Below are 64,417 nucleotides of genomic sequence, written 5' to 3'. Positions count from 1 at the left end.
CTATCTGGTGTAGGCTTCATGGTCAAGAGCTTCATTGCCTCCAAACTCGAAAACCTTCCGACAGGCCTCTCGGACCGAATCATGTCCATGCGACTCCCACTTCAAAACAAGCGTCACATCACCCTCATCAGTGTCTATGCTCCAACCCTCCAGGCGGAACCAGCAGAAAAGAACAAGTTCTACACCGACCTGCGCAACCTCATCCAACGTACCCCTATAGCCGACAAGTTTGTCATCCTGGGCGACTTCAACGCTCGTGTCGGCAAAGACTCAGAAACCTGGCCAGGAATCCTGGGCAAGCATGGCGTCGGCAAGTGCAACGACAATGGGCGCCTCCTGTTGGAGCTCTGCGCAGAACAGCGGCTTGTCATTACAAACACCCTTTTTCAGCAGAGGGACAGCCTTAAGACCACCTGGATGCATCCCCGATCCAAACACTGGCACCTCCTGGACTACATCCTGGTGCGAGAAAGTGACAAACAAGATGTGCTCCACACCAGGGTCATGCCTAGCGCGGAATGCCACACTGACCACCGGCTGGTTCGCTGCAAGCTCAACCTTCACTTCAAGCCAAAGCCCAGGAACAATAAAGCCCCCAGAAAGAGGTTCAATGTTGGAAAACTGCAGTCAGACGAAGCGAGAGGAAACTTCCAGGCAAACCTCAAAGCAAAGCTCGACGTTGCAACCCGCCTCCCGGACCCGTCCCCTGAAACCCTCTGGGATCAGTTGAAGACTACCATACTGCAATCCACTGAAGAGGTACTGGGCTTCTCCTCCAGGAAAAACAAGGACTGGTTTGACGAAAACAGCCAGGAAATCCAGGAGCTGCTGGCAAAGAAGCGAGCTGCCCACCAGGCTCACCTTACAAAGCCGTCCTGTCCAGAGAAAAAACAAGCCTTCCGTCGCGCATGCAGCCATCTTCAGCGCAAACTCCGGGAGATCCAAAATGAGTGGTGGACGAGCCTCGCCAAACGAACACAGCTCAGCACGGACATTGGCGACTTCAGGGGTTTCTACGAGGCTCTAAAGGCTGTGTACGGCCCCTCACCCCAAGTCCAAAGCCCGCTGCGCAGCTCAGACGGCAAAGTCCTCCTCAGCGACAAGATCTCCATCCTCAACCGATGGTCAGAACACTTCCAATCTCTTTTCAGTACCAACCGCTCAGTCCAAGATTCCGCCCTGCTCCAGCTCCCTCAACAGCCCCTAAGGCTAGAGCTGGATGAGGTTCCCACCCTGGATGAGACATATAAGGCAATCGATCAACTGAAAAGTGGCAAAGCAGCAGGTATGGATGGAATCCCCCCAGAAGTCTGGAAGGCTGGCGGCAAAACTCTGCATGCCAAACTGCATGAGTTTTTCAAGCTTTGTTGGGACCAAGGTAAACTGCCTCAGGATCTTCGTGATGCCACCATCATCACCCTGTACAAAAACAAAGGCGAGAAATCAGACTGCTCAAACTACAGGGGAATCACGTTGCTCTCCATTGCAGGCAAAATCTTCGCTAGGATTCTACTAAATAGAATAATACCTAGTGTCGCCGAGAATACTCTCCCAGAATCACAGTGCGGCTTTCGCGCAAACAGAGGAACCACTGACATGGTCTTTGCCCTCAGACAGCTCCAAGAAAAGTGCAGAGAACAAAACAAAGGACTCTACATCACCTTTGTTGACCTCACCAAAGCCTTCGACACCGTGAGCAGGAAAGGGCTTTGGCAAATACTAGAGCGCATCGGATGTCCCCCAAAGTTCCTCAACATGATTATCCAACTGCACGAAAACCAACAAGGTCGGGTCAGATACAGCAATGAGCTCTCTGAACCCTTCTCCATTAACAATGGCGTGAAGCAAGGCTGTGTTCTCGCACCAACCCTCTTTTCAATCTTCTTCAGCATGATGCTGAACCAAGCCATGAAAGACCCCAACAATGAAGACGCTGTTTACATCCGGTACCGCACGGATGGCAGTCTCTTCAATCTGAGGCGCCTGCAAGCTCACACCAAGACACAAGAGAAACTTGTCCGTGAACTACTCTTTGCAGATGATGCCGCTTTAGTTGCCCATTCAGAGCCAGCTCTTCAGCGCTTGACGTCCTGCTTTGCGGAAACTGCCAAAATGTTTGGCCTGGAAGTCAGCCTGAAGAAAACTGAGGTCCTCCATCAGCCAGCTCCCCACCATGACTACCAGCCCCCCCACATCTCCATCGGGCACACAAAACTCAAAACGGTCAACCAGTTTACCTATCTCGGCTGCACCATTTCATCAGATGCAAGGATCGACAATGAGATAGACAACAGACTCGCCAAGGCAAATAGCGCCTTTGGAAGACTACACAAAAGAGTCTGGAAAAACATCCAACTGAAAAACCTCACAAAGATAAGCGTATACAGAGCCGTTGTCATACCCACACTCCTGTTCGGCTCCGAATCATGGGTCCTCTACCGGCACCACCTACGGCTCCTAGAACGCTTCCACCAGCGTTGTCTCCGCTCCATCCTCAACATCCATTGGAGCGCTCACACCCCTAACGTCGATGTACTCGAGATGGCAGAGGTCGACAGCATCGAGTCCACGCTGCTGAAGATCCAGCTGCGCTGGATGGGTCACGTCTCCAGAATGGAGGACCATCGCCTTCCCAAGATCGTGTTATATGGCGAGCTCTCCACTGGCCACCGTGACAGAGGTGCACCAAAGAAAAGGTACAAGGACTGCCTAAAGAAATCTCTTGGTGCCTGCCACATTGACCACCGCCAGTGGGCTGATAACGCCTCAAACCGTGCATCTTGGCGCCTCACAGTTTGGCGGGCAGCAGCCTCCTTTGAAGAAGACCGCAGAGCCCACCTCACTGACAAAAGGCAAAGGAGGAAAAACCCAACACCCAACCCCAACCAACCAATTTTCCCTTGCAACCGCTGCAATCGTGTCTGCCTGTCCCGCATCGGACTGGTCAGCCACAAACGAGCCTGCAGCTGACGTGGACTTTTTACCCCCTCCATAAATCTTCGTCCGCGAAGCCAAGCCAAAGAAGATAATAGAAGAAATAATATAAAGATAGTGGGCCTGAAGGTAGATGAAGAAGGCATGAATGTGAGAGAATTTATAAAAGATTGGATCCCCAGGGTCCTAGGAAGACCAGAATTACAGGAAGAAATGGAAATAGAAAGGGCACATAGAACGTTAGCCCCTAAACCACAGCCACAACAAAAACCAAGATCCATTTTAGTAAAATTCTTAAGATATACAACAAGAGAAAATATATTGGAGAAAGCAATGAAGAAAATAAGAGAAGACAAAAAGCCACTGGAATACAAAAGTCAAAAAATTTTTTTCTATCCAGACATAAGTTTTGAACTCCTGAAGAAGAGAAAGGAGTTTAATACAGCAAAAGCGATCCTATGGAAAAAAGGATATAAATTTATGCTAAACTACCCAGCGGTACTTAAAATAGTTATTCCAGGGCAGCAAAACAGACTATTCTCGGATCCGGAGGAAGCACGAAAATTTGCAGAACAACTACAAAACAGACAGAGAGATGAAGACATGTAACGAGAGCAAAAATGACCACGAACTATATGTATGTGTGTATATGGGTATATATATATATATATATATATGTGTGTGTGTGTGTGTGTGTATATATGTGTGTACATGAGTGTATCTGTATTTAAAAGAAAATATATAGAGTATAGATAAGAATTAATAAGGGAAAGAAAGGGAAGAGAGGAAGTAAGGAGGGAATTAAGAGAGTGACCTTTGTTGTATATGAAAATTAAAATCTTTTCTGGGGGAGGCTGGGTGGGGAGGAGTTATGGTCACTGCGAAATCAGTTGACGCTTGCGAGTGAATTTGCAAATCCAAATGGAGAGGAGAGATGTGGTTGCCCGACAAGGGATAAAGGGCAACTCAGGAAGGGAAGGGGATAGTGGGGTTAAAGAAATTTTAGATAGGAGAATAAGGGAAATGTTTGATGTTTTAGAAATGTTGTCTTATAAAGTGTTCAAAACTAGAAAGCTGAAATGGATAAGAAGGAAAGGTGATGATGAGGAAACGGAAAGAAAAGGTAAACAAAGTATGAAATGGTTATGTTGAACTATATGACTTTAAATATTAACGGAATACATAACCAAATCAAAAGGAAGAAACTGCTAAATTTACCGAAAAATGAAAAAATTGATATAGCATTCGTGCAAGAAACACATTTAACTGAAATGGAGCACAAGAAATTAAAGAGAGATTGAATAGGACATGTAACAGCAGCGTCATATAATTCAAAAGCTAGAAGAGTAGCTATATTAATCAGTAAAAATGTACCAATTAAAATAGAAGAGGAAATAATAGATCCAGCAGGGACATATGTAATGATAAAATGTCAGATATATTCGGAGTTTTGGAATTTACTCAATGTATATTCACCTAACGAAGAAGATCAAAATTTATGCAAGATCTTTTTTTGAAGATAGCAGACACGCAAGGGAACATACTAATAGGAGGGGATTTCAACCTTAATTTGGATTCAAACATGGATAAAACTGGGGAAAAAATTAACAGAAAGAACAAAGTAACCAAATTTATAATTAAATCGATGCAAGAAATGCAACTTTTGGAGATATGGAGGAAACAACACCCAAAGGAAAAGGAATATTCTTATTATTCGGGTAGACATAAAACATACTCAAGAATAGACCTATTCCTGTTATCAGCTCGTATGCAAGACAGAGTAAGAAAAACAGAATATAAAGCTAGAATATTATTGGACCATTCACCCCTGATATTGACAATAGAGTTAGAGGACATCCCTCCAAGAATGTATAGATGGAGATTAAACTCCATGCTACTTAAAAGGCAGGATTTTAGAGAATTCATTGAAAGACAAATTAAAATGTACTTTGAAATGAATACGGAATCAGTGAAAGATAAGTTTATACTATGGGACGCAATGAAAGCATTCATCAGAGGGCAAATAATAAGTTATGTAACCAAGATGAAGAAGGACTACAATCAGGAAACAGAGCAGTTGGAAAGGGAAAAAGCAAATATAGAAAAAGAATTAGCAATGAAGGAAGACACAACTAAAAGAAGAGAATTGGCAGATAAAAAAATAAAATATGAAACACTACAAACATATAAGGTGGAGAAGAACATAATGAAGACAAAACAGAAATATTATGAACTAGGAGAAAAAACGCACAAAATTCTAGCATGGCAGCTTAAGACAGAACAAACTAAGAGAATGGTATTGGCATCAAGGAAAAAAGACAAACAAATCACATATAATCCAACGGAGATTAATGAAAACTTCAGAGAATTCTATGAACAATTATACCAAACTGAAAACGAAGGGAAAGAAGACAAAATAGATGAATTTTTAACTAAAGTTGAACTACCGAAATTACAAATAGAGGAACAAAATAAATTAACAGAACCATTTGAAATAGTAGAAATACAAGAGATAATAAAAAAAACTACCGAATAATAAAACACCAGGAGAGGATAGATTCCCAATAGAATTCTATAAAACATTTAAAGATTTATTAATTCCTGCCCTCCTGGAAGTCATCAACCAGATTGATAAAACACAAAGCTTACCAGATTCATGTAAAACAGCAATAATTACAGTAATACCAAAGACAGGGAAAGATCTACTCGCACCAGCGTCATATAGACCAATAACTTTACTTAACACAGATTATAAGATAATAGCTAAACTATTAGCAAACAGATTAGCCGACTATGTACCAAAAATAGTAAATCTAGACCAAACTGGATTTATTAAAAAAAGACGAACAACAGACAATATTTGTAAATTTATTAACTTAATTCATGCAGTAGAAGGAAATAAAGCTCGAACAGTAACGGTTGCTTTAGACGCAAAGAAGGCCTTTGACAGAGTAGAGTGGAATTATTTATTCAAAGTACTACAAAAATTCAGTTTACCAGAGAAGTATATTAATTGGATTAAAGCATTATATAAGGGGCCATTGGCGAAAGTGACAGTAAATGGATATATATCAAAACAATTTAACTTTAGCAGATCAACAAGGCAGGGATGCCCACTATCACCCTTATTGTTCGCGTTAGCCATAGAACCACTAGCAGAATTGATAACAACAGAAAATAAAATAAAAGGGATAAAAATAAAAGACAAAGAATATAAAATCAGTTTATTTGCAGATGACGTTATAGTATACTTAATAGAACCAGAATTATCAATAAATATCATAAGAAATTGACGGAATATGGAGAAGTGTCGGGATACAAGATTAATGCAAATAAAAGTGAAGCAATGCCAATGAATAATGCGGATTTCTCAAAATTTAAGAAAGAATCACCATTCAGATGGCAAATGCAAGCAATACGATACCTAGGTATACAAATAAATAAAAACCTTGGCCATCTATATAAACTCAATTGTTATCCACTAATGAAAAAATTACAGGACGACTTAGAGCATTGGAAAGACTTACCACTAACACTAATAGGAAGGATAAACTGTAATAAAATGAACATTTTCCCAAGGATACAATACCTATTTCAGGCATTGCCAATACACTTGACGGAGAAATTCTTCAAAGAGTTAAAGAAAATAATAAGGAATTTTTTATGGAAAGGGGGGAAACCGAGGATAGCACTAGATAAATTAACAGAGTGGTATAAACATGGAGGCTTACAACTGCCAAACTTTAAAAATTATTATAGAGCCGCACAATTATGATACTTATCAGATTTTTACCAAACAAGGGAAAAACCAGATTGGACCAGATTAGAACTAGATAAAATAGGGGAGAAGATACCTGAACATATATTATATAAATGGGATGAAAAATTGGTACAACGTAGGAATTCTCCAGTATTACATCATCTGCTCAATATTTGGAAGAAGATTCATGTAGAAAGGAATAAAGCAAATTACCAACTACCAAAACTAATACTAACTCAAAATCAGCTAATCCCTTTTACAATAGATAACCTTTCCTTTAGAGAATGGGAGGAAAAAAGGGATCAAAAGAATAGAAAATTGCTTTTCGGGAAATAAATTATTATCCTTTGTACAAATGAAGGATAAATATAATATAACTCACGATACAGTGTTGGCATACTACCAACTGAAATCCTACTTGAAGGACAAATTGGGAAGCAGTCTGAGGTTACCGGAGGGAAGTAATTTTATATATGTGATTACAGACACAATGATGATCAAAAAATTTATAACAAACATTTATATTAAACGACAAGAAAAGGAGAATGAGGAAACAAATGATAAAACTAAACAAAAATGGGAACAAGATCTAAACATAAAGATAAAGAAGGAAACCTGGGAGAAGTTATGTTCAGGAACTATGAGAAATACAATAAATACGAGGTTACGTATGATACAATATAGCTGGATACACAGGCTATATATTACACCTCACCCTGTCCAGGCACAGGTTGAGCTGCGGCGGCCTCGGCCCCGGTCCGGGCAGTATGGACCGACCTAGGAGGGGAGGCAGGCCCCTCCAGCCCGGGTAAGAAACCTGCATAGGAGAAGGCCACTCCGATATAAAACCTACGACCCAAGGACCTCGCTGCCACGTCCCAGCTTGCTTGGCCACGGCACACGAACCATGGGTGTAAAGGGTGGGGCCAGTACTGCACGCACTGCACTCCACCTAAAAGCTCCTTTGCGCAGGCCCGAGGACAGGTCCACGTCCTCCCCCTCCACGTCCTCCCCCTCCACGTCCTCCCCCTCCACGTCCTCCCCTCCACGTCCTCCCCTCCACGTCCTCCCCCTCCACGTCCTCCCCCTCCACATCCTTCCCCTCCACGTCCTCTCCCTCCACGCCTTCCCCCTCAAAAGATGCTCACAAACTCAAGCTCGCATGCTGGAACATCAGAACCATGCTAGACAAGGCTGACAGCCACCAACCTGAATGTCGGTCTGCCCTCATTGCACATGAACTCCTCAGACTTGACATCGACATAGCCGCTCTCAGTGAAGTCCGCCTGGCAGATGTAGGCAGCCTCCAAGAACGCGGCGCGGGCTACACACTCTACTGGTCTGGCAAGCCTTCGGATGAACGACGCCTATCTGGTGTAGGCTTCATGGTCAAGAGCTTCATTGCCTCCAAACTCGAAAACCTTCCGACAGGCCTCTCGGACCAAATCATGTCCATGCGACTCCCCCTTCAGAACAAGCGTCACATCACCCTCATCAGTGTCTATGCTCCAACCCTCCAGGCGGAACCAGCAGAAAAGGACAAGTTCTACACTGACCTGCGCAACCTCATCCAACGCACCCCTACAGCCGACAAGGTTGTCATCCTGGGCGACTTCAACGCTCGTGTCGGCAAAGACTCAGAAACCAGGCCAGGAATCCTGGGCAAGCATGGCGTCGGCAAGTGCAACGACAATGGGCGCCTCCTGTTGGAGCTCTGCGCAGAACAGCGGCTTGTCATTACAAACACCCTTTTTCAGCAGAGGGACAGCCTTAAGACCACCTGGATGCATCCCCGATCCAAACACTGGCACCTCCTGGACTACATCCTGGTGCGAGAAAGTGACAAACGAGATGTGCTGAACACCAGGGTCATGCCTAGCGCGGAATGCCACACTGACCACCGGCTGGTTCGCTGCAAGCTCAACCTTCACTTCAAACCAAAGCCCAGGAACAATAAAGCCCCCAGAAAGAGGTTCAATGTTGGAAACCTGCAGTCAGACGAAGCGAGAGGAAACTTCCAGGCAAACCTCAAAGCAAAGCTCGACGATGCAACCCACCTCACGGACCCGTCCCCTGAAACCCTCTGGGATCAGTTGAAGACTACCATACTGCAATCCACTGAAGAGGTACTGGGCTTCTCCTCCAGGAAAAACAAGGACTGGTTTGACGAAAACAGCCAGGAAATCCAGGAGCTGCTGGCAAAGAAGCGAGCTGCCCACCAGGCTCACCTTACAAAGCCGTCCTGTCCAGAGAAGAAACAAGCCTTCCGTCGCGCATGCAGCCATCTTCAGCGCAAACTCCGGGAGATCCAAAATGAGTGGTGGACTAGCCTCGCCAAACGAACCCAGCTCAGCGCGGACATTGGCGACTTCAGGGGTTTCTACGAGGCTCTAAAGGCTGTGTACGGCCCCTCACCCCAAGTCCAAAGCCCGCTGCGCAGCTCAGACGGCAAAGTCCTCCTCAGCGACAAGATCTCCATCCTCAACCGATGGTCAGAACACTTCCAATCTCTTTTCAGTGCCAACCGCTCAGTCCAAGATTCCGCCCTGCTCCAGCTCCCTCAACAGCCCCTAAGGCTAGAGCTGGATGAGGTTCCCACCCTGGATGAGACATATAAGGCAATCGAACAACTGAAAAGTGGCAAAGCAGCAGGTATGGATGGAATCCCCCCAGAAGTCTGGAAGGCTGGCGGCAAAACTCTGCATGCCAAACTGCATGAGTTTTTCAAGCTTTGTTGGGACCAAGGTAAACTGCCTCAGGATCTTCGTGATGCCACCATCATCACCCTGTACAAAAACAAAGGCGAGAAATCAGACTGCTCAAACTACAGGGGAATCACGTTGCTCTCCATTGCAGGCAAAATCTTCGCTAGGATTCTACTAAATAGAATAATACCTAGTGTCGCCGAGAATATTCTCCCAGAATCACAGTGCGGCTTTCGCGCAAACAGAGGAACTACTGACATGGTCTTTGCCCTCAGACAGCTCCAAGAAAAATGCAGAGAACAAAACAAAGGACTCTACATCACCTTTGTTGACCTCACCAAAGCCTTCGACACCGTGAGCAGGAAAGGGCTTTGGCAAATACTAGAGCGCATCGGATGTCCCCCAAAGTTCCTCAACATGATTATCCAACTGCACGAAAACCAACAAGGTCAGGTCAGATACAGCAATGAGCTCTCTGAACCCTTCTCCATTAACAATGGCGTGAAGCAAGGCTGTGTTCTGGCACCAACCCTCTTTTCAATCTTCTTCAGCATGATGCTGAACCAAGCCATGAAAGACCCCAACAATGAAGACGCTGTTTACATCCGGTACCGCACGGATGGCAGTCTCTTCAATCTGAGGCGCCTGCAAGCTCACACCAAGACACAAGAGAAACTTGTCCGTGAACTACTCTTTGCAGACGATGCCGCTTTAGTTGCCCATTCAGAGCCAGCTCTTCAGCGCTTGACGTCCTGCTTTGCGGAAACTGCCAAAATGTTTGGCCTGGAAGTCAGCCTGAAGAAAACTGAGGTCCTCCATCAGCCAGCTCCCCACCATGACTACCAGCCCCCCCACATCTCCATCGGGCACACAAAACTCAAAACGGTCAACCAGTTTACCTATCTCGGCTGCACCATTTCATCAGATGCAAGGATCGACAATGAGATAGACAACAGACTCGCCAAGGCAAATAGCGCCTTTGGAAGACTACACAAAAGAGTCTGGAAAAACAACCAACTGAAAAACCTCACAAAGATAAGCGTATACAGAGCCGTTGTCATACCCACACTCCTGTTCGGCTCCGAATCATTCGTCCTCTACCGGCACCACCTACGGCTCCTAGAACGCTTCCACCAGCGTTGTCTCCGCTCCATCCTCAACATCCATTGGAGCGCTTACATCCCTAACGTCGAAGTACTCGAGATGGCAGAGGTCGACAGCATCGAGTCCACGCTGCTGAAGATCCAGCTGCGCTGGATGGGTCACGTCTCCAGAATGGAGGACCATCGCCTTCCCAAGATCGTGTTATATGGCGAGCTCTCCACTGGCCACCGTGACAGAGGTGCACCAAAGAAAAGGTACAAGGACTGCCTAAAGAAATCTCTTGGTGCCTGCCACATTGACCACCGCCAGTGGGCTGATATCGCCTCAAACCGTGCATCTTGGCGCCTCACAGTTTGGCGGGCAGCAACCTCCTTTGAAGAAGACCGCAGAGCCTACCTCACTGACAAAAGGCAAAGGAGGAAAAACCCAACACCCAACCCCAACCAACCAATTTTCCCCTGCAACCGCTGCAATCGTGTCTGCCTGTCCCGCATCGGACTTGTCAGCCACAAACGAGCCTGCAGCTGACGTGGACTTTTTACCCCCTCCATAAATCTTCGTCCGCGAAGCCAAGCCAAAGAAGAAAAGAAGATATTACACCTCAAAAGTTAAATAAATGGGACCCAACAGTATCTGACAGATGTTTTCGCTGTAAAAAGGAAATGGGAACAACAATTCATGCAATATGGACATGTGAGAAAGTGAAAAAATTTTGGGAAGATCTAAACCAGATATTAAATAAAATCACAAAAAGCAATATACCAAAAAACCCAGAGATCTTCCTCCTAAGTAACATAAAAAACAAAGAATTTGGACTTGATTTGGATGGTGGACAAAAAAAGATTTGTTAGGATAGCCCTAGCTGTAGCAAAAAAATGTATTATGTCAGCCTGGAAATTAGAAGATAACTTGAGAATAGAACAATGGTATATAGAAATGAATAAATGTATTCCATTAGAAAAAATAACATATAATTTAAGAAATAATATTACAATATTTGAACAAATATGGGAGCCATACATGAAACACAATAGAGAAAACCTACCGGGGACATCTACCACCTAAAATGACAGAAGGAGAAGGGAATGAAAAGAATTGACTCAGTGGAATTTCTTGTTTATTTTTATTGAGTGACAACATTGTTTGACGGGTTTAATGTATCTTAGATTCTGAACTTTAAATGAATGGGAGGGTAGGTAGGGAGGGTGGGATGAGAATGGGGGGAGAAAACGACACTGTATATATTTGAAAAGGAAAATGTATGTATCTTGATCAATGTGGTTTATAGTGTAAAAAGTAAAAAATTTTTAAAAATTTAAAAAAAAGAATCTGAGATACATAGATGAAATGGACAACCTGCGGTTTTTTTCCCAGGGCAGGAATAGGGGACAACTCCACAAAATGAAAGGAGAAAAGTTTAGGGACGGCATCATGGGTGCATTTATTTTTAATTTTTACACCATGTTGTGGGTGCCCGGAAATCCTTGCTAGACAGGGGTGGTGGTGGAGGCTGAAACGTTAGGGGCATTTAAGAGACTCTTAGACAGAAATATAAATGAAAGAAAAATAGTGAGTTACAAGGTATGAAAGCTTTAGTTTGTAGGAATATATAGGTGAGGAACTTGTTGTAGACTTCCACAGTGCTGATCAACACCGCAATGATCAGGATTGTCTTCCGTGACGGCATTCTCCTGTTAGGGGTGGGATGGTGGGGAAAATGCAAGACTCGCTCACATTCGATTAGTTGACTTGTATGAACACATGAGATGGTACATTCATTCAGTATCGCGACCCTTCGCATGTCCCCAGGCCCATGCGGTATCATCTCCCCTATTTTAGGTGGACATTGTGGCTACTGCACCTACACATTTTCTCATTTCTTGGAGTGCTGAACCTCAACCTCTGACTTCCCAAAGTCAGAGGGCGCCAGTTGTCATGAGAGTGGGAAACCCCCCCCCCCCCCAACTTCCCCGGCCAATTGCAATCAAATTCATATGGTCAACTGCTTTCTGCAACACACTGAGCCACCCCTATAGTGCATTGGTGAGGGCTGTGTGCATATTTCCCTTTTAGCAGGCCATTAATTGTCTCATTCAGACTGGATGCCTGTGGGTGATAGGGAATATGCAGTAGCCACAAGATGCCAGTCTCTGCCACCCAGTTCTGTATTTTGGCCCGAGTGAAGTTTGAGTCCTGGTCAGATTGTACCTTCCACAGTACTGATGCTGTAATCCTTTAATGGTGCTATCCTGGTTGGCCCACTGATGTGGCAGCACCACCAGGACACACGAATAGGTATAGACCATTGTGAGGGGAGGAGCAGCCGCAGTGTGATGGTCTCTGCAGCTAAGTAGCACGCAAGCAACTGCCGCTCAAACAGGGCATAGTGAGAGGAAGCTTCAGGGAGGAACTTTGTCCAGAATCTGTGTGGGACTCTGTGATCTTGCATCATCTGCCAGAGGTTCCACTCGGCAATTGCTTTCGTGGTAGAGACCTGCAATTCAAAGGACACCCCAGTCTGGCATGGGGCCAGCGGCAGTGCTTGTTTACCAGCTTGTTTTACCATTTCAAAGGCTGTTTTCTGCTTGGGTCCCCATTGGAATGTTGTTTTCTCTCTCGAAACACCGTAGGGTGGAAAAGCAGCATAGTTAGATGGGGAATGTGCTGGAGTCAGAAACAAAAAAAAGCCCACATACTGCTGGGTTTCGACCTTATTTGTGGCCACTGAAGCATTGACGATCTTATTTTTTGCAGCCGCAGGAATTTCTCTCTGGTTGGAATCTCACTAGATGCCTCGGAAGAGGATTATTTAACTGGGGCGCTGCATTTTTTCAATGTTAACGGCCTTTGCTCGTGCATACAAGGAAGAAATTAGTATGTCAAGGGCATTCTAAGGTAAACACAAATTGACCCTAGGAATTGGAAATGAAGGAAGTTGGAAAAAAAGCACTGGTCAAATTGATAAAGGCATAGCAATGCTTGATCTCCCGTCTCCCATTGTCCTCCACCAGGATGACCACATCAGCGACTGACAGTGAGGGGAGTGGCAACCTTGTTTACCTGCCTGTAATCAATGGTCATGTGCCACGTGCAATTCTTCTTGCGTACGGGCCAGATCGGGCTGTTGAATAGGGAGGCAGCAAGTCGGATGACTCTCTCCTGCAATAATCCATCAATTGTTTGTGATTTTTTGGTGCCCCCAGACACCCAGTATTGTCTGGTGCTGACTACCTTGGAGAGGGGGTGGGAGATGATTATGCACTCCCATTTGGCTGCTCCAACTACTATGGTCATGCAGGCAACCCCAAAAGTGAATCTCCTCCTGTTGGTACACAAGGACTGCCCCTTGAGCACATTCATTCCAAGATACACTCAACGGCCTGACAGGTCGGTGTGGTTCAATGCCTATGGATAGGCAGAGGGTGAGGTCTTTGGTGGGAACAGTGGACCCTCCTACCCTCTACAGAGACCTACTGTCCTCTCCAAACTGCAGGATTATTGGGGATAATACTGTGTTCAGCCCCAACATCTACTCAGGCCATCCAACAATAGTGTGTTCCTGTTGGCCCAATGTACGGCCGGGAAACATGGCCTTGGGTTGCCTGGACAGGACAGAATCGCTGAGTAAATCTTCAGGGCCTCTATTCTGTGGGGGGGGTGGGGGTGGAGGTTGGCCACCCTGCAGGCGATGTTTCCTCTTGCTAGATATGGGCAATTTCCTTGCACAGCAGGGTTGTTAGCTTTCCCCGAAGGGAGTCGGGGCCACTGTGGGTGGAGTAGGAGCTAAGGGGGGATTGCGCTGAGCCATGGGTGGGGACTTCTAAACTCCTCCCTTCAATGCTCCTTCCAGAGAGCATACATAGCAGAGATGTGAATCCCATTAATGCGAGCGCGTTCCACACTGGCACACACCAATACCTTGTAAAATTCTTTGCGAGTAAACTGGGGGTGTCACTTTACCAACCCTTGCCTCGGTCTTGCGGAATTTACCGGGTGCCTCCCACTCCATGTATTCAAGCCTTTCTAGAAGTCTGATGACTTTCCAGACAGTCTTTCCAGTTGCCGGTCCCATGAGGGCCAGGACCACTGCTTTTAGATCAGGGTATGCTGTGGTAACTGTGGTAAGAGTACTCTGCTGAGGCATCATGTCACCCTTGTGTTCTCGGGGAAATGGCGATCACGGACTCCCCCAATGATCCCGGTAATTAATGTCCATTCTTTGATGACCATTATCCCTTCACTAATAGTGTTCTACTGTGGCCATTGTTTAGATTCCATTCTAGGAGAGTGGCGTATTGGGCTCGCCATATGGCCCACCCTATCCCATATGGAGGTGCCACCACTGACCCCTTCAGACAGTGCCTGCAGGTTATTATTGGTGATTGGATAGGCCAGTGGATCTCAACCTTTTTCTTTCCACTCACGTACCACTTAAAGTATTTCCTATGTCATAGGTGATATGTGAATAGGAAGGGATTGCTTATGGTGGTACATGAGTGGAAAGACAAGGATTGAGAACCACTGAGATAAGCTATCCAGGGTGCTCGCTTCCTGGTAAGAGAGACCACATTGGGAGCATCCTCATCCCAGAGTCAGAGCAGCCACACAGCCAGGTGTTTGCCCGGCCACTAGTGATATTAATCCTCTAGCCCAGTTATCTCTTTAGCTGAATTGTCATGTCTCCTTGGTCTCACAGCAGCCACAGATATGTCCCCATGAGGTCCCCGGAATCTCTGATGCTTCCCCATTCTGTAGCATTGGCGGAGTGCCATTGTGGTAGGTTTGGGACTGTGTGGTCACCAGCTTTGCCTGCAGGTGTATATGTGCCAGTCTCCTCTCTCTCACCACAGTCCATCTATATGTCCCCATCCCTGACCACGTGTCAAACCCGTCCCCTCACTGGCCCAGATCTTAACTGGATCAAGCTGTCAGTTGGACTGGCAAACTGTGTGCATCTGTTGCATTTTAATCACTTTCATCTCAAGATCTGTGGCTCAGGCTTGGGAAGCCCACGTTGACTCCTGCAGTGCAGAACAGCATTACTAGAGTGTCTCTGTCTCTTTTTTGGGGGGGCGCTCTCTTGATCTTTCTATGGTCTCACATTGGTGTCTCAGGAGAGAAGCTAGCCAAAGGTCACCCATCTGTCTCCCCGTAGTCTTTGGGAACCCTGACTTCTTGAGGAGGGATACTACATGGTGTCCCATTTTCTCACCATATGGCTCCAGGTGTTTGGATCGGTCTACTGATTTGCCATGATCCACCAGCATGTTAGCCAAGCTCCCAAGCCCTGCACCATAGTTGGTCCACCTGGGGATCCTCTCACTGCCTTCACTGGCTTTCCTTCCCCAATTCCAAAATATCTCCTCTGTATCCGTGTTCAGTCATGACTCCAAGAACCCTGCTTAAGGCATCAAATATTATGAGAAAAACAACTTTGACAAGTCCCTTTATTGATCTTTATTGAGACACATAGGTAAATTGCAACATGGATAAAACACACACGCCCACTCAAATACAATCGCAGTGGATAGAACAACTATCTGATACTTGCAACCACTCATGGAGAAATAGATTTGCAATCAAGGAATAAAATACAATACCCGTCATCCTTTGACATAGTCCAGGCATGGCTCTGAACTAAACTAGTCTAGGATCAGTAATTTCTATGTATCCAATATAACAGATCCCAAACCTTTGCCCGCACACACCTTACCAATGACTCTCCAGCATCCCCCATGGTTCGCAACATGGAGTAGAACTGGGGTTCGTCCCGAGGCAGATGGACCACATGTGTTGGGCATTATAGTGCAATCAACTGGAGAGTCTGGTCCAGGTGTGGGTTAGGTGATTGCAGGGGCCATTGGACAGGAGTGTACTAATCTGTGGGCAGGCCCTGACCTTGATTGGCAGGTGGGATGACTTCTGACTAGATACCCACCATTAGTCTCACATAGCATGCATGATCCTCCATATTACACAACCCTCTTGAATCCATGCTACATCTGCCTGATGAAAACATTTCTATTCAGGTGATGTGCTATTTCTTCTTTAATGACAACTTCAAGCATTTTCCTGAACACCGACATTAAGCAAACGGAACTATAGTTGCCTTTCTTGTACATTTTTGTAATATTAGAATAACATTTGGTGCTTTCCCATCTGCCATGTCCTGTCCAGAGAATTTTTGTAAATTAGCACTATTATTTCTGCTATAACTTCTGTCATTTCTTTTATTACCCTTGGATGCATTCCATCAGCACCAAGGGACTTATCTACCATCAGGCCTTAGTTTGTTCGGCAATAAAGTCTTTAGTGATATCAACTGCATTGAAGTCCTCATCTCCCATGACATTCATAACATCACTCTTTGACAAATTAGACGTGTCCTCCACTTTAAGACTGTCCTGAAGTAACCATTTTGGCATTTCCCATTATTTATTGCCCCTTCTTGTCTTCCAAGGGACTTACATTCATTTTAGCCACATTTTTTCCACTTTATATAATTATAAAAACTTTTAGCATCTGGTTGTCTATTTTGGCTAGTTTATTTTCATAATATATCGTCCTCCTCTTTATTGCTTTCTCCTTGTGACTGCATGGGTTTTCTCTAGGTGCTGCTGTTTCTTCCCATATCCCAAATTGTCTGGGTTAGCGGATGAGAGGAGCAAATGTGTCAGGAAATCTCAGCCAGCTGTAGGATAACAGGGACAGAACAGTTGCTGATTTCAACTTCCCTCATTGATTGTGATTCTCATAGTCTAAAGGATTTTTTTTTTCAAACAATATGTCAATAGAGACAAAATGGCATTGGACCTCCTCTTGAGAAACATGGCAGGACAAGTTACTGAGGTGTCTGTAGAGGAGTACTCTCGGTCCAGTGATCATCACTCTTAGTTTTAAAATATTCATGGGAAAAGACAGAACTGTTCCACATGTGAAAGTTCTCACTTTTATTAAGGCTAATTTTGATGTCCTGAGGAGACAGGAGCTTGCAAAGATTGATTGGGATAGGCTACTTTCAACCAAAAGGGGAACTTTGCACATGGTGGGAGATTTAAGAGACTGGGAAAGTTCAGAGAAAGCATATTCCTATGAGAATGGAGAGTAAGAATGAGGTACGCTGGATGACCAGAAATATTTAGGCTCTGTTAAAGTAAAAGGAGATGCGTATCTGTTAGGGAAGGTTGAAATCAAACAAGTCTATTTTGCAGAAGAAGATAGCGGAACTCACAAGAGGGAAATATGGAGGGGGTATAATGTGCCTTTGGCATTAAGGGTCATGGAGAATCCCAACTTTAAGAGAGCAAGCATGTCTTTTTCATCTTAACATCTATCTAATTCTCATTTGATTATTGCATTTACGATAGGTAATCATCATCTGCTAATAGGAGCATCATGGCCCAAGATCCAAGAACTGCAGTGAATGCAGGCAAGTTCACATTTTAATTAAATTATTTATTATCTCATGGACAGGGTTATAGTGAAACCTTAGCTTTGCATGCCGTACAGCGGCTCACAGAAAAGTACCATGCTGTGATGCCATTTCCGATGAACAAAAAATGTTCAGAGAACACGACAATAAAATTAATCATGTCAATGGTACAAAATAACTTAAATGTTTCAGTTAAGTCAAATTTGAAATTTAAATGAAAAATAACAGCAGCTTCCTGATGTAAATGTGGCATGGCCATCAGTCCAGTCATGGTCCAGTACTGTCCTGACTCCCTCTCTCCTTGTCTTTTGGCCTTTTTCTCAGCCGCCTATACCACCATACTCACTTCTCTCCTTGTCAGCAACTAATGCTGCTTACCCCTCAGTACAATCAGAGTGTTCCAATGGATGGTTGAGGATGAGTATCTGGATATGGATTTTGGTGAGCACTGTAGAGTCATGGAGAGAATCCAAGGAAAGCATCTGGTCTGGATGGAGTACTCAGCCAAGTATTAAAAATCTGTGCTGACCAACTTGCCAATGTATTCACAGATATCTTCAACATCTCACTCTGGCAAGGCATGATACTCGCCTGTTTCAATGTGCAAAAGGAGAGTGTGATAACCTGCCTAAATGACTATCGACCAATGGGTCTCACATCAACAGTGATAAAGTGTTTTGAAAACCTGGTGTTGAAGCATATCAGCTCTTGTCTGAGTGACAACATGGATCCGATCCAATTCACCTATCGTAGCAACAGGTCTATGATGGATGCCATTTCATTGGCTTTATATAAAGACCTGGAACACCTGGACAGCAAAGGAGCATACATCAGGATTCTCTTTATCGACTAATTTGAATTTAACACCATCATCCCCTCAAAAGTGATCAGCAAAATGCAATACTGGGACTTAACACCCCCTGTGCAATTGGATCCTGGATTTCTTCACTTCCAGGCTACAATCAGTGAGAATTGGTAAGAACTTCTCCTCTACAATCTCTATCAGTGCCGGAGCACCTCAGGGTTGTGTTCTTAACCCCCTACTCAATTCACTCTATACCTCCAACTGTGTGGCTCAGTACAACAGCAACACCATCTGCAAGTTTGCTGACAACACAACGGTAGTGCGTTGTATAAAAGGGGTGATGAGTCACCATATAGAAGAGAGATTGAAAATTTGGTTGAATGGTGCACCAACGACAAGTTACCAAAACCAAGGAGCTGATTGTTGACTTCAGGAAGGGAAACCCAGAGGTATTCAATCCAGTGATTGGGTAATCAGAGAAGGAGAGCAAATTGAAGTTCATGAGAGTCACTTATTTCAGACGATCTTTCCTGGACCTGACACACAAATGGCTTTGTTAAGAACGCACATTAGCCCCTCTACTTCCTTAGAAGTTTGCAGAGGTTTGGTATGATATTGAAAAACCTAGCAAATTTCAACAGATATATAGTGGAAAGTGTGCTGACCAGCTGGCTGCATCATGGTCTGGTATGGCGACACCAAATACCCCCGAGAGAAAAGCCCTCCAAAAGGTAGTGGACACAGCCAGTACATCACAGGCAAAACCCTCCTCATCTTCAGGGAATGCTGCCGTTTGAGAATGGCCGCGATCTTCAAGGATCTACACCACCCAGTTCATGCTCTATTCTGGCTGCTGCCATCAGGTAAGAAGTATAGGTGACACAAGGCTCGCACCACCAAGTTCAGGTACAGCTGTTACCCCTCCACCATCAAACTCCTCAACAACAAACTCAACCAGGAACTCGTTTAAGGATTCTGACATTAGCACTTTGTTGTTATTTTTCTCTCTGTATTGCTGTTGGTTCACATTTCTTTGTTTGTTCACTGAGTACATTGAGTTAGTTCTTTTTTGCATTGCCAACAAATGGTTACTCTGCCTCACCCACAGGAAAAAGAATCTCAGGATTAAATGTGATGTCATGAATGTACTCTGACAGTAAATCTGAATCCGTATTCATGAAGTTGTACTCATAACGTCATACTCACAGAATGTGAACCCAGGGAGTTCATGCCCTTGTAATTGTAGCCAGTGGAGAGCAAGCCCAAAGAATGCGAGCTATTGAAGTCGTAGCCGAGGGAGTGTGATTAAATGCATCCAGAGCCCCTGGAGTGCGTCCCTCCCCACCCCTGGAGTGCGTCCCTCCCCACCCCTAGAGTGCGTCCCTCCCCACCCCTAGAGTGCGTCCCTCCCCACCCCTAGAGTGCGTCCCTCCCCACCCCTAGAGTGCGTCCCTCCCCACCCCTAGAGTGTAACCCTTCCCACCCTTGGAGTACGAGCTAATGCAGTCATAGCCCAGGGAATGTGAGTCCAGTGTGTGTGAGCCTCTCCGGTCATAGCCCGTGGAGCGAGAGCCCTTGGAGTGTGAGCTAATGCTGTTGTATCCCGTCGAGTTCGAGCCTACGGAGTTTGAGCCCGCGGAGTACGAGCTAATGCAATTATAACACGGAGTATGGGCCCACGGAGTGTGAGCCCATGGGGTCTTTGCCAATGCAGTTGTACCCCATGGAGAGCGAACCCTTGGAGTCGCAACCCTTGGAGTGTGAGTCCAGAGAGTACAAGCCGAGGGAGAGCAAGTTACATAGCCAATGAGATGAAACATCGGCACCTGGACAAAAGTTCCCCCTTTTGGTGCCTTTTCAATTTTTCTCCTACCCTTAAAACAGTCCTCTCTAGTTTTAGACTCTCTACCAAGAGAAAAATATTCTTCCTCATCCCACTGACCCATACCATGACCATTCCCCTTCAATCCATGCATCTGTCTAAATTCTTCTAAATTGAGCCTGCATTCACTACTTCAGCTGGCAGCTCATTCGACACTCCCACCACACTGTGTGAAGAATTTCCCCTTAATGTTCCCTCTAAAACAGTGCTTTTCAAACTCTCCCCCTAAACTCACATTCCACCTTAAGTAATCCCTATGCCATAAGTGCTCTGTGATTAGTAAGGAATTGCTTAAAGTGGTATGTGAGAGGGGGAATAAAGGTTGAGAATCACCGCTTGAGAAAAATTGTCATGGGCCCATTTCCTTTGGAGTTATGAAACCATGCACATAACTGGTCAATTAAGTATGATTAAAATAGTGGGTTTTGAAACTTTCCACTCGCATACCACCTTAAGTAATCCCTTACTGATCACAGGAATTTCTGAAGATGGAATGTGATCTTAGGGGGAAGTTTGAAAACCACTGCTCCTAACCATTTCCTTTTCACCCTTAACCCATGTCCTCTGGGTTGTACCCTCAGTGGAAAAAGCCGACCTATATTTACTACGTCTGGAACCCTGATCATTTTAAATACCTCTGTAAAATCTCTCTTCATTCTTCTATGCTCCAGGGAATAAAGTCCTAACCTGTTTACCTTTCCCTGTACCTCAGTTCCTGATCCATGCCCTCTTTCAATCTTATTGATATATTTCCTGTAGTTCGGTGACCAAAACTGCACACAATACTCCAAATTTGGCCTCATCAATGTCTTGTACAATTTTATCATAAGATCCCAACTCATATGCTCAAGACTTTGATTTATGAAGGCCAATATGCCAAAAGATCTCTTTACCACCCTATCTACTTGTGATGCTACTTTCAGGGAATTATGATCTGTATTCCAGGATCCCTTTGTTCCACTGTACACCTCAGTACACTACCATTCACTGTGTATGTCCTTTCTTGCTTTGTCCTTCCAAACACGTCATATCTGTCTGCATTAAATTCCATCTGTCATTTTTCACCCCATTCTTCCAGCTGGTCCAGAGCCCTCTGCAAGTTTTGAAAGCCTTTGCATCATCTGCAAACTTACCACATTGTCAACTATATCAATGATCTGGATGATAAACAACAATGGTCCCAGCACCAATCCCTGAGGCACTCCACTTGTCATAGCCTTCAGTGTGAGAAGCAATCATCCATTATTCTCCTGTGTAGCCAATGTCAAATCCAATTCACTACCATCCCATGAATACCAGCATCTGAACCTTTCTGACTAATCTCCCATGTGGGACCTTGTTAAAGGCCTAACTAAAGTCAACATCCACAACCTTTCTTTCATCAACTTTCCCGTAAACCTCAACACTCCATCAGATTGGATAAACACTACCTACCACACACGAAGCCATGATGACTATCCTTAAACAGTCCTTGGCTGTCCAAATACTTGTCTACACAATCCCTAAGAACATCTTCCAATAACTTGCATACTACAGGTGCTTAATCTTTTATCCAAAATTCTTGGGACCAGACACTTTTTGGAATTTGGAGTTTTTCAGATAATAGAATAATCTGAATAATCAGTGGTACTTTTAAGTATTTGCACTGCTGGACGTCAGGGGCGGTTGTGGCGGCGCTGGGCATTGGGGGCACTGGACGTTGGCAGTGGTTGCGACGGAGCTGGACGTTGGAGGCAGTTGTGAAAATGTTCGGTTTTCAGAGGTTTTCGGTTTACAGAATTTCAGATGAGAGAATTCGTACCTGTTCTGACATCAGGCTCACAGGTCTTTAGTTTCCAGGGTTACTTCTGGAGCCTTTTTTTTAAACAATGGAACATGAGCTACCCTTCAATCCTCCAGCACCTCATCCATGGCTAAGGACACTAACTTTTTCTGCCAGATCCGCAATTTCTACACTAGCCTCCCTCAAGGTCCAAGGAAATATATTGTCAGGCCCTGGGAATTTATTTACCCTTAATAGCTTTAAGACTACAAGCACCTCTTCCTCTCTAATCTCTATTGGTTTCATGGCCTCACTGCTTGATTTCCTTATTTCCCACAACTCCGTACCACAGTAAATACCTCTTCCATCTCTTCTGTTTCCATACTTAGCCGACCACTCTGATTTTCGAGGGGATTAATTTTGTCCCTTACTATCCTTTTGCTCTTAATACCTGTAGAAATCCTTAGGCTTTTCTTTACATTATCTGACAAAGGAACTTCGTGTTTTCTTTTGGCCTTCCAGATTTCTTTCTTTAGTTTTTTTTTCTTGTATTTTTTATACTCCTCGAGTACCTCATTTGCTCTGTGTTGCCTATACCTGCTATACACCTCTTTCTTCTTCCGAACTATATCCCCAATATCCCTCGAAAACCAAGTTTACTGTGCCTTTAATCTTAACAGGAACATGCAAACTCTGCTCTCAAAATGTCATCTTTGAAGGTCTTCCTCCAACCAAGCACATCCTTTCTCGAAAACAACTCATCCCAATCTGCACATTATGGATCCTATCTCATTTCAAAAAAGCTTCCCTTTCTCTAATTTAGAATCTCAACCTGAGGCCTAGACCTAACCTTCTCCAAAATGATCACTGGACCCAAAATATTTCCCTACACATACTTCTGTCACCTGTCTCATTCCCTAATGGGAGATCTAGTATTGCACTCAATGATTCATAGTGTACTATGATTGTATATATCTTTGGAGATAAAGAAAGATCGAGATCAAGGCATGTATATTGACTATGATGTTGAACAAGAAAGTTTACATAGCATGGGATCAGGTGCAGTTTACAGACATTCTAGAGAAACCCAACAGTTATGCAGCACCATAGAAATTAAAGGGTATACAATGTTTTGGGCCTAGATTATTCATCAGGTATGAGCAAAAGCAGCCAGCTGCCTGAATAAATAGGTGCAGGAGAAGAGGCAGGGGGAATAACAGAGCAGGAGCAGAGGGGTAATCATTTTGTTCAAGAGTGTGTGAAAGGATCTAACATATCTGGAATAGAAAGGGTAGGAGCATTTTGCAGGCTCGGATCTATGTAGGAGACAGGATGAAAGACAGCGCAAGCCCATTATGAGGTGATGAACAGTTTTTTTTTCTGCTTCTAAATCAAAACATTAAATTGGTGGTGAAGGGAGACAGAAAAGCATCTGGCCATATTACTTGGCTTCATTAATGAACTCAAGAACCTTGAGGGATGTCATAGGAAATTAGCGCTGTCTGTTTCTATTTTCAAATCTGGTTTTAATACAGGTACACAATCCTTTATCCAGGTTTCTAAAATCCGGAAAGCTCCAAAATCCGGCAAGTGGGGAGAGAGACGGCAGCGTAAGTTGGGCAGGAGGTGTGGGGGGGGGGGGGGACTGGCAGCGTGAGTCGTGGGGGGGGAAACGGCAGTGCGACTAGAAGGGGTGGGGGTGGATACGGCAGTACAATTTGGTGGGCTAAAATCTGGCTTTCCGAAATCCGGAAAAATCCGAAATTCGGAACACACTGTTCCCCCAAGGGTTCCGGAGAAAGGATTGCGTACCTGTATTTGCAATATCTATATGGGTCAAATAAAACCTGTGTACCGAAGGAGGATCAACTCGTGTCATTTTTTAATGTTAAACGTGCTATTCATCTAATTGAATCCATGCTGCCTCATTCGTTTCCCCTGCAATTTTTTCTCCTATCCACATCAAATCTCCTTTTGAAATAATTGAACATTTCTTCTTCATTCACCTTCATAACCACAGTTCCACCTCAATTCCACTTCTCCAACTGCATTTTGCATACTATTGTATGTCTGTCTGCCTATTATTTCACCCCAATCAAAACTCCACTCAATCTCTTTTCCTTCAAGGCGCATTTTCCAATTTTCTTCCAATCTAAACCTGTAACCAAACTTCCTCTCACTGGACCCACAGCATCAATGAAAATTAGTTTTTGGTTTGTTGTGGCATGGTTTGTGAACTGTAATTTCAAGTCAAATAAATAAACATAAGGGATGGCATGAAAAGCTAAACAAGAAAGGATTAGTTGCAGAAGGCATGAATTTGACATGCAATTTAATTTGTTGAGACATGCAATGATGAAATGCCAAATGATTTTTCAGAAGACATTTGATGTAATTTATAAGAGGCTTCAGCAGTTTGGTAAATGCAAACCCTGGAATAATGATTGTTAATGTTTCACTTTTTTCCCTTAGATCTGACCTTTAAGTTCACTAAACTTTTGGAAAATTGCAAAGAACATCATCTGTTCAAATTAACGCAATTCTACCGGGACCGATTAGAAAAGGCAATTGAGGAAGAGGTGAAATCAATCAGCTCTGTGTTGAAAGAGAAGCAGCATTTCAGTGAAAAAGACCACTTGGTGAGTGGCACAAAAATCTAATGAATTTCATTTCTCCCATATTCACAAAACTGAAAGTGCATTAACTATGAGAACACAAAGGTTTGTTGAAGGGAAACAGAGCAAAGATAAAGTGATAAATTTGAAAACTATTCTCAGATGTTTCTGTACAGCAAATAGGTATGATTTGACTTCCTGCAACGACAAAATTGCACCTCCTTTCTTGGCTAAATTTAAGGAATTTGGAGGTGACAATGATCTGCAAAGAAAATGAGAAGCATTTTGAGCAAAAATATAAGACTCCTTCCTATTCATTCAAGATTCCTTTATTGTTATGTAATTGACTTTAGTGTGCTGTCAGGTAGACTGATTCACGACCAGCCAAAATTGGCGGGCACCTCTTCGTCAGAGAAAGAGAAGCAAAAGAGGCTTTTCCCACCCCCCCGAAACTGAGTGTCTGTGAATTGTCCCCATGCATCCTCCATAGCCCCATAAACTTCAGTCTGAACCACCAGCAACCCGAGCTCCAGATCCAAACCTCCAACATGACTAGGAAATTTTCAGCGCTCTCAGCACCCTCTCACATCCCAGTTCCAATACCTGGTACCCCTTCAACCAGCCATGAGCAATTCGCAGCCTTCTGTGAATCCTTTGACCACAGCTTCCACCAGTCCGCAGCCTCCATGGGTTCCTCACCTTGAGTCAGCAACAGCCCCGCCACCTGTGTGTCCTCAGCTGCAGAGAGAGCCCCCTCACTGGTCCGGCGCCATGGTCACCGTGCCATGGGTCATCTCCTCTGCTTCTCAAGTGGGGTGTTCTTCCACTTTCTGGTGCCCTATGCAGTCCTCTGCTTACCTGGAGTATGGAACCTGTCGTGACAGCTGCCGATCATAGGTGTGCGCCATCTTGCGTCTAGACCCCGCGATGGCAGGATTTTAAATAATATCACCATTGGTTCCTTTAACAGGCTGTTTAAAACCTGTATAGAGTTGACGGCAGTCAGACTGGGCAGTTCAACCCTGCGGCGATTCTCTGCAGAGCCGCACCAGCAGCAATGCTGCCGTTACATCATTGCCTTTATAGTACCTCCGCCAGCAAAGACATTTCAAATGGCGTTTCATAGAGATATAGCACAGAAAAGTCATCCATCGACCAACTAGTTACATTAATCTGACATAAATCCCATATTTTCCTCCCATGCTCAGCAATATTCTTTTCTCGCCCTCCCAAAGTCTACTGCTCACCTTTGTGAGGGGCAATTTAGAGCAGCAAATCAGTCATCCAATCTGCATATTCTCGGGATACCCAGACAAACCACATACAGACTCATGGAGAACCTGCAAATGTCAGACAGCTGGTCCCTGGCTCTATGAGGCAGCTCTACTTACTGAGCCACTGCAGGTGGCCTAAAGAGGGACATTTATCCAAAAGCCACACAGAATTAAAAAGCTTCATCACATGGGAGCTTCTTGAGATAGAAGCAACTGCCTATCTTGGCACTTTTATTTGGAAAAATGGATTACAACTTCAATTACGCATGTGCAGTTAAATCAATGCATCACCAAACTTTTACAAGCTGCTTCTCTGCAACTAATATGACACCACAATGGTGTTTGTTTGAAATTTGTCATTAAATCCTAACTGCATTTATTTTAATTTTTATACTGAAGAAGGATGAAAAAAAATCATTGATTAGTTTAAAAGTGATTAAATAAAGCAGTTAATGTCACTTTTTAACGTCTGAGGAGTCTCATTCCCTCACCCCACAACTACTTCTCCCAAGCTACATGCACTATTTCTGAATTGCTCTAAGTTTAAGTTTATTGTCCCTTTATACCAAGGGAAGTGCAGTGTGAGCAGAGTAATTACACATCCCAGACTAGTACAGCAAGAAATCACAATGTGGGGCAGTAGAGTGACAGGTATCAGTTGTTACAGAGCAAAGGTTAATTAATTTCATTGTTTTGGAGGTCGTTCAAGAGTCTAATAACAGCAGGAAAGAAACTCTCCTTCAACTTTTTGGTGTGTGATATCACACTTGTGAATCTCCCTTCCAATAGAAGGTGGAGAGTATATGATGGATGCAATGAGACTTGGTATGTTCATTGCTTCTCTGAAGCAGCAGAAAGAATAGATGAAGTCATTGAAGGGGCAGGAGTTGTATGTTGGACTGAATTGAGTTCACAACCTTCTACGGATTCCTGTGATCTTTGGCAAAGCATTTCTTGTTCAATGTGGTGATGCACCCTGATAGAATAAATTCAATGGTGCAAATGTAGAAATTTGAGGAAGGCAGGTGACTTGCCAAATTTTCTCAGGCTTTTCAAGAATTAGAGGTGCTGGTGCATCAATATTTGTGGACCAGCATAGTTCACTGGAGATATTTACTCCTGGGTGCTCAGTGTCTTTCAATGCAGACTGGAGAGTGATCTGCACCATCTTCTGGAAGTTTTTTACTTCCTAGCTCCAAGTCACTAGTCTCTCTATCACCCTTATATATTCCAACTTATTATTGTTAGAGATCTCCAATTAGCTGTTCATAAATTTATCAGACTAGCATTTTGGCACTGCATCACAAATACAGCTTATGTCTGATCCTAATCAGACCACCTGCGGTTGAAGCACTTGTATATGCCCTCCTTTAATACTTTGTTTATGCCCATCATAAACTTATAATTGATGTCATGCTATCCAAACATCAATCAAATCACCATCTTTCCATTATTGCAACACCTAGATCCAACTCCCATCTCTCTCGATCTCTGTAAACCTAGTTTCCCACTTTCATTTTGGAGAGTGTAGTACATCTTGGTTATACATTTAAGTGTATTCCCCTGCCAAATCATTCATTCAACTGCACTAATTTCAATTCATTCCACTTCACTAATTACAATTCATTCCACTTCACTAATTTCAAGTGGGGCCTTTCTCTTAGGAACGACCTTAGCTGGAGAAAACAAAAGAAAGTCCCATTAGCTGCTCCATATTTATTTCGTAATTGTTCAAAAGACATGAGAGATCCCACCACATAACAATCATCAATATATCTTAATCCTTTTATCATACAATGAATTCAATATTTTGTTACCCAGATTCATAGGTAGTAATAGTTTTACTCAAGGGTGTTCTTAATGAGACACCTGCTTTTTTTTCCCCAGTATACTCATTTATTTTGTGCCATATTCTAATCCTATGTATTATTTTAGGGTTATCTGTCTTTTATGTTAATAAATAAAATCCTTCGCTGTTTCTTATTGAATTCAATCCCATTTGGATCCAAGAAAGGGGACTGTCTTTTGTAAAAAGGAATGAAAGAAAATCTTTCTTGTGCTGATAAATAGTATTTCTTAAAGTCCAGATGTCCTTCCACATTGTTAACTTTTCCAATGAAATTCTCGGCACTTTGTTATTCCATAGGAATTGTCTTATGTAATTATTCAATAATTTAACTAATTTTTTTGGTCGGGCACTAGGCAACAATTGAAAAGATGCTGTAATCTTGGCAGAATACCATTTATTCTTCCCACTAATCAACAGGTCTTTTCATTTCTGTAAATTTTTCTCTTTTTCTAAGAGTATAATTAAATTTATATAAGTTCCATAAATTATTATCTGTCATTATTCCTAAATATTTGATTCCATCTATCTTCAATGTAATCCTATTTATTTCTTTTTGATTATATATTTTAGATAACTCCTCTTTAACTGCCAAGATAAAACTTTTGCACCCATTCTCCTAATTCATAATATTTTTGGTTTTTAAATATAGTTTTTTTCCATTCTATGTTTTATAATGTGTCATATTTCAATTTTTATTCTCTAATAATCTATATTTTTCTTGTAACCCTGTTCTCTGAGAATCTTTTTCCAATTTTGTATGTCTTTCTCTAGACCATCCAGCTTCTTTCTTAAGATTTTTTTTGTATAACAAATAATTTGTCCTCTTAGGCTTTAAGCCTATCCAATATTAAAAAGCAATTATCAGTAGAAAGGAGATTAGAGTTACAAAATGGTTCTATCTGTCTCTTAATAAACTTACAAAAGTCCTTACTCTTCAACAGTGTGGTATTGAGACGCCATCTAAACACACTCTACTTTTTAACTGCGCAGACATTAAAAACAAATCAATCCTTGTATGTGAATCATGTATCCTTGAGTAGAACAAATAGTCTCTTTCTAAGGGATTAAGCTGCCTCTATATATGAATCAAATTTAAATCCTTCATAAACGATCGTGTCATTTTTGCATCTTTTGCCCTTGTCACTGTTCTGGCCGATTTATCCAATATTGGATCTAGACAGAAATTGAAGTCTCCTCCAACCAGTATATTTTGTCTTCCATCTGCTGTTTTTAAAAAGATATTCTTCATAAAGGCTTCATCATCATAATTTGGTGCATTAGATGTCCGTAAATGTCCATGATTCTGCATAAATTTTACAATATGTCATACAAATCTTCTGGCTTGGTCAGTCAGTGTATCTTCTATTATTATTGGTATTTATTTTTAATTAGGAATGCTACTTTTTTTGCTTTTGAGCCAAATGTAGACGATGTTACTTGTCCCACCCATCCTTTTTTTAATTTAGCATGTTCCAATTTAATAAGAGGTGTTTCTTATAGAAAGACTATATCTGTCTTTAATTTTATATGTATGCCGAAATCCACCTCCTTTTCACTATTCCATTTATCCTATTAACATTAAGACTAATACATTTTAACATTCTATCCATATTGATTTTTTAAACAAATATTGTTGAACAATAAAAGTCTTTTTGATTGTTTAAATAATAGTGATCTTTCCCCTTTAAAAAAAACATAGTGTCCCTGCCCTGACTGTGACGTAAACAGGAAACCCCGAAAGCCATGAAAAAAGCCCAAGGAATCTCTCAAGGATGAAGAACTCCATCTTTTATATATACTCCTCTCTGGGCACCATTCTCCCCCTTGGACCAAGTCTTCACTTTGCTACTACTTTTCCCAATTTTCTGAACTCTCTGTAAACATTTCAATAAAATTTTCTTTTCAACAATAAATACAAAATGTTTTTTTTTAATATAACTTTTACTTAGTCCCATTGTAAACATTCTTCACGGTCTTCTTTGGCAACCGTAGTCTTTTCATAAACCTCGCAGGAAGTCTTCCACCTCTTTCTTAGTCTTGAAAAATTATAGATTACCTTCTGCTGCTTTGCCCCTCAGAGTCACAGTGTATATCATCGAATATTTCTAGTTTTTGAAATGCAATTGCCTTTTTACATCATCAAATTACTTCTTTTGCTTAATCAAACTAGGACTAAAATCTTGGAAGAATAGCACTTTTTCATGGTCAATCTCCAGCATGCCATTATTTTACTTAGAGTATTCATATGCTGCTCCCAGAATTGTTTCCCATTCCCAGTAAATCAAAAGTCTTACCAGGACCGGTTGTGGTCACTGATCACCAGCTCTTCTGGGACCGAAGGTCGGGTGAGCCCTTTCAATATGCAATTTTTCTCTGAATTTGTCTTCTCTCAGCACTTGTGGGATCCATGTTTTGAAGAAGTTCACCAGATCTCTTCCCTTGATTCCTTCTTTCAGTCCAATAATTTAAACATTATTTTGTCTGCTAAAATTCTCCATATGGTCAATCTTGTCCAGCAGACCTTGTCTGTCCAACACCCATTGCTTTGCATCTTTCTCCAAAGCTTTTAGTTTATCCTGTGTTTTTACCAAGTCTTCTTTTGCTTGGTTCATTCTTTCCATTAAGTCTTCATCGATTTCTTTAATTTCAGTCATCCTTTCAGTCGTGTCTCTCATTACATTTTCGACGCCAGCAAATCGATTGCTCAAGTTTTCCATTTTCTCCAGGATAATATTTGATTATTGTCTTGACTCCCCAGCTCTACCAGGGTCCGTCGGGCCCAAGGTCGCTCTTGCGCCACTCCTTTTTTGGCTTTTGCTCCATGTTCCTGGCTGAGTAGAAGCTTCTTCCATTTTTGTTCTTGGCTGCCTTGGTTTCTTAATACTTATTTTGTCCATTTTTTTTAGAGAAAAAAATCTTAATTTTAAGATGTTGTCTTTTTGATATTCTTCACTGAGAGGTCGATCAAATGGCCACAGACCCACTACTGTCATTATTAAACATGGAGTAAAACATGAAAACCTACAGACGCTGTGATTGTAGTAAAAATAAAGAAATGCTATAGGATCTCAGTGGTTTTCGCAGCACCCACAGGAGGTAAAGATATATAACTGACATTTCGGGCCTGTGCCCTTTTTATCTTGATGAAGGGCTGAAGTGCAAAATGTTATATATCTTTACCTCCTCTGGACATTGCATGACCAGCTGAGTTCCTCCAGCATTTCTGTATTTTTTTTCTACTTCTACAGGTTTACTATGGTTCATTTTCCCTTCAGTAACCTGCCACCAAAATTACTTTGCCTGGAGTCATGCTGTGTTTTTTTAAAATTTAAACACAACAAATTAACAGGCAATTTCGTCCCACTAGTACATGTCTCCCAATTTCCACACAATTAACCTACTCCCCTGCCACTCCCATCCCCCCACCCCCAGTACATTTCAAACAGTTGGAGGAAACCTGGGCCTCCAGGGTAAACTACTCAGATACAGGGAGAAAGTATAAACTCCTGACAGCACAGGATTCAAAAACGGGTCTCGATCACTAGCGCTGTAAAAGTCTTGCGCTAATCACGATACAACCATGCTGTCCAATTTATACACACATGTATTATTTAATGTGCAAGTGAAATTATTGTCAAAAGTATTTCCTTTTTCTCAGTGGTAGCTATCAAATTACAATCCCATTATAACAAATGCTATTTGTTCCTTTGTTAGTATTTCTCTTCCCCACTCCTCCTCACTGTATTTGTTATACTGATTCTTGCTGTTACCTTTATATTTAGGATGATCAGTTTTTTTAAAATTCTCTCCTTCAAGTTTGCTCCATCCTAGTAGCATTTTCACTGAGACATGTTGGATGTATTTTTGTTTTCACACTGTGAACCGTATCAACCAAAATATGTACAAACATTTCTCATTAAATATACACAGTGTCATTTTCTCCCTTTTTTCCCCTTTCCTTCCCTCCCCACTTCCCACCTCCTCCAAAACCCATAAATATTCAACATATACAATAAAACCATTAAACAATATCTTCACACAAAGGAAAGTAAACAAGAAAAATGCATGATCAATTTGTTACATACTGAATCTAGTCGTTTTGTCTTCTTATCATTTTAGGGGATGGAGGTCCGAGGCAAGCTCTCTCTGTTATGTTCCATGTATGGTTCCCAAATTTGTTCAAACAATGTGACTTTATTTTTTAAATTATAGGTTATTTTTTCCAATGGAATACATTTATTAATTTTATGTACCATTGCTGTATTCTCCGGCTCTCTTCCATTTTCCAAGTTGACATTATATTTTTTTTTGCTATTGCTAAGGCTATCATAATGAATCTTTATTGCGATTTATCCAATTTGAGGCCTAATTCTTTACTTCTTATGTTACTTAAAAGAAAGATCTCTGGATTTTTTGGTGTGTTATTTTTTGTGATTTTATTTAATATCTGATTTAATTCTTCCCAAAACGTATTCACTTTCGTAAATGCCCAAATTGCATGTACTGTTGTTCCCATTTCCTTCTTACAGTGAAAACATCTATCTGATAATGTTGAATCCCATTCTTTTCATTTTTGAGGAGTGATATTGTGTAACCAATTATACTGTATCATGCATAACCTTGTGTTTATTGTATTCTTCATAGTTCCAGAACATAACATTTCCCATACTTCATTTTTTATCTTTATGTTTAAATCCTTTTCCCACTTCTGTTAAGGTTTATAGTTTATTTCTTCATTTTCCATTACTTGCAGCTTAATGTACATGTTCGTTATCTTTGGCTTGGCTTCGCGGACGAAGATTTATGGAGGGGGTAAAAAGTCCACGTCAGCTGCAGGCTCGTTTGTGGCTGACAAGTCCGATGCGGGACAGGCAGACACGATTGCAGCGGTTGCAAGGGAAAATTGGTTGGTTGGGGTTGGGTGTTGGGTTTTTCCTCCTTTGCCTTTTGTCAGTGAGGTGGGCTCTGCGGTCTTCTTCAAAGGAGGTTGCTGCCCGCCAAACTGTGAGGCGCCAAGATGCACGGTTTGAGGCGTTATCAGCCCACTGGCGGTGGTCAATGTGGCAGGCACCAAGAGATTTCTTTAGGCAGTCCTTGTACCTTTTCTTTGGTGCACCTCTGTCACGGTGGCCAGTGGAGAGCTCGCCATATAATACGATCTTGGGAAGGCGATGGTCCTCCATTCTGGAGACGTGACCCATCCAGCGCAGCTGGATCTTCAGCAGCGTGGACTCGATTATAAATCTTTTAATTATCATTGTGTCTGTAATCACATATTCAAAACTGCTTCCTTCAGGTAATCTCAATCTGTTTCCCAATGTATCCTTTATATAAGCTTTAAGTTGATGATATGCAAACATTGTACCATGAGTTATTCCATATTTGTACTTCAACTGTTCAAATGTTAATAAATTATTTCCCAAAGAACAATTTTTTATTCTTTTGATTCCTTTTCTCTCCTATTCTCTAAAGGAAAGGTTATCTATTGTAAAAGGTTTTAGTGGATTTTGCATCAATAATAATTTTGGTATTTGGTATTCATTTTTTTTTCCTTTCTAAATGGATCTTCCATGTATTAAGTAAATGATGCAATACTGGTGAGCTATTATATTGCACCAGCTTCTCATCCCACTTATAAAGTATATGTTCCAGTACCTTCTCCCCTATTTTATCTAGTTCTATCTTAGTCCAGTCTGGTTTTTTCCTTGTCTAATTAAAAAATGATAAATACATTAATTGTGCTGCTCTATAATAATTTCTAAAGTTTGCTAACTGCAAACCACCTTGGTTGTACCTCTCTGTTAATTTATCTAACGCTACCCTCGGTTTCCTCCCTTTCCACAAGAATTTCCTTATTATTCTCTTTAGTTCGTTTTTTAAAAATTCTGTTAATGGAATTGGTAACATTTGAAATAAGTATTATATCCTTGGGAACATGTTCATTTTAATGCAGTTTACCCTCCCTATCAACATTAGCGGTATTCTTTCCAATGTTCTAAGTCTTACTGCAATAATAATTTAATTTGTTCAAGTGGCTTAAGTTATTATATCGGATTGCTTGTGCTTGCCATTTAAATGGTGATTCTTTTTTAAATTCTGTATAGTCTGCGTTACTCATTGGCATCACTTCACTTTTCATTGATCTTGTACCCCGATATTTCACCATACTCCTTCAATTTCTTATGTAATTCTTTTATTGATATCTCTGGTTCTGTTAGGTATACTATGACGTCATCTGCAAATAAGATGATTTTATACTCCTTCTCCTTTACTTTTATCCCTTTTAGTTTATTTTCTATTATTATCAGTGCTGTCAAATGTTCTATTGCTAAGGCGAACAATGAGGGGGATAATGAACATCCCTGTCTAGTTGACCTACTTAATTTAAATTGATTTGATACATATCCATTTACTGTTATCTTTGCCAATGGTCCATTATACAATGCTTTAATCCAATTTATATATTTTTCTGGTAGATTGAACTTCTGTAATACTTTAAATAAATAATTCCACTCTACTCTGTCAAAGGCTTTTTCTGCATCTAAAGCAATAGCCACTGTTGGCTTCTTATTTCCTTGAACTGCATGAATTGGATTAATAAGTTTACAGACATTATCCGCTGTTCATCTTTTCTTAATAAATCCACTTTGATCTTGTTTTACTATTTTTGGTACACAATCAGCCAATCTGTTTGCTAATAATTTCAATATCATCTTATAATCTGAGTTAAGTAGAGATATTGGTCTATATGAAGCTGGTGTTAATGGATCCTTCCCCGTCTTTGGTATTACTTTAATTATTGCTATCTTACATGTATCTGGCAAGTTTTGTGTTTCTTATACCTGGTTCATTACTTCCAGGAGAGGAGGAATTAATAACTCTTTAAATGTTTTATAAAATTCTATTGGGAATCCATCCTCTCCTGGAGGTTTTTTAATATATCCTGTACTTCCTTAATTTCAAATCGTTTTATCAGTTTGTTTTGTTCCTATTCTTTCAATTTTGGCAGTTCAATTTTTGCTAAAATCATTCTATTTTATCATCTTTCCCCTCATTCTCAGTTTGGCATAGTTGTTCATAAAATTCCTTAAAGTTTTCATTAATCTCTGTTGGGTTTTATGAAATTTGTTTGTCCTTTTTCCTTGATGCCAATACAGTTCTTTTAGCTTGTTCTATTATAAGTTGCCAGGCTAATATTTTATGTGTTTTTTTCTCCCAGTTCATAATACTTTTCCTTTGTTTTCATTGTGTTCTTCTTCACCTTTTACGTTTGTAATGTTTCAGATTTTATTCTTTTGTCCGCCAATTCTCTCTTTTTCATCATATCATCCCTTTTTACTAATTTCCTTTCTATACTTACTATCTCCCTTTCCAACTGCTCTATTTTCCAATTGTAATCCTTTTTCATCTTGGTTACATAACTTATTATCTGCCCTCTAATGAAGGCTTTCATTGCGTCCCATAATATAAATTTGTCTTTCACTGATTCTGTGTTTATTTCAAAATATGTTTTAATTTGTCATTCAATAAACTCTCTAAATTCCTGCCTTTTAAGTAGCATGGAGTTTAACCTCCATCTATATGTTCTTGGTGGGATGTCCTTCAGTTCTATTGCTAATGAATGATCTTATAGTAGACTAGCTTTATACTTCAGTTTTCCAAACTCTCCCTTGAATATGGGCCCTCAACAAAAACATATCAATCCCTGAGTATGTTTTGTGCCTACTCGAATAATATGAATATTCCTTCTCTCTTGGGTGCTGCCTCCTCCATATATCCATAAATTTCATTTCCTACATTGACTTAACCATAAATTTGGCTACTTTATTCTTTTTGCTTGTCTTTTGTCCAGTTTTACCCAACATTGGATCCAAATTAAGGTTAAAATCCCCTCCTATCAATATATTTCCTTGTGTGTCTGCAATCTTCAAAAAAAATCCTGCATAAACTTTTGATCCTCCTCATTAGGCGCATATATATTGAGCAAATTCCAAAACTCTGAGTATATCTGACTCTTTATCATTGCGAACCTCCCTGCTGGATCTATTATTTCCACCTCTATTTTGATTGGTATATTTTTGTTAACTAATATGTCTGCACCTTTAGCTTTTGAATTATATGATACTACCACTACATGTCCTACCCAGTCTCACTTTAATTTGTTATATTCCACTTCAGTTCGATGCATTTCCTGCACAAATGCTATATCTATTTTTTCCTTCTTCAATAAATTTAGTAGCCTCTTCCTTTTAATTTGGTTATGTATTCCATTAATGTTTATAATCATAGAATTCAACGTGGCCATCTTATATCTTGCTTACACTTCTTTTCCACTTCCTCGCCTCCTTCATCCCCTTTTTTCCCATTTTGATCTCTTAGTTTTCCCTTATTAAACTCAATGTATGACAACACATTTAAAACATAAAATACTCCAACAGTTCCCACACCCAATTATACCTTAACCCCAAATGCTCCCCCCCTCTCTGAGTTGCCCCTTATCCCTTGCCGGACAACCACAACTTCCCTTTCCATTTGGATTGCGATCTTGCTCGCAAGCATCAAGTGATTTTGCAGTAAAGGTTATTCCCTCTCCTCCCCCCCCCCCCCCCAGCCCCCCCAGAAAACACTTTTTTTTACACATACAACAAAGCTCTCTTTTTTCCCCCTTGCTTCCTTCCTTCCCTTCTCTTTACCTTCTTTAGTTCTTTACAGCTTTACATATATACACTTTATCACCGTTCTTCATCTCTTCTGTCCTGCAAATGTTCTGCGAATTCTTGTGCTTCCTCTGGATCTGAGAACAGTCTGTTTTGCTCCCCAGGTATAAATATTTTAAGCAGGGCTGGATATCTTAACATGAATTCATAACCTTTTTTCCATAAAATCGTTTTTGCTGTATTAAACTTCTTCCTCCTCTTTAAAAGTTCAAAACTTGTGTCTGGGTAAAAAAATATTTTTTGACCCTTGTATTCCAATGGCTTATTATCTTCTCTAACTTTATTGCTTGCCCATTCCAGTATATTTTCTCTTGTCGTATATCTAAAAAATTTTACTAAGATGGTTCTTGGTTTTTGATGTGCCTGTGGCTTCGGAGCTAGTGCTCTGTGTGCCCTTTCTATTTCCATTTCTTCCTGCTTTCTGTCATTCCCAGGATCTTCGGGATCCATCCTTTTATAAATTCCTTCATGTCTGTGCCTTCTTCACCGTCCTTCAGGCCCACTATTTTTATGTTGTTTCGTCTACTATAATTTTCCAACATATCAATTTTCTGAGATAACAACTCTTGTGTCTCTTTAATTTTTTTGTCACTTTCTGCCAATTTTTCTCTTGTCATTTACTTCCATTTCTACAGCCGTTTCCTGCTCTTCCATATTTTTCCCTATTTCTGTCATGACCAGCTCTAAACTTTGCATTTTATCTTCTGCTTTTTTCATTTTCCTTTTAATTGCACTAAATTCGAATGATAACCATTCTTTTAATGATCTCATTTGTTATTCAAAAAAAGCTTTATCTATATTCTGTCCATCAGTTTTACCTTCCATTTCTCTGTGAAGATCTTGGTCTTCTTCTTCCTCTTCTTCTGTGTCTGTACCTGTGTTTGTGTCTTCTTCTCTTTGTGTCTGTGTCTCTTCTGTTTTTCCTGATGAGCTGCTTCTATCTCTTTGCTGGGCCTCTTGCTGTTAGTCCTCCCCTCCTGGACTGCTTGTCTGTCGGGCCTTCTGCCGTTGATCCTCTTGTCGGTCACCCCTCCGTCATTCTCCCTCGTCTGTTTCCTCACTTCCTCCTCTGCTGCCTTCCTTGTCCTCCAGCTGAGCGCCCTGGTGTCGGGCGTCCCTCAGCTGATCGCACTGTGCCTGCCCTCTCCTCTGCTGAGCCCCCCTCCCATCAGTGTCCTCTTTTTCCTTTGATTGCGCACTCTTGCTTGAAGTCCACTGGTCGGGAGGTCGTGACTCCACAGGGCAGGCACCAGCCTTGGGGATCGGGCGCTCCTCGCCACCACAACTCCCTGTTCCTTCATGCAGGTAAGGCCTTCTTCTTTCTTCTCTGGTGACTTTTCTTTTTTTCCCAGTTGTTTTTACTTTCTCCTTCTTGGGTGCCATCTTCTTTCTCTTCTCTGTAACTTTATTTTCTATTTCTTTGTTGTGCTTTGTCTTTTCCTAACTTCCTTTTTTTCTGGAGAGGGCTGGTTTTCCCATCACGTGACTCCTCTCCGTTGGATCTATTTTTAAAGTCAGAGGGATTAGTGCAAGTGTCAGTATGAGTATCAGTTTAAAATCTTATTGAATGTCTGAACAGACAGCGCTGATTTGGCTGTCCGGTTTCTACAGAATATTCATTTACAGAATATTATTCTTCCAATCACTTCTTTATCCAATGGATACATTGTTCGAGATTCTCTCACTGGAAAATGTCAGTTTCCTGTGCTTGTCTTTCTCTCTGATCAACAATTATTATTGTCCACAGAAAGTGGTGGAGCAACAGAGCAAGGCCTATAGTTCCAAAGTTCTTTTCACTCTTGTGATGGGAAAAGGCTCTGCTGCCCGAAAAGTTATGTGGGAATCCTTTGTGAAAATGATAAATAGATTACCAAAGTTGAAGAGAGTGCTAAAAGAGATACATGAATTGGGTAAGAAGAAAATTGCATGCTGCATTCAAAATGTCCATATTTTATCATAGAGTTACATGGATTTATTACAATACAAAATTTAAATTATTTGAACAGGCACTGATCCAGCGGATTTCATGAAATTAATCCGTGATTTTCCTGAAGTTCCCACTCAACTGAAAGGTAAGTGACAAATTAGATTTTAATTTTTTTTTCAACAATAAGGGAACTGCAAATATGGTCATATTTCATGATCCATTCTGAAATGCTCGTGTGGTTAGTGGGCCCTTTCTTGTATTGGTGCATTCCTGGTAAATTTGCTTCCATGAGCTTCCACAATGCTGTTGAGTCTGAATTCCAAGATTTGAACTTGGATGATGGAATGGCAAAATTCCATATCAGAGAGGTGTGAGACTTTGAGGATAGAGAACCTACAATTGGCACTACTGTTGTGTGCATGGAGCCCTCCCTGAACAGATTTTGGAGAGTTTTTTTGGATTGTAGTTGAGTAATTGCAAAGTAACTTGCAGATTTCGCACACTGCTAGTAATAGAAGGAATTTTTAGGGTGATAGATTAGGTGCTGGTCAAGTGAGTTATTCCATTGTCCATTGTTGAAATTATTTCAGCCAAGCAAGCTCATCTTCTAATACACTATAGACTTAACTGTTCCACCACTTGCACAATAATTCCTGTCAGGAGGTGAGGTGTAGTTTTTAGCCTTCTCTTGTATCCATATTATTTTCATGCCTAGTTCAGCTGGATTTCCCATCACAGCACCCTGTAGGTGCTGTGAAATTCCATAGACTCCGAGCAAGGCCATGAACAGCAAAATTTATGAAAATACCTTGCAATGTCCTACCAAACTCTGAAACCTTTTATAGATCAGGCAGAACCCTGGAATACTGTAACCACCCCCCCAAAAATAGCTGTCTGTGTGCTGAAACGGTGTGAAACCTCGTCTACATCTGAATAGAATCAAACCAGAAAATCTGCAGTTGCTGGGGACTAGTGCAATCCACAAATGTGGTGGAGAGACTTGGCAGGTCACGCAGTGTCAATAGTAGTAAAGGTTAATAGCCATTTCTCCATCCCTTCCCTTACAATGACCTCCCTTCTCTTATACATTTATTAGGGGGTATTTTTTATGACAATGTTCATTTTCATATTCGAAGCAGCATTTGTGCCACGACGGTGCTTGGAATGAAATTTTACAACAATAGAGAATCTAACCACCCACCCTCAGCATTCAGTGGCACAAGTGTTGACAAGTCTCCCACTATTGTCAAAATCTGCGATTTTGAAACTTAACTGACCATATATGTATCAAAAATGAGATATTGAAGCCAATGCGTGCAAAAAAAAGTGAGTCTCACATCTTGAAATTTAAAAATGGTTTTAAAAATCTACAAGTCACTAATCAAGAGAAAGATAGAATGCTTTCAATGGTTTGGATAAGTCCCAATCCAGCAATGCTGAAGAAACCTGCCACCTTTCAGGATTATTGACCTCTTTGAACTTGTATTTGTTTCATTTTCATTGTATCTGGGTTGCAAGAGTGCTTTATTGCATGGGTTGTTTTGACTGCACCCATTGTATCTTCAACCTCTGACACTAGGAAGCACAGAAGACACTACTGACTAAAGATTCAGCTTCAAATTGAACATCATCCTGCCATGAACATGTTAATTTTTCATCATCTCTGGGTCTAAAAATCCCTACGTTATCATATGGGGGGGGGGGGGGGGGTGTGCGGAGGACTTTTAGCAAAGGAACTGCAGCCTTTCAAGGGGATGATGGTTTACGACTGCCTTTTGAAAGACAGTCGGGGATTGCCAATTAAATGCTGCTCTTTACTGCATCCTGAAAATAGATTTTAAAGTAAAAAAAATAGAACTGTGAACCCAGTACATATTGTTGCCTTGCACTGTTTGACTACTGGGTGTGATTGTTCTTAAGTACTCCAACCATTGCCAATTCAAAATTGTCCTACATTATTGCCTGTCTACTCTTTGAAATGTTGTCCTGAATTTTCTGGATAAGCAGTAGCTCTTAATACAAGCCTTCAAAACAAGAAAAAATATTATTTCTCAATCTTGGAACCCAGTTATTTGGCCCCTTTGCCTTCACCAAATCTCTGCTTGATCACACTTAAAAAAAAATTCTAGTTTCCATTCTTCCAAGATTCAGATATTGTGACAATAGAAGAAAATGCAGGAAATAATCATCAGTCAGGCAACAGCTAGAAAGAGAAACCGACTTAACAGTTTGAAGCAAAAATATAACTGGATATTATGAATTATTTATGGTTGTGTGGTTATTTCTTGCAATTCTTACTTCGATTAACATTGTATGCAAACCAAGGCTATTATTAACTCTATTCTCTCCTTAATACCTTAAAATGCCATCTGGTCCCACTGTGTACCTGAAGAATATTGGTCAATCTTTAACTACAACCAAGAATTGCAAGATATTCCACATGAAACCGGAGTCCTGAAATAAGACAAAAATATTTAAATGTTCTTTATCGTTGCTTTCTGATGTGGATACACTTTAGAGGTGAGACCAGTAAAATTCCTGTTGTAAAAAATGGGAAAAGAATAATGAATTGGGGTCGTGGAGAGAGTGGGGGGGGATGGTGGAGGGGAGGGGGGAATTGGCAGAGTTTTGAGCCAACAGAAGGAAAAATTGATAATTCAGAAGGCACAGAATGCCTGAATTAGAGCAGGATGAAGGTCAGTAGGTTTATTGGGTGCTAAAGGAACAAATGATGTATTTCCAAGCAATGAGGCTCGTGATTTTCAATTGATAGTACTGGTACTCCTAAGTGCCTGTTTCCTTCTCCTTAATGAATGCAATTGCAGGAATCGGAGCTTCTGTTTGTCAGCTCATGGTCCACCTGAGTTCTTGCGTTTTCTGAATGGTATACCCTGCCATGACTGTCCATCAGTTACTGTTTAGGATGGTGACAGGATATCCTGGATGGTCAAGCATCTTGAGCTTTATTTTGGAATTGTACTCATCAGGGTTAGTGGACAGTATACTCCAATTACAGTGTCACAGCACAGAAGCAGGTCCTTTGGCCATCACATCCATGTCAATCTTTTTAACCACATACATAATAGTTCTATTTCCCTGCACTTGGTTTGTGTTTTTCCATGCCTTGTATATTTTAAGTACCTGAATAAATGTCTCTAAAATGTTTCTGATTCCAATATCCGTGGTTGCAAGTTGAAGTTGTAATAAAACCATTTTCCCTTAAATCCCCAATCAAACTCCTTTCTCCAGGGTAAGTTTGGATATGGGCTTTGCAAACACAGGCAAACTCAAGCTCATGCAAAATGCTGGGAGAGCAACTGACCAAAAGCTGAGTTGAAGGAACGGAATGTGATTTGAGCATCAAAGGAAGAGCAAAAAATGGATGATATTACAGAGGTGCAAGTAGATGTTCCTTGCTATAGGAAACCTGATGAGAAATCATGTTGGTTGATTATCTTTGCCTTCCAGTGCACTAAGTAATAAAAGAAACATTTAGGTACACAAGATTATGAGGGATCTAGATGGAGGAAATGCAGGCAGGCTTTTTTCACTAAGGTTAGATGAGACAAGAACTAGAAGACATGGGAGAAGGGTGAAAGATGAGATGTTTAAATTGGAACTAGGGTAAACTGCGCAGTAAGTGGTGAAAATGTGGAATGAGTTGCCGGCTGAAGTGGTGAAAGTGGTCTTGATTTTTGAAATTTATGAAAAATGTGAATATGTGCATGGATAGGAAGGATCTGGAGGGTTATGGTCGGGGTGCAGGTTAACAGAACAAGGTAGAATAGTTGTTTAGCATGGACTAGATGGGCTGAAGGGCCTTTTTCCATGCTGTAGTGTTCTATTCTTCTAACCGTAACAGTCAATGGACCACCAGTGGGCAACCTGGCCTTTTTTAGAGATCTCTCTTAATGCACGAGATAACCTGCCCAAATGTCTAAAGCAATAAGATACAAGTACATTCACTGTCTAACTTTCCCGTGACATTGATAGAACTCATTCTTCCAGCTGTTGTCTGAAATATTCACCTGAACATTACTACCAAAAAAAGGATTAAATAATGATCAGGCTGTTTAAAATATCATGAACAAATATACCATTATCATTAGACATCATGTAATCAAGTGAGGATTTGAAAAGTTGTTTCAATTCTTGAGCACTGTCAAAAAAATTGCTATAAACTGATGTTTACTTTTTACACTGCAATTAAGCTGTTAATTTATTTCTTGCAACCATGTTAATGATTAGTGACTTTCTCAATTTAAACTAATATTATGAACTGCTTTATTCTATTGAAGATATTCAAAAGAAACACAAGGAAGAGCTCAGGAAAAAAACTGAAAAACTGAGAATGAAGACAATTCAGGCAAATGAGGCAGTGAAGATATTCCAGCTGGTTGATCGATATGCTCAGCTTACAGTCGTTTCAACCATTCGAGATTTGAAACTTGTAGAACATGAACTATTGGCAAGAGGCCAAGAGCATGAAGTTTGGAGAGAGAAGCATCTACAGAAAGAGCTAGAATTAATCCAAACTGATAAATTGTTCTGCAGCAGTTTTTCCCGGAGTAAATCCAAATTTGGGAGTTCAACTGCTGTGATTGGAGTTCCAGGGATTGGAAAAACAACAATGGTACAAAAGATTGTTCATGACTGGGCCACTGGAAAAATATACCATAAATTCCAATTTGTGTTCTCTTTCAAATTCCGTGATTTGAATGATATTAATTGCAGAGTCAACCTGCAAGAACTGATTCTGGATCAATATCCCTACCTTCAACATCTCCTGAGGGAAATCTGGAAATTTCCAGAAGAAATATTGTTTATATTTGATGGTTTAGATGAATACAACACAAGAATTGATTTTGCAGACAATCGAAGAAACACAGAGCCAAAGTACATGTGCACAGATCCAGAGTGTTGGTGTGCGGTGTCTGACATTGTGTATGGTTTAATACAACGAAAGCTACTCCCAGGATGTTCAGTGTTGGTGACCAGTCGCCCAACTGCATTAAATTTATTGGAAAGGGCTGAGATAGATGTCTGGGCTGAAATCCTGGGATTTGATCATGAAGAGCGGAAGGAATATTTTAACAAGATTTTTGAAGATCAGACAGCGGCAGCAGCTCTTTTCAAGCATGTGGAAGAGAACCAGATTCTGTACACTATGAGCTTCAACCCTTCTTATTGCTGGATCCTTGGTCAAACTCTGGGCCCTTTCTTCATGAAAGGCAAAAAATTGCATCGCATTCCAAAAACCATCACTGAATTATATTCCTGTTATATCTGCAACATCCTGAAAAACCACAGTTTTAAGAAGGAGAGGGATGTAATGCTGAAGATAGGTGAGATGGCCTTTGAAGGAATCTCTGAGAAGAACATTGTGTTTAAAGAAGGAGATTTGATCAAATACAATCTGCAACCTTCCCAGTTCTTGTCTGGGTTTGTGATGGAGCTTTTAGAGAGAGATGATACTACCCAGAGTGTGGTATACACATTCCCACACCTCACAATCCAAGAGTTTGTGGCAGCACTCGCACAATTCCTAACCGCAAGTCCTGAGGATATGAAGAAGCTCTTCGAGAAAGCCCACAGGGAGGAAGATCAGCGATACGAATTACTTCTCAGATTTCTCGCTGGCTTCTCCTCACAATCAAATCAGCTCCTTGAAGAGTTCTTGGGAGAATTTCCTTCAGAAAAGATCATACAAGTTATTGACTGGATAGGTGAAGAAGTTCATAAACAGCTTGTAAACACGAACTCCAAAGCCAGTAAAAGGAACCTCCTGAACTTGTTCCACTATTTGTTCGAGTCTCAGAATCGCCCACTTGTTAAATCCACTGTTGGATTAGTGAAAAAAGTTACATTCAGTGGACTGCAAATGAATCCCATTGACTGTGCTGTCTTGACTAATGTCATTGAGTTATGTGACACAATAAAAGAACTTGACCTGCAAAATTGCTCCATTCAATATGATGGACTCCAGTGGCTGGGACGTGGACTGCATAAATGTGAAGTGTTGAGGTATTTATTTATTTGTCTCAAACTGAAAATTGGGTTGACAGTGTATCAATGTGCAGTTGATTCATAGTATAAACAGCATCAAGCAATTCCGTTAAAAAGGAGAGAAGCTGATTTCACAAAATATAACCCGCATCCAGAGGTCATTTTGTGGTTCCCAAAGGATGAGAGTGCTGAGAATTGCTCCTTGTGAGGGGACGATAAACAGTTATCATTTCAGTAAGATTGATTTAATTGTAATCGATGTGTAAGAGCAGCATTAAGCACCTTTTCACCTTGTGGCATCTTGCATAATTTCCCCTGAAATTTTCTGCAAGTTAATGTGTAAATTGCAGGGTGAATTATGCTAACATCCAATTCATGGAAACATTTCCCATCTCCTCCATAAAATCCAGATTTGAAGAAGCAAATAAGTGAGAAATTTCCTGTACATGGTGAGACTCCTGAGCACCAGGGGAATAAATCCAGTCATCGGGAATAAGATTAGTTTGAAAGACATTTGGAAAGTCAATGAAAGCGTTCAGTGAGAATATTTATTGTTGTGTCCTAGCCACCTAAGAATTCAGATGGATTGACTGAAAGATCCCTTCTCTCTATTCTCCATTCCCTTCTCTAAATTTCTATGTCTCAGTTGCATCTGTTCCCAGGATGAGGCCTTCCATGCCACATCATCAGTGATGCCTGAGAACATGAACTTTCCCTCTACTACCATCAACAGCCCTCATCCACATATCCACCATTACCTTCACATCTCCACTGGCCCCTCTGCCCACATATGCCACAAGGACAGGATTCCCCTTGTCGTCACTTACACCCCACCCCCACCAGTCTTTGTGTCCAACATATCCTTCTCCACCTACTACATGATCCCACTACTCGAGAAATATTCCCCTTTCCTCCCCTTGCTCCCTTCATGACTCTCTTGTCCACTTGCCCCTCCCCACAATTCGACCCCTTAACACTTACCCCTGTAACCACAGATGCTCCACTTGTGCCCACATGTTCCCCTTACACCACAATTTGGGGCCCCAAACAGCCCTTCCAGGTGAAATAACATTTCACTTGTGAATCTGCAGAGGTCATCTACTATATCGAGTGCTCCTGTTATGGTCTCCTCCATGTCGGCAGGACTGAGCATAGACTGGGAGATTGCTTTGTTGAGCACATCAGGTGTGACTGCTGCACTAGCGTGGCCACTTATTTCAATTCCCCATTCCATTCCCTTGCAGACATGTCTGTCCATGTTCTCAGGCATTGCCAGACTGAAACCACCCTCAAAATGGAGGAACAACACCTCGTCTCCCATCTGGGCACTCCCACCCAGATGGCATGAACATCAACTTCAGTTTCCATTTTAAAGCCCCCCCCATTTCTTTCCTGTCGCCTTTCGCCAGTTCTCTCTCTCTCTTTCTCTTCTGTCTCCTTTCACAGAGCCAAAATCAATTCTCACCTCTCCTCTTATCCTATCCAATTAACACCTTTTGTCAGCCTGGATTCCAGTCTTCAGTCTTTATTCTGATGCCTTCCAGTTCTTCGCTTATTCCTTGAAGAAGGACACAGGCCTGAAATGCTGGTAATATATCTTTACGTCCTAAGGACACTGCGAGACTAGCTGAGTTCCTCCAGCATTTCTTTGTGTTTTGACTGAAAGATCTGACAGTAATACCCTGAGGTTAAATATAAAATTACAGAAACTGTAGTAGATCAATTGTTTGATTCAAAATGTTTCTCAATGTGCTTGCAGACTGAGGGACAATAAATTTGGAGATTCAGGAGTGAAACTGCTGTCTGCTGTCCTAAAGGAGCCTAACTGTAAAATACAGCAACTGATGTAAGTAATACTGAGATTTAATGTGCTTGTAATAATTGGGTAAACAATTAATATTAATTGCATAATATGCAGTACATATGTTTGTCAATGCATATGCACCAAAATTCCTACTTGCTACAGCTGTGCAGGTACACAAAAAATGATCAAAGTAAACTTAATTAGAAGAGACAATAAATACAGATGACAGAAATATCCACAGTAATCTCAGTACAAAAAAGCGACTTGCAATCGAGTAAACAGACCATTTGTAGTGTTGGAGCAGTCCATGATTAGTGTAACAAGGAGATCCTCAGAGCTGTTGGAAAGAAATTGTACTTGATCCTTGAGGACCAAGTCTTCGGCCTCCTGTTCATTTTGCCTAAAGGAAGGGTAATAGGGTCACTTGAATTGCCAAACTAGGCTGTGAAGTCATGGACTTTCCACAGTGCACCTATAAAAGTGTGAGAGTATCTGACAACATCCAGGAAAGGTCTTCTGAAATGCGGACTCGCGTTCATTTAAAGGTTCTGACCCTCTCCACCATGTATGCAGACAAATATTAGAGTAATTAATAAGATTATTAGCATACCCTCGGGATTTATATTGATTCTTTCTTTGTGTTCTCTCTTGGTTACTGATCCTTCAGGCTGAATGTTAACAACCTTACAGCTGATTGTACTGGAGATCTCTCCTCTGCTCTCAGTAAAAATCAATCACTGCTGGAACTGGACCTGAGTAATAACAAATTAGAAGATGCAGGGATGAAAAATCTGTCTGTTTTCTTGAAGAACCCAGACAGTAAAATACAATACCTGAGGTGTGTACCTGATTCTGCAAAATTGTTTTGCTATTAACCAGTTATTGGAAAATGCACTTTGTGTATTAGGTAATTATTTTTGTTTCTGTTCATTCCTCTCCCTCATTTTCAGACTGAATGCTAACAGTTTCACAGCTGCTTGCATCAATGATCTTTCCTCTGCCCTCAGTACAAACCAGTCACTGATATCTCTGTATCTGGGGAATAATGAGTTGGGTGATGCTGGGGTGCGACAATTCTTCAAGGATCTGAAGAACATACAGGAATTGGGGTGAGTACCAAATGTATCATTTTGCATCTTCATAATGATTGGCTGTCCAGTACTGAACATTTAGGTTATTGACATATATTAGTATCAAATGTTGATAATTTGTCGGAGTAACAATGTTAGTGGTGCCAATATATAAATTCCACTGATAGTGAATCTTGCTCTCATTTCCCATTTCTCCTTTAATCGTTTTCATGGGTTGTCCTTCCTCCACAATCCTTGACTGACAGTCTGGAAAATAACAATCTCTCTGCTTGCTGCATGAAGGACCTTGCTACCACTATCAGTGAGTACCAGTCACTGAGATCTCTGAACTTAAGTTGTAATAACCTGGGGGATTCAGGGCTGAAAGCACTCTCTGAAGCTCTGAAGAAACCTAACCAAAGGCTAGAGCAATTGCAGTAAGTACCAGTTTGTTAAATCATAATTACAAGTTTGCTAATGCTAAATGTTATTCAATAATTTCATGTTTATTATCACCATCTTTTAATGGACCCTGGGGATTTACACTGAAATATGGTTTTCTTTATTGTCATTTGTGATCCCCAGTCTTTGCTCAGCTAAGCTCACAGCTTCTTGTGCCAGTGATGTTGCATCTGTGCTCAGTATAAGCTGCACACTGAAGGTTTTGGACCTGGGTGGTAATAAACTAGAAGATCACGGCATGAAATTGCTGTGTGAGGCTTTGAAGAACAACTCAAACTCTAAAATACAAACACTACAGTAAGTGCAAGAGTCGTAATAAATTGTTATTCGTGGTAGTGTAAATGAACACTGGTAAATACCTCATTTCCTGTTATTTCTTTCTCTGATCCACAGGTTATGGAAAAATTACCTTCATGATTCATGTGCTGAAGATCTTGTCTCTGGTCTCTCTGGAGTCTGCTCATTGAGGAAGCTGAACCTTTCATCTAACTTCTTTACAGACCAATCTGTTGAAAAATTCCGAACCCTCACAAGGAACTGCAGCAGCTTGAAAATTATTGAGTGAGTGTTTCTGCGAATATCAGTAGATTTACATTTTTTGAGGATAATGTTTTTGTAATTATTGAAATATCAAGGCTGTCCTTTTCTGTATATTCTTTCTTTCAGCCTGGATGATAATAAGTTCAGTTCAGAGGGGCGTGACCGCCTGCTGTCGCTGCGGAACTACAGATCCAGAATGACAGTGATTGTGTGAAAGTTTCCATTTCCAAGCACCAAAGTGATTTTGTTTCCAAATGGGATTTCTATTGCTCCTTGTGGTGTCTTATACTTTTCCGATTTCTTGAGAATGGTGCAAGAAACCATTTTAGTAGATAACCCCCTGCATCCGATGCTCCCGTTGTGGTCTCCTCTACATTGGAGAGACTGGGCCCAGATTGGGAGATCTCTTTGTTAAGCACCTTGGTTCTGTCCACTGCAATAGCCATTGGCCCCTCATTTCAGTTCCCCATCACATTCCTTTGCTGACATGTCTGTCCACTGTCTCATGCACTGCCACACTGAGACTACCCGCAAATTGGAGGAACAATACCTCATCTTCTGACTGGGCACCCTCCAACCAAATGGCATTAATATTGACTTCGCTGGCATTCGTTAAACTACCCTCCCCCACCCCACTTCTTCCCCTGTCACCTTCCCCCAGCTCTGTCTCACTCCTTTCTCCCTGTCTCCTTTCACACAGACATAATCAATCCTTACCTCTCCCCTTATCATATCCAATTAACACCTTTTGTTGGTCTGGATTCCTCTGTCAGCTAGCACTAGATGTTTACAAACTGGGGCTGCTCGGGCCCCATGTATCCTACCCACGTAGCATGCCCCTACAGCCCCTTATGCACTGGACTCTAAATTGCCCAGTCAAACAGCGACCAGGAAATTTAAGGGTGCCTCTAAAAGTGACATGGTGAGTGATATGTCATGCACTCACCATGTCACCGAGGCCCCGCAGGTAAGTGGCTGAGGTAGGGCTGTTGGCACCGGGTCAAGGACGGAGTCAGAACGCTGTCGGGGCCAGGGGAGGAACACTGTCGGAGACGGGGGGGGGGGGGGGTGGAGGGCAAACACCGTTGGGCTAGCAGGGAATGGCATGGGCTGTTGGGAGCAGAGTGGGCCGGCGGGGAACGGGTTGGGGCAGGAGCAATGGCTGTCCTTCTTACCTATAATCCTCCACACTGCTGGAACTGCTCTCATGTTCCAGCAGTGTGAGGGTTTATGGGTAAGGAAGACAACCATTGCACACAAGCACTGATGTCATTTTCTACCAATGCAGCCATGATTGCTTACAAGTTGACCAGCAGCAGCTACTCAGTGTATGTACAGTGGTTGGCCATCCACCTCCAGGTTGGTTTGCCTAGAAATGCAGTTTTTTAAAATTCTACCCATTAATTGGCCTGGCAAATTGGCAGGTTAAACTCGTGTTACAATCCAATTTGTAAATCCCTACTGTCTGTATTTTGAGATGTTTGTTTTTCGCTCATTCTGCTTATTACTTGAAGAGGACTCAGGCCTGAAACTTTGGCAGTACATCTTGGTCTCCTATGGATGCTGAAAGACCAGTTGAGTTCCTCCAGCATTTTGGTGTGTTTTTGCAACAAGGCTTACAACCTGCTGAAGATCAGATCTGCGCCATTCAGTTCAAGCAATTCCGAGACATACAGAAGTGAAGGATCAACCTCTGGAAGGTAATTACCAATGCAAAAAGACAGCTTAATGGATTCTTGGCAGCTGTAACAGTCCTTGCATGCCATCACATCCTATAAACCAAATGAGATAGGATCATCTCTTTGGGACCAATTCAGTGCCTTGTGTGCTCATGTCAAGAGGGGCAATGAGGATATACTTGTAAAGGTTAAAATCTTGTGTTTTTGATTTTTAGTTAATTTTGTGCCTGTCTCTTTAAGAGAACTATTGATTGTGGTGTTACTATAGTGACTATGTTGTAATAGGTCATAATATCTACCCAGGCTAAGTGCTGGTTCTCATTCTACAAGATGTGAAGGAAGTGTGAACACAAGAAAAGTTTCTTTTTCTTTTGTATCTCTATTTCATGCTTTTATCGTTATTCGCCATTATGAAAGTCTTGTTGCGAAGCTATGCAAAATGTTTAATTGTTCTATCAATGAATTAAAACTACATAAAGTAACAGCCTCAGAGTTTGATTTATTGGATTAAAGAGATCTAAATTTGGGATATCGTGGCTCATGCTTTGGAAAATGATACTTTGAAATTAGGATATGAGGAAAGTGCTGTCTACAATACTCTCACAAGCTGCACAGACACTTGTTATTCTGTATTCACAGTTTCTGAGGCTCATGTCAAAAGCATGCATCCCAGACAGTGTATCTCAGCACGTCCTTAAAACCTGCATGGACCAATTGGCTGGTGTGTTTTCAAAAATTTTCAATTTCTCACTGTCTCAATCTGAACTCCCTATCTGCTTCTAAAGGACCCCAATCATACCAGTACTCAAGACGCGTAAGGTGACTTTCCCTTGTGTCTATCAGCTGGGGGCTTTCTTGCCTACCTTAATGAAATTAAGGCAAATCAACTCCTAACTCAGGAAGGAGCTGGACCACTCGAATTTGCCTATTTTCTCTCCAGTTCCACAGTGAATACTATCTTGCTGGATAGTAGATTATCTGGATCACAATAATTTCTACCATTTATGACTTGGATGAAAAAGTAGTTAGTTCGTCAGCTTGAAGTTGAGTCTAAGTTTGGAGGAACTGTGGAGGGCAACCAAAGAATACACAAGAAATTAAATCAGTTATAGATCTGGGCAGAGAAATAGCAGCTGAAGTTCAATCTGGACAATGTGACGTGTTACTCTTTGTGAGTTCAAATATAGCAGTAATCTGTATGATTAATGGCAGAACATTGAAAGGATTGATGTAAAGTGGAATCTGCTAGTACACATCACAATCTTCTTCAAAGTAGCCACACAAATAAATAGAAAAAGATGTAGAATAGGTTTGTCTTCATTGGATGAGGCAGTAGAAAGAAATTAATTTATGTTGCATCTACATAAAATTTTCCTGTGACCGAGTATTTAGAGGTGGTTTGGGAGGAATTGTTGGAGCAGTTTGCACACACACATTTTAAAACACAGAATATTTGCAGGATTTTTGCAGAATGCTTTTTGCAAGAGGCAACAAAGTATCGACAACAGCTTGCCTGGGAGAGCATGTGATCTTTGCAGGCAGAGAAGAGTTTTGCTCTCAGAGAGGGAGGGTGGAAAATAGAAAGGAGAGACACAAAAATCAGTTCTTGAAGGACAAGATGACAAACTTTGGAAGGCTGCCTGGTCAACGTAGAAGACTGGCGGTCTAAAAGAAAGAGGATCATCTGGAGAACCCTGAAGGGGGCAAGTTTCGTCAGCAAGACTGATTGAGAAGGAATCAGTTGTGGATGTCCTGGAAAAGGAATCTCTCTGAAAACCAGCAAGAACCCTCCTGAGTGGTAACCATTTGCCTGTTAAGCACCAAACCCTGGTGAATTTTGTTAATGCTAACTTCTATGCACAGTACAAGAATTGCCTGCGACCAGTGAGATTGGACCGTGATCCAAATAACTTTTCTAATCTTATATATACATTGCACACATCTGCGCTTAATATTAGAGGGGGGGGGGGGGGAATTAAGTAATTACGTTTAGTAAGTAGGTTAAGTAATAAGTTAAAGTTTAATTCTGTTTTCTTGTTCAATTATAATTAAAAACTACTTTTGTTTAAGTAACCCTGTGTTGTGGTGCATTTCTATTACTGCTGGTTTTTGGGGTCCTCTGGACTCTGTAACAGGCCACACTTGAAGCATTGTGTGCAATTTCAGAGGATTGGAAGGTCACAAATGTGGTTCACTGTTTAAGAAAGGTGGAAGACAGAAAAAAGGAAACTATATGCTGATCAGTCTGACGTCGGTGGTTTGACGATATTAGAGTCGATCCTTAAGGATGAGGTGATGAAATACCTAGAGATGCATGACAGGATAGGCCCAAGTCAACATGGTTTTTTAAAGGGTAGATCCTGCCTGACCAACCTATTATTTTTTGAAGATATCTCAAGTAGGATAGACAAAAAAGAGACTGTGGATGTTATCTATTTAGATTTTCAAAAGGCTTTCAATAAGATGCTGCATATGAGGCTGCTAAATAAGATGAGGGCCCATGGAATTACAGGGCAGTTTTTAAACTGGATAGAAACGTGGCTGATAGGCAGCAAGCGAAGGGTTGAAATTAAGGGTTTCCGTTCTGGATGGCTGCCTGTAACTAGTGGTGTTCCACGGGGGTCGGTATTGAGACCGCTGCTGTTTACAATTTATATTAATGATTTGGATTGTGGTATTAATGGTTTTGTTGCCAAATTTGCGGATGACAGCAAGATAGGTGGCAGAGCAGAAAGTGTAGTAGAAACTGTAAAGTTGCAGAAGGATATAGGCAGATTAGGAAACTGGACAAAATTAGTTTCCCTATGACTGACGTGAGGCTATAATTTCTAATATTATCCCTCTTTCCCTTCTTGCACAAAGAGACAACATTGGCTTTCTCCAGTTCTCCGGGAGCTCACACCTGTTTCCAGTGAGGCTTCAAGGATCTTCATCTGAACCTCAGCCATCTTACTTACCTCTTTCATCAACTTGTGATATATCCCATCTGACCCTGGCAATCCCACCTAATGCTTTTCAATAAAAGCACTGCCATTTCATGAACCAATATTTGGGTATCAAAGTGGGGCTGTCCCCAAAAACACCCCTGACTGTGAATAGATTAAAATCCTGGACACCTGGCGTCATAACTGTGTCAGAGGCATAGAGGACTGTTATGAGCAGGGGCAACTTGTGTCATTTGAACAACTCAGACATAAGTATGGTTCATAAAACAAGATGTTGCACTGCTACCTTCAGATAAGATCTTTGCTGCAGAACAAATGAGGTCCAACCATGGCCCTGGCAGAATGCAGCGACATAGAGACCATGATTTGAAGGGGGAACACACGGAAGTTCATCTCAACGATGTATTTCCTGCTCCAAGCGGAAGGACCCAAACCAGGCCTTCACAAATCAAGATAGGTGGGAGTCGAACTTAGGTCGTTCCAACACTGCTCATTAATTGCTATTCCAATGTCAGACCAGAATGAGTTCATCAACACATGGTATAGGCTGGTGCAATACAATTTTCTGTGCCAGCTATCTGATACCGGAAAAATTGAACAGATCTAAACCAGAATTATCAGATCAATGGTTTAGATGTGGCATTGAGACAGGAACCTTTGTGCATGCAACCTGGACATGTACCAAGGTGAGGCCCTTTTAGGTGGAGCTAGGTTAAGTCCTAGGAAGAATCATAGGCAAAGAATTCCCGCAAGATCCTGAGTTGTACCTGTTGGGAAATGTAATGGACATAAGACTTACAATGAAGCTGTCCAGATTCTAAATTCAATTCATAATGTTTCCTTTGGCAGTGGCCAGGAAGTGCGTAGCAGTTACCTGGAAATCTGACTCTTGCCTGAGCATTGTGCGCTGGAACACAGAAACACAAACCTGTGTTCCTCTAGAGAAGATCTCTTACAACTTAAGGAAAAAATACAATACTTTCAAAAAAATTTGGCAACCATATTTAAATGTCATGATAACATGACTAGAGGTAGACCGTCATGTCTCACCCTTCCCTGCCTACTCCTCAACTGTTGGGGGGGTGCATGGGGGGGGGGCCCATCTTATTCCAATCAGGTAAAAGTCCAAAAAAAAATGAAAGCAGCTGGGCTCTGACTGCTATGCAGTGACAAGCCCACAAAATACCAATATATGTTTCACCCTTTAGTCTCCTGTGTAATTATGATCTGTTAAATGTTTAGTGTTGAATATGGGGGTTGGGAAGGAAGGGAGATAAAAGGAGCTTGAACTCTGCAGAAACTATAGAAAATAGATCATTGTAAATTGTAGTCAATGCTGATATCGTCAACATTGACACTGATAATGTTTAACTGAGTCTGAGTTGGGAATATAATAAATAAAATATTCAAAAAAAGCACCTCCATTTCTTTCTTGATCTCAAAATTGCATGACATATTAACATTCCCAACACTATGTTCCCTGATACTCTCCTTGTCTTTCTCCTTGATCAATGCTGATGCAAAGTACTCACATAGCAGCTCACTCACTTCCTCCAATTCCATCTTTGTCTTTTCATGGTCCTGTCCTCCTAATCATCTTGTTTGTTTCTTTGTGTATGTATAAAATGCCTTTGGATTCTCTAATTCAGCTCACTCAAAACTTTTCATGACCTCTCTTAGCCTTCCTTATACCCTCTTCAGCTCTTTCTTGCCATCATGATGTTCCTAGATTCTGATTTTAGCTTTATAAAATTTACAAATGCATCAATCATGACCTTGTTTATTTACAAGATTCCTTACCCTGCCATCCCTGACTTTCCTTATCACTGGAAAATGTCAGTCCTAGGCTCAAATTAATTAGACCTTCAATAATTCCTACGTCAGTTGTAGACTTGTCCACTAACATCCAAATCCAATTTTCTGCCCCTAACTCCTGCCTGATAAGGTAATAAGTAATCCTCCCCCAACATAGAATTTTCACATGAGGTCCAGGCTTATCCTGGCGCAAGGACGGGATTGACTAATGCAGGTACCGGGTGTAGATGTTTCAAAAGGGATAGGAAAGGAGGAAAAATAAGGGGGTGGTATCATTTACAAATCGGGGTAGTATCACAGCTGGAGTAAGGAAGAATGTTGTGCAGGAATTCTCCAGTGAGTATGTAGCCCCTTTCACACTGGCACTTTATTCTAGTAATTAACCACCTAACATGCCAGTGTGAACGTTTGCGAATCAGCACGCAGGTGTCAGATCACCCAGGGGATTGTCCGCCGATAGGGTATCATCGTCGATTCATTTTGATTCAGTGTACTGGTTAGCCCAATGTGAAAGGAGGGGGGTTATCCTGGGACAAATTAGAAAATGTTTGAAAACCAATGTTTTAATTGTACTTAATTGGCTTATCATGTGCCCGGATTTATAACTCCAAAGGAAATGGGCTAATGACAATTTTTCTCAAGCAAAATAGTTCAGTAACAATTGGGTCTAGACCAGTGATTCTCAACCTTCCCTTCCCGCTCACATACCACCTTAACCAATCACAAAGCACAAATGACATATGGATTACTTAAAATGGTATGCGAGTGAAAAGAAAAAGGCTAAGAACCACTGGTATAAACCTTATATTCAATTAACTAAATCCTGGTCAATGGATTATGATCTTATATTTAAACAAAATTATTCATGCTTAATGAAAACATAATTAAGCATTATGTACAGCACAGTATGAGCCCTTCAGCCCATGTTATTGCACTGATCAATATAAACCTACCCCAGTAACACAAAATCGTAGCGTGAATAAAACATGCACAAATAAGAGTGTGGGAAATATGTGCACAATTTGAAAAAACATACACCCACAATTGATAAAGGACCATGGGAAAACGGTTGCAGCAATAAAACATATACCCAATTTTCTAGCAAGCATGGGAAAGTTGCAGCGGGGATGAAATACACACACAGACATACAACAAAGTGGATACATGCAGCAATCACAGATAGATATGTCTGTGGGAGACAGAGGGAAGGGAGAAACAGAGAGAGACTGCGGGTAGGCAAGGAATTAACTGCTTTTTGCTTTAAAGCCCCCAAGTCCCAGTGTACCTTAGCATAATGAAAGGGCTGTATGCACAGAGCACTCATGAAGGGGTTTCTGTGCCACACGGAATTCTGGGGGATAGGTCTGCCATCACTTGATGCATCACTCAGGACGTCACTGATGGAGGATAGGTGCCTCTCTGCTCTGGGATGCCCAGTGGTGAGTATGAAAGGTTGCAGAATACTGGTTAATGTTAGTCTAGTGTAAACAGCTTCTTGAGCCAGTTTGTTGAACAGCCAATTTACTGGTTAGCCAATGTGAAAAGGGCTAGTGGGTGGAACTCAGAAACAAGGAAGAGAGCGATCACGACTAAAATAGTCTCTGAGCCACCAAACAATCCTTATGTCTTTGAGGAGTGGCTAAGTAGGTAGGTTTTGGAATAGTGCAAAAATAGCAGGGTTGTTATGGGAGACTTTAACTTCCCAAATATTGCCTAGAACCTCCTGATTGTAAGAGAGATAGGGCAGAATTTGATAGGTGTGTCCAAGCAGAATCCTGACACAGTAGGTGGTCACATTGACGAGTAGAGGGGCCATGTTGGATGCAGTACTGGGTAATGATCTTGGTCAGATGACAGACATTTCTGTGGGGAACATTTCAGCGATAGTGACCACAACTCCTTGAGCTTTAACATAGCTATGGACAAGGATAAAAGCAGACAAAACTATAGAGGGTTTAATTTGGGAAAGGCAAATTACAATGTGATTAGGCAGGAACTGGGGAGAACAAATTGGGCTCACATGTTTTGGGGGGAAAGAAAAGAAGTGGGGGGTGTAGGGACCACTTCCAAGGTATTCTAGATAGATTCATCCCAATGAGATAGAGTCAAAATGGAAGGATAACAAAACCATCATTGACAAGAGTTGAGACAGCTAGTTAAGATGAAGAAAAAAGCAAACAGAAGGTTTAGGAACAAAAGACAGGAAGGACTCATGAGATTAGGAAGGAACAAGAAAGAAGTTAGGAGAGCAAAAAGGGAGCACGAAAAGGCTTTGGCACGGAGTTAAGGAAACCTTTGAGGCAATCTGTGCATATGTGATGAACAGAAATATGACAAGAGTGAAGGTAGGATTGCTTAAGGATAAGGGAGACAGCCTATGCCTGGAGCTTGAAGAGATAGGGGAAGTCCTTGGTCAATGTGAAGTGAGTATTTAATAAAATGTTGTGCTGTAGCACGTTGAGGATATAAAGGAAGAAGTACTGGATCTTTGTAAAAATATTGGGGTGGATAAATCTCCAGGACATGTCGAAATGTACCCCAGGTTAGTACTGGAAGGGATTGTGGGAGCGAAGACAATGGCCTTTGCATCCACCCTGGTCACAGAAGAGGTAGTAGAGGATTGGAGAACAGCAAAAATAGTCCCTTTATGTAACAAAGGTCACAGGGAGAATCTTGGGAATTATAGTCCAGCAAGTCTTAGGTCAGTTGGCAAACTATTGGAGAAGATTCATAGAGACAGAATTTGCGAGCATGTAGAGAACCACAGTCTCCTTGGGAATAGTCAGCATGGCTTGATGAGGGGCAGGTCGTACCTCACAAGCCTAATAGAATTTTTGAGGAAGTAAAAAAAGAAATTGATTAAGGTAAGATGGTAAGTGTGATGTATATGGATTTTAGTGAGACATCTGATAAGGTCCCCCATGTTAGGCTCAATAAGAAAGTCATGAGGCATGGAAACTTGGCTGTGTGGATTCAGAATTGGCTTGCCTGCAGAAAGCAGAGGATAGTAGTAGATGGAACATATTCTGCTTAGAGCTTAGTGGTGCTCTTTGAGATATAAATGACCTGAATGAAGAAGTTGAGGGATTTGTCAGTAAATTTGCAGTTGACACAAAGACTGAGAGTGTTGATGATAGTGTAGAAACTTGTCATGGGTTACAGCAAGGATAGAAAAAGGATGCAGAGTTGGGTGGAGAAGGGAGAGATCGAGTTCAATCTAGATAAGTGTGAATTGATGCATTTTGGAAGGTCTACCTTTAATGGTAGGATTCTTAACAGTGTGGAAGAAAAGAGGGGCCTTGGGATCCAAATCCATATATCTCTGAAGGTTATCTCATGGGTTGATCAGTTAGTTAAGAAGTCTTGGCCTTTTATGATGGCCTTCATTAGTCAATGGATTAAGTTCAAGAGCCAGGAGGGTAATATTGCAGCTCTATAAAACTCTGGTTAGACCACACTTGGAATATTGTGTCCAGTTCTGGTCACCTTATTGCAGGAAAGATGTGGAAGCTTTGGAGAGGATGCAGAGGATATTTACCAGGATGTTGCCTGAATTGGAGAACTGGTCTTATGAGGCAATGTTAACAGAGCTTGGGGTTTTATCTTTGTAGTGAAGAAGGATGACAGGTGACTTAATAGAGGTCTACAACATTATGAGAGACATAGATGGGTGGACAGCAAACACTTTTTTTCCTTAGGGTGACAGTAGCAAATCTCAGAGGACATCTGTTTAAGGTGAGGAGAGAAGTTTTTCCAGAGAGACATCAGAATGTCTTTTTTTACACAGAGATTACGTAGTGCACTCCTTGAATGCATCATTGTCAGGGGGTGGGGTGGTGTAGTCTAGTAAAATAATGGAATTTAAAAGAATTTTAGACAGGCACATGGTTGCAAGCAAAATAGAGGCTTATGTGTGTGAGGCAATGATAGTTTTTATAGTTTAAAAAATATAAGTTGGCAAAACATTGTGGGCTGATGGGCCTGTAAAATTTACAGAAATTTTCCATGTTCTGTGTTCCATTAACCTGTCTCAAACAAAAATCCAAGAATATTGAGCTGCCAGTTCTGACTGCTGCAACCAGTCATAACATCAGAATTTTAAGGGCACGTCCAAACTCTAAGACCACTTGCCATGCCCCTAATGTTCCTTGCATTACAATTTAAAAAATCAGCTCCTCAGTCGCACTGTGTGTAAAGGTTAAAACCTTGTGTTTTTGATTCTTAGTTAATTTTGTGTCTCTCTTTAAGAGAACTATTGTTTGTAGTGTTACCATAGTGACTATGATGTAATATGTCATAATATCTGCCCAAGCTAAGTGCTTGCCTTCTCATTCTACAAGATGCAAATGAAGCACAAGAAATTTCTCTTTGAATTTTTGTATCTCTTTAAGCTTTTGTGTCTCTACATATTTTTATATCTATATATCTTTGTATCTTTATACAGTAAATACTTTGTTAGTCATTGTTATGAAAGTCTTATTGCAAAGCTATGCAAAATATTTATCCATTCTATCAACAAATTAAAACTACATAAAAAGTAACAGCCACAGAGTTTGATTTGTTGTATTAAAGACACAGAAATTTGGGATGTCGCAGCTCACACTTTGGAAGATGATATTCTGAAATTAGGATATATTAGATTAAGGAATGTGTTGTCTATATTTTGATTCAAAGAAAAATTTAATTGTGAACTTTGTTCAAAAGAAAGGCTCGTAAAATTTGTCTAAAAAAAATTAACAATTTGATTTAAAGCCAAGAGACATCCACCCTGTCACAATAGAATATTCCAGGAGTGTTTGAACCTGTCTGTGAATTGTGCAGTTTGAAATTGTGCGTCCTTGAAAAAGATAAGCCACAGTTCTGGTAGCAGGATTGGCAGGAAGACCAGAAGATGTTCTTGTAAACATAAACAACGAGATAAGAAAACTTGTGTGCAAAACCACAGAGACAGTTCAGCCAGTAGCAATTCTCTGAAAGGGACCAAGTAAGATACAAAATTTGTTTACAGTTCCCAGGAGCCAAGAGAAGCTAGGGCAGAAGCCAGGTTGCAGTGTGAAGAAACCAAGATGGCTAAGAAGTGGTCTCGTTGGGCGAAAGACTTCAAGTGAAAAAACCTGGTGACTCTGGGGTAACAGAGATCATTATGGAGGTTCCGCAGTCGGTCGATCTGGGCACTGCCACAAGTCCCACGGGACAAGGCGTCTGGTGGTTCATTAAGTTTCTCTGGCCAGTACAGGAGTACAGGGTGTCAGAGTTAAATGTGAATAATTCTATTCTCCACCACAGTATTTTATCATTTTTGATTTTGCCCCACTGCTGATTGTTGAACATAAACACGACAGCACATTGATCAGTCAGCAAAGTGAATCTCTTACCACCCAGATAATGGTGCCAGTGACACACTGCCTCAACGATGGCTTGGGCCTCTTTTTTGATTCAGGAGAGTCGAATCTCAAGGCCCTCCAGGGTGCATGAAAAAAATTTGACCGGCCTGCCAGCCTAATTGAGGGTGGCTGCCAGGATGAAGTCTGACATATCACTTTCCACCTGAAAAGTGGTGGATTCATCCACAGCTTGCATTGTGGCCTTGGCAATGTCAGACTTGATGCAGTTGAAGGCTGCACTAGCCTCCTCCACCAGATGGATGAAGGTAGATTTGATAAGAGGGTGGGCATTGTCGCATAATCAGGGGCCTACTGAACATGATAGGTGAAAAACCCAAGGCACCACTTCAGGGCATTGAGGCTGTGTGGAAGGGGAAGCTCCAAGAGTGGTCACATGCAGTCTGGGTCTGGCCCAATTATGCCATTCTCCATGATATAACCAAGGATGGCCAGGCGAGTTGTGTGGAATACATACTTGGCCTTGTTATACATCAGATTAAGGTGTTTGGCTGTCTCGAGAAATCTCTGGAGATTAGCATCATAGTCCTGCAGTTCATGGCCACAGATGGTGATGCTATCGAGATATGGGAAAATCACCTGCAACTTGTACTGATCCGCCATATGGTCCATATCCTGCTAGAAGCACGAGACGTCATTCATGATGCCAAAGGGAACCTGCAGGAAGTGCTAGTAGATGGCTTTGAATGACGTATACTGACAGTCCTCTGGATGGATGGGTAGCTGGTGATATGCCAACTTTAGGTCGATGGTCGCAAAGAACCAAAACAGGACAGTTTGGTTGACTATGTCAGTGATTCGCAGAATGAGGTATGCGTCCAATTGAATGTATCTTTTGGTGGTCTGTCTGAAGTAAATGACCATTCTATTCTTTTGACCATTCTATTCTTTTCCCCAATCCACACTACCACTACTTGCACTCTCCAAGGGCTATTGCTAGCTTCAATAATCCCTTCCTTAAGTAAGCACTGTACCTCTCCCCAGATGAAGACCATGTCCCCATGCTATACTGTCTGCTTTTAGTGGTGACAGGTTTGCAGTTGGGGATGAGGTTGGCGAATAGTGACAGAAGGGAGACTGTAAGTGTAGAGAGCCAGCAACTCTTGCATAGTGAGTGGCTTGGTTGGTGGATGTACAGTGGGGGTTGGCTATCAAATTGCTGGTTACAAATGGAGAGGGGTGGATGGGACCCATCAAATGCCATTGTCTCACTTTTAAGATGACAATGAAAGCCCCAACAGTATGGCAGTGCAGAGCTGTGACATTACCATCAGTCTAAAGTTGTTGTATACAGCACCCTGAACTGTTAAAGTCACAATACAGAAACCCCAATAGTCCGCTGTGTATGACTTGGATGCCAAGGAGATCTTCTGGTTCACCTACTGTGAGAGAGAAGCACCACCCTGTGACTGCTCTGCGCTCCCACTATCGAACAAGCAACTTGTCACATGGCCATTTACCTTGATGTCCAACATCTGCCTGACAAGTTGGTGCACATTGTCCTGGTTGAGGGTGATAGAGGCTAGAGTCACTTGTTGCACCTCGCTGCAATAGAAGATGGCATTGACCAAGAGATTTCTTTAGGCAGTCCTTGTACCTCTTCTTTGGTGCACCTCTATCACGGTGGCCAGTGGAGAGCTCGCCATATAACATGATCTTGGGAAGGCGATGGTCCTCCATTCTGGAGACGTGACCCACCCAGCGCAGCTGGATCTTCAGCAGCGTGGACTCGATGCTGTCGACCTCTGCCATCTCGAGTACTTCGATGTTAGGGATGAAGGCGCTCCAATGAATGTTGAGGATGGAGCGGAGACAACGCTGGTGGAAGCGTTCTAGGAGCCGTAGGTGATGCCGGTAGAGGACCCATGAATCGGAGCTGAACAGGAGTGTGGGTATGACAACGGCTCTGTATACGCTAATCTTTGTGAGGTTTTTCAGTTGGTTGTTTTTCCAGACTCTTTTGTGTAGTCTTCCAAAAGCGCTATTTGCCTTGGCGACTCTGTTGTCTATCTCGTTGTCGATCCTTGCATCCGATGAAATGGTCCAGCCGAGTTAGGTAAACTGGTTGACCGTTTTGAGTTCTGTGTGCCCAATGGTGATGTTGGGGGGCTGGTAGTCATGGTGGGGAGCTGGCTGATGGAGGATCTCAGTTTTCTTCAGGCTGTCTTCCAGGCCAAACATTTTGGCAGTTTCCGCAAAACAGGACGTCAAGCGCTGAAGAGCTGGGTCTGAATGGGCAATATATAAAATGAGTCAAAGTTGGTCCTTTTCCTGTGAAATGGTGCCACAAACAAGAGTGCACATGGTTAAGGTGAATGGCATTTTATAAATAGATTTATAACCATAAGCATAACCATATAATGAATGGTAAATTTATTTTTTACACACAGGGTTGTTGAAAGCGGCCATCTTTGTGGCGGAATCGGATGCAAATGCTAGGGGGCAGACATTTGTATCTTACTTGGTCCCTTTAAGCGAATTCCTGCTGGCTGAATTGTCTCTGTGTTTCTGCACACAAGCCTTTTTTTTATCTTAAATGTTTATGTTTGCAAGAACATTTTCTGCCAATGCTGCTACCAGAGTCGTGGCTTATCTTTCTCAAGGATTCAGGTGTCTAGCCAGACTAGGCTTATTTCAAACTCTGCAATCCACAGAAAGATTCACACAACTTCTGGAATATTCTATTGTTACAGCGGGGATATCTCTTGGTTTTAAATTAAGTTGTTAATTCTTTTAGATGACTTTTTCAAGACTTTCTTCCCAACAAAGTTCTCAATTAAATTTTTCTTTGCATCAAAATGGAGGAATATCCATGGGCAAAAGGTTGCACCAGGACGTGGTGAGCCAAAAAGCCCCGTTTCGGTGCTGTAAGTATCGATGACTCCAAGGCGGCGCGATTTTGGTAGAGTTAGTACGTCGTATCCATGTCCAAATCCTAGTTCCACTTGTATTCTTTTAACGCCATTTGCTACAATCTCTCGGTTTATGTTTCCGATACTAGGATCACCTCCTGCACCGGAATTATGCCACTTCTATCCAAAGAGATGTGCATATTCGTTTGGGGGCATCCAAAAAGAGTGGCAGTTGTGTGTCTCATAACATCTCGCAACCCGCCTCCAAGGTCCCGTTTTCACTTCATGTTGATGACCAGCAATCACACGCTACTTGAAATTATTTGTAGTTATTATCGGCCACAACGTAGTAGATTGAACAGACGGGTGGAGTTCAACTGACGTGTGCTGATTTCTATTTTTCACTTTTTCTTTCTCCGAAACAAAAAAAAATGATGTTTTGGACATGCACTTGGAAGCAGCGATATCTCAAAAAGTAGATGTGCAGGACTCCATGTATAAGGTCCAAACATTTTCGTTTTGAAACCTTTGCAGCCTTCCAGTTCTCAACGCTAGTTCCAAGTTCAAGAAGAAGTGAGTGATTCCGATCAGGGCCGAATGTGTTTCATTTTGTCTTCCCGCAATCTACCTCGTTCATTGTGCAACAAACCATTTGCGATTGGAAGAAGTTAAATGATCCCCATTGTTCTCCAATTAGAACCAGTCTCCCGTGCAGACTGGTTACCTCACTGGAGAATATTCTTATTGTATTAATAATGTATTTCTTTCCATTGTTTATTGCATGGTGTCATTCAGAGCAGCAGCTCGGGACGTGGCTCCGCGGGCTGGATAAAGAAGAGTTCCAAACCTGGGAAGTAAAGAGTGGAATATCAATGGAGAGGAATGTCTTCTGGGCGTTTGATTATTTTTCTCCCTATGTTAATCCATTACCATTCCATTTGTGGATTTATTCCGCACTTTTGACGATTCAACCGATCTACTATCCCATTTTTGCATTTATTGCTTTTCCCGCTAAGTCTCTATGACCAATTCACAATGACATAAACTCTTTCTTTCTAATGTTGCTTACCCACTTC

The 64,417-nt window shown here is 41.6% G+C and overlaps 1 protein-coding gene across 7 annotated transcripts; it reads left to right on the top strand.

Annotated features, from left to right (window-relative positions):
- Nucleotides 1-13,300: 13,300 nt before the first annotated feature.
- On the top strand, nt 13,301-50,809 carry LOC138764914 (NACHT, LRR and PYD domains-containing protein 3-like). Of its 7 annotated transcripts, none has more exons than XM_069941350.1 (13): nt 13,303-13,398; nt 17,871-17,932; nt 24,857-25,023; nt 38,587-38,749; nt 38,846-38,911; nt 43,065-44,790; nt 46,532-46,618; nt 47,244-47,414; nt 47,584-47,685; nt 47,913-48,083; nt 48,232-48,405; nt 48,502-48,669; nt 48,775-50,809. In XM_069941350.1, exons 2-13 carry the CDS (start codon nt 17,899-17,901, stop codon nt 48,860-48,862), a joined length of 3,117 nt encoding a protein of 1,038 aa, XP_069797451.1. In that variant the 5' UTR covers nt 13,303-13,398; nt 17,871-17,898; the 3' UTR covers nt 48,863-50,809. The 7 variants fall into 7 exon arrangements, with proteins under 7 accessions (XP_069797455.1, XP_069797451.1, XP_069797450.1 ...); XM_069941349.1 differs by having other exon boundaries at nt 47,527-47,685; nt 48,744-48,868; XM_069941348.1 differs by having other exon boundaries at nt 13,304-13,398; nt 47,527-47,685.
- Nucleotides 50,810-64,417: the final 13,608 nt, after the last annotated feature.

Source organism: Narcine bancroftii, chromosome 5 (assembly GCF_036971445.1).
Source record: "Narcine bancroftii isolate sNarBan1 chromosome 5, sNarBan1.hap1, whole genome shotgun sequence".
NCBI classification, from domain to species: Eukaryota; Metazoa; Chordata; class Chondrichthyes; order Torpediniformes; family Narcinidae; genus Narcine; species Narcine bancroftii.
The sequence above is the reverse complement of the archived record's forward strand: the minus strand, read 5'-3'. Positions and strand labels throughout refer to the sequence as shown.

Bases quoted from the DNA above. Each gene is read 5' to 3' on its own strand.
- LOC138764914 (XM_069941348.1), top strand. From the start codon at position 17,899: ATGGCCCAAGATCCAAGAACTGCAGTGAATGCAG. The intron at 17,933-24,856 runs GCAAGTTCACAT...TTTTTCCCTTAG, and splicing joins AAGAACTGCAGTGAATGCAG to ATCTGACCTTTAAGTTCACT. The intron at 38,750-38,845 runs GTAAGAAGAAAA...TTATTTGAACAG, and splicing joins AAAAGAGATACATGAATTGG to GCACTGATCCAGCGGATTTC.